Consider the following 53,515-nt stretch of genomic DNA (forward strand, 5'->3'; position numbering starts at 1 on the left):
GCTGCAGCTCAACAAAAATCACCCAGACATCCTGCTGGCATCCAGCCCAAAAGTTGGCAGCCCCTCTCCTGCCAGTCTCTCATGCCACTGTTATCCATGGATGCTGTGCAGAGCTCTCAAGAATATGTTGCTGCCCTAGCCAGTTTGGCTCAATGGATAGAGCATCAGCCTGTGGACTGAACGGTCCCGGGTTCAATTCTGATCAAGGGCACATGCCCAGGTTGCGGACTTGATATCCAGTTGGGGGTTGCAGGAGGTGGCCAGTCAATGATTCTCTTTCATCATTGATATTCCTATCTCTCCCTTACTTTCTGGGATCAAAGAATATGTTGCTGAAGCAGGACAAAAAAACCTCTGATCTCTGGCCAGGATCATGTCAGTCAATTTCAACCTATTTTTCCTAAACCAATCATAATCATCATCCCAAAGACTGCAATAAGAAAGATGTCTTATGTCTGCCTAGAGCTGGAGAATTTGCAAAAAAAAAAAAAAAAAAAATACTTTCCTATTGATCATTTCATTCAGGATTCCCAGTACTTCATGGGATTGGATGTGAGTTAAATTTAGGTTTGGCTGAGGAAAATAGAAAATCCACAAATAACAGAGCCATAAACAAACATAGGTTTATTCTACCAAGCATGTAGTCGATAATATTGGAGGTACGCAGTCCAAGTCTGCCATCCCCAGCTCCTAGCTTTTAGCCTCGTGGTACAAAATGGCTGTTGGAGCTCCAGCCACATTCCCAGGGCTAATATCTAACCAATATATGAATGTGTGTGACCACACAAATTGTTCATGGTCCATGTCCTTTTTGATCGATCAGTGCCCATCTCCATACACAGATTGTTAAATATTATAAACACCAACCCTGCACATTCCAAGCATTAGGAAGCCCCCTTTAAGCAGCCATCTTCCAATTCCACCTGTGTTAATTTCCTAGGGCTCTCGTAAAAAAGTACCAAAATCTGGGTGGCTTAAAATATATATTTATTGTCTCACAGTTCTGGAAGCTAGAAGTCCAAACTCAAGGTGTTGGCAGTGCCATGCTCTCTCTGGTGGTTCTAGGGGACGGTCCTTGCCGCTTCTAGCTTCTGGTGTTTGCTGGCAATCCTTGGAGATCCTTGGCATTCCTAGGCGTGTAGGCTTAACACTATGACTATCTCCTCCCATTGTGTCTTCACATCATCTTCCCTCTGTACATGTCTGTCTCTGTGCTCAAATTTCCCCGTTTAGTAAGTACTCGAGTCATTCTGAATTTGGACCCACCCAAATGACCTCATTTTAAATTGATTGTGTAAAGACCCTGTTTTCAAATAAGGTCACATGTTGTGGTATTTGGGTTAGAATTTTAACATATCTTTTTTGGGGGAGGCTACAACCACCAACACTTCCTTTCATATAATTGGCCAAAACAGATACACGGTGCCACCTAGCTGCAAGGGAGGCGGGAAGGTATAGTCAGTAGTTGGGTATGTTGTTACTTCCTCCCACACTCAATAAAGTCAAAATACTAAAGAAGAAAGGGGGACTGGATATTGTGTGAAGACTGGCAGTCTCTGCCACAAGTAGGAAAGGTTATTTTCCCTTTTACTGATCACATACCAGTTAGAATGATTATGGGATTTACTCCATAGGGAGAGGTGAACAAAGAAGTAAACATTTATTAAGCACCTATTGTGTGACAGTTACCATGATGAATGCTTACAAATACATGGTTGTATTTAATCTTTGTTTTTGTTGTTAATCCTCACCCAATGATATTTTTTCCATTGATTTTTAGAGAGAATTGAAGGGAGGAAGGGAGAGAGAGAGAGAGAGAGAAACATCAATGTGAGAGAGATTCACATTGATTAGTTGCCTCCCACAGGGGCCCCAACAGGAGTCGGGAATCAAACCTGCAACCTAGGTATGTGCCCTTGACCAGGAATCGAACCTGTGACCCTTTGATCCGAGGGCTGACACTCTAGCCACTTAGCAAACCAGCCAGGGCTATTTAATCTTTACACAACCCAGCAAGATGGGCATTACTGACCCCATTTCACAGATGAGAAAATTGATGTTAAATCCTTTGTCCAAGATTACACAGTTAGTGTGAGCAATAAAGCTTGGACTTAACTCTGGTCTGAAACTTTATGCCTGTGAAATGGGCCCTGAGAATGGAGCATAAAGCCAGAACAAAGGGTGCTGGGATCAGGCCAACAGCAAACAGCAGGGGACCTGAGGGGGTCTGGAACTCAGAGTGAGAGAACAGATGAACTGGTAGAAAGAGCATCAACCTGAAGGCAGCACTGCAAACCCCCTGAAGGCATCGGTGAGATGGAGACCCTGAAGAAACCGCAGCTGCAGCTGAAAGCAGCCTCAGGCATTGTAAAGTCAGAGCTGCCTTTAAGTTAAGGATGGAAACTAACAATAACAGCCACCATTTGTTGAGCATCTACTATGCTCCAGAAACTGTATTATGTATTTAACATTAATGATAGCTTACGTTACCAGAGTAGTTGCTATCATGCGACCTTGTAAAATTTATATGACCTTGAATCTCACAACAATCCTTTGAAGTCTGTGCTATTAATATTACAAGAGAGAAAACAAGCTAGAGAGGCTAACTAACCTGTTCAAGGTCACACAGCTAGTAAATGGCACCTCTATGCTACATGCATTTCCTTCATCTTCACAACAAGCCTGCAAGGTGGGGATTATTACTCTCATTTCACAGTTCAGGAATCTGAGGCCCAGAGATGCCAAGTATTTGCCCACAAATACTTGGCACAGCTGGCAAGTGACAGAGCCAGGACTCTGGCTCGGGGCTGTGCACTGGTGAGGAATTTGAAATGGTACAGGCCAGGATCATGTTGAAGCAGATCCTGGACCCCAACTCTTGGAACCCCCAAATCCTAGTTATTAGTAAGGCACCTGTCCCCTGACACAGAGGCAGGCAGGACAGAGGCCTGGTGTGTGCCTCAGAACCCAGCCCAGGACCTGGTACCAAGCTGGGCCTCTTTCTAAATTCAGCGTGTTGACTGATTGTGGGATTACAGTCACACCCTTCCCTGGACCGACAAAATGCTAAGTTGCTGAATTGGGTAGTTTGGGATTCTTTATGTTAATTTCACTCTCAGGCTGAATGCAAAGGTGAAAAAATAATAGTGTGCAGCAATTAAGGAATCCACACACTTTCTCTCGAGCCAGACCTGAGTCATTTCTGACAAATGTGATGAGAATACAACCATCATCACCAAAAAAAACCAAAAAAACAAATACTCAGCTGAAAAGTCTCACTTTCTCCAGCTGCTGTCTCCAGAGCCACCTGAGAGTAGAATGGGAAGGGTTTGATCCAATGGTTCTCAGATGGGTGGGCTTCAGAAGCACCTGGAAGGCTTGCTAAAACAGCTTTCTGGGGCCCGCCCCAGAGTTTCTGAGTCAGTAAGCCTCAGAGCAATCATGTCAAACTCAAAGGCTAACATGGGCCAAATAAATGAGGCATGCGGCATGCGGCATGCGGGCCGCGAGTTTGACATGCCTTAGAGGGTCCTATGCATTTCTGACAAATTCCCAGGCGATGCTGATGCTGCTGGCCCAGGAACCACACTGTGAAAACCCCTGGCCTGAATGAACTTGAAGCACAGCAGACAAAGAAGTCAAAGCTGTGTACCCTTGAAAGCATCGGGCTCTCACCCCAGCCCCGCTCAGGCAGGGAGGTAGGGTGAGGCAAAAGCCAACCTGGGCTGGATGGCTGTGCGTCTCTAGATAATGAGGGAACAGACTCCAGGGGTATATAAACTTCAGTTCACCTCCTGGGGCAACTCTCACTGGCTGTGTGACCTTGGGAAAGTTACTTATCTTGTGTGAACCTGACTTTATGCATCTGTACAACGGGCATAAAAGGAGTGCCTACTTTCTAGAACTGGTTCTACGAGTCCATGAGCTCTTGCCGGGTGCTTGGCACATACATTAGTAAATGCTTTCTAAGTTGTCGCTCATGGTGTTATCACCCTGAGCCAGGGGGCCAGAGGAGAAAGTCCAGCAGAGGGTCAGGGATGCAGCCGAGGAAGGACGGGAGAGGCAGCCCCACCAGGAGGTTTGGGAACCTGAGCTGAGGAACACCCAGCCAGGGACAGAGGTCCAGGGAGAGGGTCAGCATGTCGAGGGGAGGTGGGTGGTGGAATTCTAGTCCATTCCCTGTGGGATTGCACAGGGGCAGAGGCCAATGTGCTGAGCACTGAGTCATGCAAGCCGGTCCCAAGCTGAGCCTCTTTTGAAATTGCTAGTCACGTTCTCCTCCCGAAAACTGCTCACTCATCTCAAGGGAAAGTGGAGCCAGGCAGCCATGTCTGTACCTCCGGGCTCTCCCCTCCCTTCCCCCCACTGCTGATTGAACCATAGGACATCCATGTACCTCCTAACTGACACAGAGACTGTGGTTGGGTGATAGGTCAGAGCCAAGGTGACTAGAATCCACTCTAGAGGGAGCCAAAGAGTGTTTGCCTCGGTCCCCGGAGGCTTCTGGCTCGTGGCATGGACACTAGACCTCCTGCCTTTGTAAGGCACAGCGCCACTTCCTCTGCGTTCTATTGGTTGAAGTAGTCACGGAGCGGTCCCAGATTCAGTGTGGATGGGACCACACAAGGCGTGAGTATTGGGAGTCACGGTCTACGGGGGACATCATTGGAAACTAGCTGCCACAAACCCAACCTCTACACATCCACTGTGCCCACTCTGTCTAAATCGTCACGATCATCTCTAACCCAGAGGTCTGCAATCATTTTCTAGGCAATCCCCTGCGCTACTCCTACCTCTTGCCAATCTAGTCCCCACACTATCACCCATGTTCTTATTAAAATGCAAATAATGTCCAAATGCAAATTCAGTCGATCCCTATTTAAAACCCTGCACTGATGTCCCATTGTTCTTGGGATGAAGTCCCAGATTCTTAAAAAGCCTGGGAGGCCCTCCATCAGGGACCTGGGTCCAGTTTCAACGGCTCGGGCTCCTCTCCCCCTGCCACCACCATCGGGCCTTCCTGCAGCTCCTCACACCTGCACGCTCTTTCCTTTCCTGGGACCCTCCCATCTGCCTCTTCCTGTGACCCAGCTACTGCTCCCCCTTCAGGCCTCTGCTTACTAGTAAATGCCCTCTCCTCAGAGAGGCTGTCTTGGTGCTTTGGATCATCAACACATTGTTTTTGTTGGGAGTCAGAGAAAATCCAGCTCAAACTGGCTCTAGTCACTAGTGCAAAGGGAATTTATTGCCTCATGGAAGGGAGCCACTGAGGGATCAAACCTCAGACGCAGACTTTGCTTCAAGTGTCAGCTCTGCGTTCTCCTCAGGCGGCCCTGGACCCCTGGACTGTCTGCTTGGCCCTGTTGCTTGACGTGCGAGTCTGTGATTGGCCAGGCGTGGGTCTCCAGCCACCCTCTCCCCAGCTTCGAGATGGGATTAGTAAGGAAGGAAGGTGGGGAAGGGGTGGCTCCTCAAAGGAATAAGTGGGGTATTGTTACCTGAAGAAGGGGGGTGCATTGTAGGCAGGTAAAAACCACCAAAGCATTCCTTTTACCCTCTGGGCCAGCACCCTGAATATTTCCTTCACATACCCCGGCACTCTCTTTGTTTAAAATGTATCTTTATTGTTGAAAGTATTACAGATGCCCCCCCTTTTTTCCCGTTGACCCCTTCTGTCAATATTTTAAATAAATATATATGTGTATATTTTTACAAGCAAACCCATCAAGATAATGTAAATGTTTCAAGTAAACTATTAAAAGGAATTAAAAGGAAAATATAGTTCTCAGAGATAGACAGAAATCATAACTTTGGGTGGTGTTTAAACACCTTAAGTCATCTCATAACAAGGGCATCCCAACAAACACATGCCTATTTTGGAGGTAAGAGGAGCACCCCATAAGCCAGCTGCCCCCAGATCCCCTCCACCACCTAATCCGGGAGATCTCCGAGCCTGCCCCTCATCTGTCCAAAGGGGTTAGTGAAACTGCCTCCCGTCGCCAGAGCTGCTTTCCCAGGTGCATTAATGTGTGCGGTATTTGTTTTTATCGGACTTGTTTCCATGGTGGGTCCGCCTTTGAGCACGGAGCGCAGGACGCCGGCAGACCGCACCTGAGGGAGCCGGCCTCCGCGTCCCATGTCAGGCGGCGCTGCCTTCAGCCGAGCTCGGCGGGCGAAGTTCCACCGGAAACTCCCACCGGAGGCCGCCAACCCTCTCCACGCCTCCGGCTCGAGAAGCCGCGACTCCGTCCCTTCAGAGCGCAGCCTCCTCCGGCTGCTCACACAAGGGATGCCCACAGGACGTGTGATCTACGAAGCTGTGCGCGGATCGAAAGGCAAACCCAACGCCAGTGCCACCCACTCCTCGGCGGTTTCCTTTTCCCGGGGATTCTGATTACAGTTCCCCGTTCCGGCGAGAGGAGGCCGCAGCGGCGCTCCGGTCCGCACCGGGGCCCGTGCGGGTGCGCGGGGAAAGGGGGAGGCGGACTCCGGGGACGCGCTCCCGGCGCACGGAGGGACCCGCGGCCAGCCCCGGGCGCGGTGCAGCCTGCCGGCCGGCAGCCACCGCCCTGCACGGACCGGGCGGGCCCGGCGCACGAGGAGCCGGGACCCGAGGCCGGGCAGAGGCGGGCGGCGCGCGGCCGCTCCCCGCGGGCTCCGGATCCCGGGAGGGGAAGCGAGGCTTGGCCGGCGCGCCGCGCTCCGGCGACCGAGGGCAGCGAGGTCACCCCTGGAGGACTGACTGCCCCCCGACCCCCTGGGGAAGGAGGGACCCCGCTCGGCCGACTGGGGCTGCGGACACCCACTCAACCCAAAGCCCGTTCCCCGGCCGCCACCCCCTCCGCCCGCCGTGGCCCCGCCTCCCGGGCGCGCAGCAAAGGCTGAAGGGCGGCTCTCCGGATGGGAGCCCCGGGCGGCCGGCCCCCGCGCGCCGAGTCCCCGGCCCAGGCAACCGTGCAGCCTGTTCCTCACTTCATCTCCGGGCGGAACAGTTAACCCGTTACTAATGCGGATTAACAGTAACCGGTTAATAGTGCGGATCAATTATTAACTGGTTAATGTGGATTAACAACTAACCGGTTAATAATGCAGATTAACAATAACCGGTTAATGGTGTGGATTAATTATTAACTGGTTAATAATGCGGATTAACTATTAACTGGTTATTAATGCAGGTTTTGTAATCCAAAGAAAACACGATAATTTCAAGGGAAACATCAAAAGTGCCTTATTCAAAGTAATGTCCATCGCTAGCTACACATTTCCCCCATCTTTCAGGTAATTTGTGGATACTGTCCCCACAGGACTTTTCTAGTTTTGAGGCAAACGAACCCCAACCCGGGCCGCAAGTGCGTTGGAAGTGTGGGTGATCAATGTGTCCTGCAATTCACATTAATTCTCGCAGCTAGCTGCGTTCTTCATCCATGCACCAGCCCAGTGATCCCCCGCTAAGAGTTGTAAGGTTTTGGATTTTTGTTTCCACTTCCTGGCACGGCAACCTTCTGAAGGAGCAAGGTCTGGTGAATACAGCGGGTGGGTTAATACCTCCCAGGCAAGATCTTTTAACGTGTCTTTAACTGGTTTTGAAGTGTGTGATGGTGCGTCATCATGAAGCAAAATTAGTTTGCCGTGTCTTCTGGCCCATTCTGGTCATTTCACGATCAAAGCGTGGTTCAAATTATTTGTCGGGAGTGATCAGTATTAACGGTTTCACATGGTTTTAGAAGCTCATAATACACCACACCTTCCTGATCCCACCAAATGCAGAGCATTTTCTTCTTTCCGACGTGATTTGGCCTTGCAGTGGGTCAATGTTGATGGTTGACCTGGATCAACCCATGATTTTGTGCCTTTGGGATTCTCAAAATAAATCCACTTTTCATTGCCAGTCACAATTCGATGCAAAAAAGACTTTCTTTTGTGCCGTTGAAGCAACATTTTACTGATGACTTTGGGTTTTTCATTTGTCTTTCATTCAGTTGATGTGGCACCCATTCTCCTTCCTTTAAAATCTTTCCCATTGCTTGTAAACGATCAGAAATTGTTTGCTGAGCAATGTTTAATCTTTCTGCAAGTTGTTTTTGAGTTTGACACACATCTTCATCCAATAATGCTTGTAATTGTTGGTCTTCAAACTTTTTGGGTTGACCTGGACGTTCTTTGTCTTTCACATCGAAATCATCACTTTTAAAGCATTTAAACCAGCGTTCACAAGTATCTTGAGATAGAGCATGTTTACCATAAGCTTCCTGAAGTATACGATAACTTCCAGCAGCACTTCTCTTCAAAATAATGAGTTAAAACTTCCCACAAATGCTCTTTTTGGCACAAAATTTAACATTTTTAAGCATAAAAATATCTATGATGTTAACACCTTCAGAAGATTTGACATACCAAGTTTTGAAGCTTGTTGTCAATACAACAAAATAGCATACATATCAAATCGCATATATATCAACATATGTGTAACTCCATCTATTGAAAAAAATCCGCATTATTAACCGGTACACCTAGTACATGTCTATTTACATGTCTATATACACGTACATACTGTCGCTCTATATCTATATAATTTATTTTTTTCTGAACTGTTAGAGTAAGTTGCAGACATAATCCCCCTTTACTCCTAATGCATAATCAATGTGTAATTTACCTGGAATGTCTTTCCTCCAGATTTCCATATGGTTCACTCTGCATATGGCACCCCTCACCTCCTTCAAGTCTTTGTCCAAAGGAGACATTCTCAAAGAGGCCTACCTGATCACCCTTTAAAATTCCAGCCCACCCCCTCCATACACATTGTTGTCACTCTTGGTCCTCTTATCCCGCTTTACTTTTTCTTGTCTTACAGCACCTTTCACTTTGTAGGATACTTTCAAACTGATATATGAAACCTCTGTATTATAAGCTTCATAAGGGCAAGGCTCTTGTGTTCGCTGAAATATCCCAAGCTCCCAAAACAGCACATAGCAGATGGTCAGTAAATAGTTATTGAATGAATGAGGCAACCCAAGGTCACAGCAAATGAATGGTGCAGGGCTTTTCATCAGGCCCTGCCACGGGCCAGGCACTGCTCTCAGAGCTTTTCTGTGAGGTCCCTGAGCCAGCGTAGGCTCTCTCTGGGACACTGGTTTATGTAGATCCTACCCATTGTGGGGTGGACCCAAATGGCGAGGTCTCAATTTTGTCATCATTACCTTTGACTTCCCTTTTTCTCTCCGTCCCCTACCCCAAAGCTGTCCTTGAGAGGCAGGGCGGTGTGGAACCAGGAGCACTGGATGGGAGTCCTCGGAAAAGTCACTTCCCTCTCTGGGTCTCATTCCCACGATCTCTGACACTCCTGGTGGCTTGGCTATCACCCTCCAGCCTCTTTCTGTCATCACCCTAGGGAATCTGTTTGAGACTGTGGCCTGTTCTCTGATGGCAGAAGACATGGCTTGTTCTCGGAGGGAAGAGATGAGAACAGTATTCTCCGCTCTGGGTTTGCTGCTGGCCTGCCTCTCCCTTTGGGAATCGACAGATCTGGATTTGAATCGAAAGCTGCCACACCCTGGTGGCTCTATGATCCTGGCAGTTGCCTCCGTGTTCTGAGTCTCAGTTTTCTGTCCTGTAAAATAGGTTTAGTAATATCTTCTTCAGAGGGTGCTGGGGAGAATTAATTAAAATATGCATACAGAGCACTTTGCATGTCACCTGACACATAGAAAGTGTTCCCCAAATAGTAGCTGTTATTAGCTTCTGAGCCTGCATGTATACTCGGGGGGGAGAGGGGCATTATTGGAGCCCTCTCTGCACAGCAGGTTTGGGCCTGGCCACTGTGTGTAACTGTTGCGGGGCTGTGGATATTTAGGAGACACCAGTTCCTGACCTTTACACAGAGCTCCAGGCCCCTCGTCTCCCCATTTGGAAGACTGAGCCCAGAAGTCTGAGTCACTGAAAGCACTTGAAGGTCCCTGGGAAAGCCATCTGGGCCAGGAGCACTTAGAAGATGCTTCCCCCACATGTTCAGTTTATTGAAATATTGTATTCATCACTCAGAGCTGCAAAAGAAATAATTCCCTAAAGTTAACAGCTTAAAATAACAAACGTATTCTCTCACTCAGTGTCTGAGGATCAGGAATCAGGAAACGGCTTAGCTGGGTGGCCTGGCTCAAGGTCTCAAAGGAGTCTGTGGTCCAGCCATCGGCCAAGGCTGCAGACCTCGGAAGGCATTCACGGGGACTGGCGGATACACTTCCTGTGAGTTCACTCACATAGCTGTTGGCAGGAGGCTTCAGTTCCTCGCCAAGCGTATTTCTCCATAGTGATGCTCAACACGTGGCCTCTTCCAGAGCAAACTATCTGAGAGAAAGAGAACAGTATCCTGTTCTCAGCAGTGACATACCATCACTCCTGCACACCCTATCAGCCACACCGATCAACCTGATACAGTGTGTGTGTGTGTGTGTGTGTGTGTGTGTGTGTGTGTGTGTGTGATTGCACAGGGGGGAGCACACCAGGGCTTGCTGAGGACTATTTTGAGTGCTGCCCATCACAGATATAATTTGCATATGATGAAATTCACAGATCTTGGGTATACAGTGTGGTCAGTTTTAGCTATCGAATATTCTATGTAACCCACACTCCTACCCAGGTTTAGAACATCTTTACCAATTGACAGCCAGCCAATTGCCCGCAACCCCTCCCCCCGGCTGGCTGGGCCCAATTGGCCCTGATCAGGGCGGGCCAGCTGGACCCCACCCACACATGAATTCATGCACCGGGCCTCTAGTCTACCTAATAAAAGAGTAACGTCCCTCAGAACATCCAGCACCTCACGTACCCAGTCCAGGCCCTCTCATCCCAAGCAACCACTGATCTTATTTCTATCTGGATATAATCCACAGTTTTGCCTGGCCTAGAACTTGATAAGAATGAAATCACACTGTCTGTACTCTTGTGTCTGACTTCTTTGCTCTGCGTGATGATTTTGAGATTCATCCATGATGTTGCCTGTATCAATGGTTCGTTCCTTTTTATTGCAGAGTTAGGCTCTCCCCCCTCTGTGTGATTCTGACCCTTGTTCGATGTGCCCTTGACTCAGGAGCCCTCTCCTGGGTGGCGGTTAACTCCTCATGTTTCTCCTTCCACTGGACAGTGGCCGTCTCTCATTTATTTCTGGGTCCCCAACATGAGCGCAGTGCCTGGCAGGCAGCAGATGCTGGGAGCTGGCCCATCTGGAAGGTAGCAGTGGGCAGGAACACAGGGGTCAGGCAGGCCGGACATTGGGCATTGGCAGGACCTGTTCACTGGGGCCGGAAGTCACTCCAAGACCCAGCGTCCACAGACCCCAGGAGCCCCGGGGGCCCTCCAAGCAGAGGTTCCCGGACAAAGAAGGGTTTTCATTCTGACAAACACTGAGGGGCAACGAGTGCAGGACTGTTACTCTGGAGGTCACCCTCTGGCCACTGAAAAGCTCATTGACTGGGGATAGGTCTGAAAAGAAAGTGAAAAAAACGGATTCTCCCTCTCCTTTCTCCTTCCCTTTCACCCAAACACCTAACGACTAGCCCCCCCCCCCCCTCAGGCAGGGGGGTGAAGCCCCACCTCCTGTGAGTACCTCCCTCCAGCTCACACTCACACTGGCCTCACCCTTGGCAAGCCCAGAGGAGACCAGGGCTAAGGCTCCAACGCCCAGTAGGCTTTCTGGAATCCCAGGGCCCCTAGAGCATAGCCTTAGGGCTCAGGGGCCGAGTCCCTGTTCTGCCACCTCTGGCTGTGTGACCTCGGTCAGTGGCTTCCTCCTCTGTAAATGGGAGCATCATTCTTAGCTGCTAGGGTGAGTGCAGGACTGCCTGAGGTCAAGTGCTGAGCACAGTGGCTGGCAGAGAAAGGGTGACGTGCCTCCGTGGGCCTTTTCTAAAGATGGTTAACCCAGAGAGGCAGAATTAGCACCAGAATCCGGAGCGCAGAACAAAAAGCCTGCAGTGCTCCACCTTCCAAGCTCAGAGGACGCCTGGCTCCCTCGGGCTTGGTTAGGACCTGCCATTGCAGCAGGAGCAGCACTACTCACAGGGCTGGGGGTAAGGAAAGAAGCCACCGACCCTCTCTCCCTGAGGGGCAATGGATGGTTCCTCGCCCTGGGGCAGGGCAGGCACATCCAACTGTAATTTGCCAAGATGGCCACCCTCCACTTGCTCCTCTGCAACGTGACCCTATCACCCCTCCATCAAGAGGACCCGTCAAATCCCCTCCCCTCGAATCGGGGCTGGCCTTGGTGACTCACTTGTAACAACAGAATGCAGCAGAAGTTACTCCCCGTGACTTCCCGTGACTTCCGAGGTGAGGCCAAAAGGAAGCTTGCAACTTCTTCCTTGGTCTCCTGGAAAGCTCACTTTCTCTTGAGACACACCCTCCCCGAGCCGGGCTGCTACGCTGTGAGAAGCCACGTCACATGGACCGGCCACGTGCAGGTGCTCCAGGTGACGGTGCCAGCTGGGCCTTCAAGTCCTTCTGGCTCAGGTACCAGCCACGTGAACGAAGCAGCCTCCCAGGTGATTTTAGCCCCAGCCACTCGAGTCTTTCCAGCTAAGGGCCTAGACGTTATGGCATGTATTAGTTATCTATTGCTGCATAACAAATTACTCTAAGATATAGCCGCTTAAAACAGCAAACATTTATCATCTCCTACCGTTTCTGATCGTCAGGAATCTGAGAGCAGCATACCTGGGTGGTTCTGACACAGGGTCAGTCTTTCGTGAAATTGCAGTCCAGCTGTCGGCCAGGGCTGAGTCATCTAAGACATGTTCTGGGGCTGGAGGACCCACTTCCAAGCTCATTCACATGTCCGTTGAAAGTAGGCCTGGGTTCCTCTCCATACATGAGTGTCCTCTAGACATGGCAGCTGGCTTCCCCCAGAGTGGATGATCTAAAGGACAGAGAGTCATAACCTAGACTCAGAAGTGGAGTGACATACTATCTCTTCTGCCACATTCTAATGGCCACCCAGACCAGCCCTGATACAGAGCGGGAGGGGACTAGACAAGGGCACGAATACGGGGAGGCTTGTGTCACTGGAAACTGTCTTGGAGGCCGCCTACCGCAAGCAGAGCCCAGCCACCACCCCCACCACCCGCCGTGCCCTGTCCAATTCCTGACCCACAGAATCCATGAGCGGGATAAAATGATGATTGCTTTAGGCTGTGAAATTTGGGGTGATCTGTTTCACAACAGTAGGTAACTGCTACAGAGGCAAGGGAATAATTCATCCCGTTTGCCACCAGAGGGAGCCTGACCTCTCATTCCTGGTGGGTGTCACCTGAGACACTGCACCTGCCCAATGCCTGGAGCTACTGAGATAAGGGAGAGGGCCCTGCAGAGAGAAGGCCAAGGAGGGATGTGGCCAGGTGGCGAGTGAGCAAGAAGAGGAAGAAAGACAGAGTCAGCCCATGTCCACAGGCCCTGGGACTGGGGCTGCAGAGGGTAAAAGTGATGAGGGCAGCAAGCCTGCCAGGGACACAGAGATGAGCCATGAAGGGTGAGCCTATCTGAGGAGAGCGGTTTGGCACCAGCATGGCCTGTGGGGTCCCCACGCCCCTCACACACACATCCCATGTCTCTAATGGGCTGGACAGCTGTGATGACGGAGAGGGCAGGAACACAGCCACAGTACAAGCAGTAAAGAAGGAGTCCGCCAGGGGCCAGCAGGGGCTCCCTAAGGAAACAAGTCCTTTTCTTCCTTTTCATTCCTCCCCACCAGAGGCCGGGGAGCAAGCCACGCCCATCTCCTCGCAGGCCACAAGTCCGTCTGCTGGGACTTTGAATCCAATAGCAATTGACCTTTGAAAATGCAAAGACCAAGTGAATGCCCGAAACAAGAGACTTCAGTCATAACCAAAAATGACTGAGTTTTGGAAACAGGTGGAGATGTCATCTAGGGAGCCAGATGCCGATCAGGAAAGGGAGAATGGCAGATTACAGTTGGTAGAAGTTGTGTTTTTAAAGACTGATACTTACCTTTACATGTTAATGTTTCTCAATCAAACTAGTTCCGGGAGCCATTATTATTATTATTATTATTATTATTATTATTGTTATCCTTGGCTCCTCCTCTTTCACTTCATTCACTCACTCACTCATTCACTCCTCTTTCATATCATACATTCATTCACTCACAAGCACTTACTGTATGCCCAGCACTGTGCTAAGCACCGTACTGTGATAACTACAGTAAATTAGAGGTGCAGTCAATTGATCATCATGTCCTGTCCATTCAATTTCCAATTATCTCTTAAGCCTTTGTCCACTTCCCCCACCCCAAATGTCTCTGCCTTGGTTCAGGCCTCAGTAACTCTCATTTGGATTATTTCCTTCGCTCTGATCTCTTACTATCCAGTCCATTCTCCACCCTTTTCAAGAGAGATCTTTCCAAAATGCAAACAGGATTGTCACTCCCTGTTGAAGATGACTAGTTGTCCCCCAGCATCCAACCTTCCTTTAGTAATAGAGCTTCTACATTTTAGCATCTGTCTGTCCAGAATAAGAATTACATTTTCCAGCACCCTGGCTGCTAGTGATGGTCATGTGACTAAATTCTGGGCAGTGCAATGTTAATGAAAGTGATGCGTGCAAGTGTCAGGTTATGCGGCTAAAGGGAAGCGGTGTGTTTTCCATGACCCCCTTACTCCTGCCTGCTGGCTGACATGCAGAAGTGATCATGGAAGCTGGAGCCACCCTCCTGGACCACAGGAAGGAAGAAGTATGTTGAGGATGTCAGAGCCACGTTCCAGAAGGAGCCGGGGTTCCTGATGATTGTGGAGCCACTGTGCCCACGCTGGCTTGTCTACCCGGGTTCTTTCATAAGTGAGAAGTAAACATCTATCTCGTTTAAGCCATTGTTATTTTGGAGTCTTTGTTATAATAGCTGAACCTGTTTTCCAGCTAATAAACACTGTAACTGAAAACTCTTCCGATGGCTGTTACTGTATTCAGTAAATTCCAAGCACCTAAACCTGGTACCTAAGACCCTTTGAGATGTAGCCTCTGTCAGCCTAATCTCTTGTTCCTCTTGAATTGAAACTCCATGCTTTAGTCCTACCAAACTACTAGCACTTACCAAATGCACTAGGCTTGTTCTTGCTTCCAGGCCTTCACTTAAACCACTCCCTTTCTTCTTTACTGTCTCCTTTCTGCTCACCCTCCAGGACTCAGTTCTGGAGTCATGTCCTTTATAAAGTTATCCCAAACCCCATATCCCTCCACCCCAGATTAAGCTACGTGCCCTGCTAAATGCTCCCTTAGCACTTTCTCTATTTTACTCATGTCTGCTAGACTATAAACTTCAGGAGGACAAGTCTTGACACTAAATGTCTAGTCCCTAGCTTATCAGGAGAGCTCAACAAGTATGCATCAGATGAATGAATGACTAAATTAACCAGCCACTTATCAACCTGTATTATCACCCTCTGCTCACTCAGTTGTCTGCCTCCGCCATCACCTGAGGTCCCTGACACCGAGTTCTGACTGCCGGGCATAGTAGGTGCTCAATAAATGTTGTTCGAGGAGCTCTTCAAACCCAGTGCCCTTTGCTCTGCATCATCATCTTTCTTTCTTTCTTTCTTTCTTTCTTTCTTTCTTTCTTTCTTTCTTTCTTTTAAATACATTTTATTGATTTTTTTACAGAGAAGAAGGGAGAGGGATAGAGAGCTAGAAACATCGACCAGCTGCCTCCTGCATACCTCCCACCGGGGATGTGCCCGCAACCAAGGTACATTCCCTTGACCAGAATCGAACCCGGGACCCCTCACTCCGCAGGCCGACGCTCCATCCACTGAGCCAAACCGGTTAGGGCTGCATCATCATTTTTCAATAGAATTTCTAGGTTCATCCCACAAGGGTGTTCTCACCGTGTCCAGTGTGCAGCATTTCCCAACAAAAATGAGCATTTGTTGCCGTTGACATCATGAGCCTTCTCTTGGAAGGCTGGCGGCTTTTATGAAAATCAGCATTTGGCCACAGTGACCTCAAAACAGTAGCTGAACGGCTCTACTTCTCCAGGTGGCATGGGCTTAGCCGGGTCTTTAGAAAGCCACATCTCAGTGTTGTGGTCTGGGTGTCAGAGAGACAGGAAGCACGTTACAGAGATTGGTAAGTGGGTTCTAGATCCGGCGGGGTTGTGAAGCCCCAGAAAGGCACAGAAGAAGGGGTGTGCTCTGTAGATGGGAAGGGGTTGGTTGGTATAGGTACCTGGAACTCAAAGTCCATGGTAAGTAGGTCTTGGCTGACTTGGCAAGAGCCTCCTGTCCAGCCTCTTTTTTTTTTTTTTTTTTTTTGGTTGTTCTTCACCCAAGGATATTTTTCCACTGATTCTTAGACGTAGTGGGAGGGAGGTGGAGAGACAGAGAGAGGGAGAAACATCAATGTGAGAAGACACATTGGTTGGTTGCCTCCTGCATGTGCCCAGACCAGAGCTGGGGATTGAGCTTGCAGAGCTTGCAACTGAGGTACGTGCCCTTGACTGGAATGGAATCCTTCAGTCCGCGGGCCAACGCTCTATCCACTGAGCCAAACCGACTAGGAATGTCCAGCCTCTTTATTCTGACCCCGCTGAAGGATAGATCAGCTAGGTTTTGCTACCGTAAGAAACAACTTGGAAAATCTCAGTAGCTTAAAACATCAAAATAAATGTTTTGCTCAAACAATATACTCATTTGAATCAACTAGGGGTCTTTGGCCAAGGGAGGCTCAACCCTGACCACAGCATTCAAGGTGCAGTCTCGACATGGCTGCTTCTGCAAGTCCTGGGTTAGAACGCTCTTCACCTAGTCCTCAGTTGGCTATTCAGAGTGATTGCTCCCCAATTTGGTTGTATCTCCCTCCAGTTTGGTCCTGGGAGGAGGTTGAGTGTAAGATCTACCTACCCTACGGCCATCTTGAAAGTTCTCTCCTAAGCGGTAACTTTATAAAAATTAAATTGTGACTCATGTGGATGGCCAAGAGGCAGGAGTGAAATGAAAGCCCGGTGGCCCCTTCCTTCATTGAGGCTGGAAGAGTGAGACCCCTGAAACTGCCATTTCTCTCTCCTCCGTCATACAGGCAGGAGCTGAGCTCCGGCTGCTTCCCAGGCCAGGGATTTTGTTGGGCACAAATAGACAGATGTGACCTCCTGATCTGCTTTGGTTCTTGACAGCCAAGGCCAATGTAGCCTATAAAACAGAGCCATGGACATGGACAGCCAGGCGCTCTGGAGGTCAGCATTGGATTTCGGGGTTGCAGGTCCGCCTATGCCTATGACTCCGGGATGTGTGCTTTGCACTAGTCACTTGTGCCCGATGTGCAGGCAGCCACAGAGCCAGCCCCTGCCTGAGCAGTCAGAAGCCAGGAGGGAACCAGCCTCCGGGAATGGGAGGTGGGAGCGCTCTCCCGCAGCGGAATCTTCCTTCTCTGGGCCTGCAGCAGCTCACATCTCCGTGGGGAGCCTTAGAAGGCCTGAGGCGCCTGTACCTCCCCCTGGGAGCATACATGTTGTAGTGTAACCCCCATCTTACAAAGGACGCCTCAAAAAGTCCAATTATGGAGTCATTTATTAAAAGCCGGCGGCATCCGAGGGAGAAAAAGCGCTCCAGACCTCGCAGCCCCAAACAGCTTGCCACATCTGGCTGATATTGTCAGAATATCACAAAGGTATCGATCACATCTTCGGGTCTGGAATGAGGAACCTGTTTCATGAGCAAGTTAGTTATCTCAAGTATCTATGAATCACTGAATCAACAGAAACACATGATCTGGGACCACCGGGCAATTTAGAATAATTGTGCTGTCCAGATTCTGGGACCACTGAGTCAACCGAAACTCAGTTATCTGTAGCTACTGAGACAATTTAGGATATTTGAGCTGTCCTGGGTCCCAGAAGAAGGTGCTTCAGTAACCAGTGAGATCACAATCAATGGGATATTCAAACCGCCATCAATAGATTGGGATAGCATACCTAAGTTCAGAAAATCAAAATAACTTTCTATTATTTTAGCAAACAAATAAGTACAGAAGCCAAACAGCAGTTTCTACCGGAGATGATTGCTACCGTACTTCATACACAGTGTCCCCTGCTTATCCAAGCAGGGAAGTCCAGGGCCATTCTTTCATTCTGCCGGAGTTTTTCAATGAAGCACACCACTGTCCTGATGGGACCCCCAGGCAAAGCCGAAAGTTTGTATTCTAAAATAACTCCTCTGGGGAAGCATGGGGGAGGCCCTGGAGGCTGCAGGTCCGCCAGGGGGGAGGTTGTGATCATCCTGGTGAGAGGGGAAGGTGGCCTGAGCCGTGTGGTAGCAGGAGGGATGGAAGAAGGAGACAGACATGATGGGTGCTGAGGAGAGTCAGGCAGATGGAACTCTCTGACCATGTGGATCTGGGGGGAGTGAGGAGGGAAAGGAAGGAGTCAGGCCGACTCCCAGGACTGATCTAGAGAAGATTTTTTTTTTTTTAATTTGGCACCAAAAGTAACTTGTCAGCAAATCTGACCGGAAAGACATTCCAGTTTGACAGATATAGACTCTATAATCTTTATGTATCTCATACGTTTTATTGAGGAAATATTAATGCCTCTCTTGGCATGGGGCTGTCTTGGACCATACATGCAGGTGCCCTGGATCACCTTTGTCCAAAGTCCAAAGGAATTCCTGGTTCTGAATTACTCCTGATTTGAGATAAGGGACTGTGGGCCCGGAGCAATGGCAGCCGTGGTGAGGCAGCTACCCACTGCACTAAGCTCCTCCCAAGAGGCCTGTGGGGATGTCCTGGGTTCCATTTGCTTTCCATTCATTAGTCCACAGGCAGCCCCCTCAAGGCCTCTCCCAGTCTATTGGTCACCGGTGCCCACCATCCTCCAACCCACAATGGGCAGCAACACATTCTGCTACTCCCTGCAGCACATTGGGTCATGGGGGGACTTGAGGAGGGGTGTGTCTCAGGTCCTTGCCCTGCATCATGGGGTGGGGGGTGGGTCTCTGAGATCCTGTCTCTCTTGGGCCCTCCCACCGCCCCCCCACACACACACCCCTGCCTCCAGAAAAGGGATAGATTTTCATCTAGGATGTCCCACACCTGTCTGGGAATCCTATCATTGCCACTCCACATGCCAACTGCCCTCAGGGCATGGAGAGGCAAGCCCCAGGACCCCCTTCTCAGTCACCATAATAGTTCAGCACTCTACTTTCCCACGGGTTCTGCTCCCCTCTGAGCACAGGTGTTTAGTTTCTGGCAGTCGGGAGTTGACTGTTTCTTCTGCTTTTCTTTTCCTGAGGTCAGGACCTCAGCCTTGGGGGCCCTCAGATGAGACTCTTTCTCTTTCGCTCTTTGCCTTCTCTAGAGTCATCCCTAGCGAAAAGGTGGAAAACAGTAGTTGCAGAAAGAGTAGTTAATACTAAAAATGACACTCATGCCCACCCATAAACAGGCTGCCTCTTTCTAGAAGACACCTTGCCTTCCCCACGGCCACCCCCTCAGGTTACCAGCTCACCTGTCTCCCTCCTTCCCCTGAAAAGCCTCAAGAATGAAGAAGGATTTTGACTCATACATTGCCTACCTCAATCTACCACCCCCATCCCAACCTCCAACTGAATCAGCTGCCTTGTTAAAGGTCATGGCCAATTCCAAGGGGCTTTTCTCAGTCCTCATCTTTGATTCCAGATTGTATTATTGTTCAGAAATATTCACTGCTCCTTCACTTGGGCCTGTCCCAGTGAGAGGAGTATATTGCCATTGGTTACAGTTTGGCCATGAGACATGCTTTGGCAAGTAAAATGTAAGCGCATGTGACCTGTGGCATTTCCATGACCTACACCATTCCTGGGAAGAAGCTTTAAGGGCTAACACCATTGTCCTTTTCCAGTGCCGTGCTGGTAAGTGCTTAACAACAGATTCTCTAAGGGGAAAAAGTATTCACTGATTTCCATAATACAAATACTCCCACCATGACTGACTTCAGCCTACTAAAGTAACGTCATTGCTCATGGAGTTGGGAAAAGATGCAGACAGTAGGCTTTGCTAGTGCAAGCAGACACTAGGCCCATGTATCTTTTCCCTCTCCCCTGAGGACAGCATTGTCCTAGCTAGGTGCTGCTCTTCAGCCAGCATCGCTGATACAGAGCAGGACCATAGCTGACCTGCCATTGGCATGTAGCCTTTTCCTGTAAGCTGATATTTTGGGGTTATTTGTCACCGCAGCATAACTTAGCTGAGGCTGACTAACTGTACTCTTTGAAACTCTTTCTTTGCCTTTGGTAACACTTCTTATCATTTCAATCAACAAACATTTATCAGTGCCCACTACATATGAGAGACAATGTATTGTGGTGGTTAATAGTACAGGCTGGATAGCCAAACCACCTGAGCTTGTAGCCCAGCTCTGCCATTTACTAACCATCACCTTGGGCAAGTTACTTAACCTCATTCTTCCATTTCCTCATCTGTAAAATGGGACTAATAATAGCACCGACCTCATAAAGTTGTCATGAGGATTAAATTATTTACTATGTGTAAAGCACGTAGCACAGTGCCTGGTACAGGGTGAACAATCATCAAATGTTAGTTTTTATTGTTACCACTAGCTGCCTGGCCCCACGCCAGGAACAGAAGATCCAGTCAAGGCACGCCTCCTCTCAGGGGGCTCATTCACGGTCTCGGGCAGGAGACAGACATAAAAGCAGAAAATCACAATAAATCATGGCAAGTGCAGAGGAAAAAGGATGTGCTGTGGGAGCCTGAGCATCAGGACAACTAACTTGGAGTGTGAGGCTGTGGGGCAAGTGCCCGGGAAGGCTTCATGGAGAAGGGGATATTTAAGCTGGACTTTACAGGATGAATAGGAGTTTTCCAGATGAAAAAGGGTGTGGTGGATAGAATGAAATTTCAAGTTTTTCTCTTAACTCTCTGATCATTCTCTGACTCCTGTGCTGACCACCTCTTTCCCCTCAAGTGTTGGTTCCCCAGATTAGTCTTCATTCTCCGACTCTTCTCTCTCCCCTATCCTAGGACAAACTCAATTGTTCCATGGTTTTGTTGTTGTTGTTAATCTTCATCCGAGGATATTTTTTCCATTGTTTTTTTTAAGAGAGTGGAAGGGAGGGAGGGTGAAAGGGGAAGAGAGAGAAAGAGAAACATCAATGTGAGAGAGACACATTGACTGGTTTCCTCCTGCACTTGCCCCCACTGGGGCTAGGGATGAACCTGCAACCCAGGTACATGCCCTTGACCGGGAATCGAACCCACGACCCTTTGGTGTGTGGGCCGATGCTCTAACACTGAGCCACATGGCCAGGGCTGCGGCACGGTTTTCTCGCAGATAGTAAGAGTGAGTATTTACTGAGTGCTTGCCATACGGCATTGTGCTAAATACTTCACATCCATTATCTCATTCGATGTCCACTACGATCCTGCGGGGCAGGTATCACCATCCTCTCTCACAAAGAGAAACTGAGGCCCCGAGGGGTTGGGCGACTTGCAGAGTCACATGAGGTGCTTTCAGCAGCAGGTACGAGGATACCCAAATCAATGTCCCATCACAAAGACTCCAGGGGAAGGAGAGACCCAGGTTACTTCAGCAGCTTAGTGATGCCAGACTCTGGGTCAGCTTCTCTCTCGGCTGTTACACGCACTGACTAAACACTGCATCCTCCTTCAAGCCCAAAGGCAGGCAGGAAGGGAGTGTTCCCTCCTGGTATCTCTTTCTATTGGAGGGGACCCTCCCCCATTAGCCCCAGGAAAACTCCCCGTGGTCCCTCCCTCCCAGCCTCTTTTTCTCCCCTGACCCTCTCTAGCTCCAGCCAGGCGGGCCCTCTCCCAGCTCCGTGCCAACCAGGGTTCTCGGTGGCTAACTGAACTGTGAAGGGATTTCTCCAGTACAGACATCCTCCACTTTTTACAAGTTCGAGTCCACCACTTTACTTTTTTTTGTTAAATATCTATTTTTAAATTGATTTCAGAGAGGAAGGGAGAGGGAGAGCGAGACAGAAACATCAATGATGAGAGAGAGTCATTGATCGGCTGCCTCCTGCATGCCCCACACTGGGGATCGAGCCCGCAACTCGGGCATGTGCCCTGACCAGGAATCGAACCGTGACCTCCTGCTTCATAGGTCGATGTTCAACCACTGAGCCACACCGGCTGGGCTCCACCACTTTACTTTTATGAAAGTACCTGTTTTGCCAACTGAAAGAGATACAAAGAGGATTTTCACTTTTACCAGGGATGGTGTGTGTGCATGTGTGTGTGTGAAAAGTAGAAATAACGTTGAGTGCTGTTTTGCAGCCAGCTGTTAGAGAAGCAGCCTGCACCAGGCAGCCAGAGCGGCCTCCCCAACCTCCTCCCCGGCACACACTCAGCATCAAGCTGCCAGAGCTTGAACTTGTCCGTGAGCATCCACGAGACCCATGGTTGAGGTCTGGGAACACTCGACACATTTTCCACATAAATTGATGGTCATGGTTTCTCCGCTTTCTGCCATTTTGGCTCACAAAAGGTTTCATATGAACATTTGACCTTTGGAGAGCTAGGGAAACCTGTCACGTGAGGTGCCCACAAATGTCAAACATGGACAGCAACCGAAAGCAATGAGGCTAAGAACACAGGCAGACGTGGCCCACGCAGGAGCTCTGCAGGACAGACACTGCTGGCCATCGGCCACCCGCTGCGCTGGACTCCCCCCTCTCCCCAAGATCTGGCCCTGCCACCTCAGCTCTCTCCCTCAAAGGGCAAAGTCCTGGCCAGGAACATCCCTGGTCAGGCCTGGCCGTGCACTCACTCCCAGTTTCCAGGAAGGCGGCAGGATTCCGTCCTTCCAGCTTCCGTCACGGGAATTGCGGCTGCTTCCCCGCAAGCCCTTTGCAGGGTAAGATTTTCACAAGAGAAGAGAGGCATTCCTCTGCTGAGCGCCGTGGTTTCTCCCAGCTTGCCGCAGTCTCTCTGGCCTCCAGGCCTTTACACACACAGTTCCCTTTGTATAGAATACCTGTCTCCTCCTCCTCCTTCCCCTCCTTCTCTTCCTCCTCCTCCTCCTCCTCCTTCTCCTCCTTCTTCTTTTAAATCCTTACCCAAGAATATGCCTTTTCATTGATTCCTAGAGAGAGAGAGAAAGGGAAAGAGAGAGAGAGAAACATTGATGTGAGAGAGAAACATCCATTGGTGCCTCCCACACAGGTTCAGATGGGGATCAAACCTGCGACCTCTGGTGCCCAGCATGACACTCCGACCACCTGAGCCACCAGCCAGGGCCCCTCCCTCTTCTTTAGGCAAAGCCTTCTCATCTCTTTTAGATGTCACTTCCCCTCAAGTCTGGGCCGGGTGCCCCTCGCCTGTGTTCCTGCTGCAGCACAGCCTCCAGCACCGGACTGTAATCGCCAACCCAGTTGTTTCTTTTCCCCACTTGACGGCAAGTTCAACCCCGGGGGGGGGGGGGGGGGGGGCGGACTCTGACCTCCTTGTTCACCACTGGATCCCTAGCACCAAGCACAATCCTAGGCAAGTAATATAAGCTCACTCAATGTATGTTACATTAATCAGTTAAAGAGTGAATGAGATGAATATTAATGGCACCGCCATCCCCCCAGCCACCTGGCCCCCAGACTCGGATATCCTTATCCCCATCTGGTCTGGTGTCAAGTTTCATTAATTCTCCCTCCATCGTCCAGGCCCTCATTACCTTTCTCCTGGACCTCTGTCACAGCTCTCTGCCCTGGACATGTCATTCTCCCCGCCCATTAGCTCTTCCCTCTTATTGTGGAAACTCATTTGCTTTTGGGGAATGACGGCTCCCATCCCAAGCAGTCTTGAGGGAATTCCACGTGTGCCAAGGGGTCAACATGGGATCCAAGCCGAGCCAGTGCTTTGAACCTTGAGTAGAATGACACAGACATAGAAGACAGTTGAGCTGGGTCATTTCAATCAGAGCAACCACAAGAAATGTTTGTTGGGTTTTGGGAAAGCCTTGCTCAAATGAGAGAGCTATAGAAGTAAGACAGCAGGAGATTAAAATATCACCTCTAGCCTTAGCTGGTTTGGCTCAGTGGATAGAGTGTGTCGGCCTACAGACTGAAGAGTCCCGGGTTTGAGTCCGGTCAAGGGCACATGCCAGGGTTTCGGGCTTGATCCCCAGTGGGGGGCATGCAGGAGGCAGCCGATCAATGATTCTCTCTCATCATTGATGTTTCTATCTCTCTCTCCCTCTCCCTTCCTCTCTGAAATCAATAAAAAGTAAAGTAAATATCACCTTTTTTTCTAACAAAGCCGTTGGAGATGTACCATTAGGTCTGATAGGCCAGTGAGCTTACTAATATGGAACCACAGAGTTAATCTCTCCACCCGGTCCCAGGCAGTGCTGGAAAATCGTAATCTTCCCTATCAGGGTCAGACGCTGGGAAATTTAGAGCATGGAAGAAGAGAGCAATTAATAACAATACCCTGGCTATTGTTCAGTGGTTAGAGTGTCAGCCCGCACACCGAAGGGTCGCAGGTTCAATTCCAGGCAAGGGCACATGCCTGGGTTGTGAGTTCACTCTCTGTCCCCTGGTCAGGGCACAGGTGGAAAGCAACCAGTCGATCCCTCAAGCTGGAACCCAGCTGCACTGTGAGCCCCATGTCTGCAAAGCCCGCCTACTTGTTACCTGGCAGTGCTGGGCACCAGCCAGTCAGACGGGCCTGAGCTCAACCCATCTGTGCCCTTCTTTCCTCTATTAAGAAAAATGCAGATAATAAAATAGTTACCTCTTATGAAGTTTGTTGTGAGAATTAGATGAGATAATGCATGTGAAGTGCTGAGCGCAGTGCTAGCACCCAGTATTCAATAACAGGTAGATGGTAGCAGTTATTATTAAAAATTAATAGTTGAGTGGATAAATGAATGAGGTAGTCCCTCCTTCCTTTGGGCTCTCAATATTCCCTTTATAGATCTCAGCATGCCCCAAGCCTAGAACATTTTTTAACACTGAAGAAATAAACCTTACATTTTGTGTATTAGTGTGTAGTCCTGGTTGCTTTTCCTCCTGGGGGCGGGGTGGGGCCCATGCCTGGTCAGCATCACTGTCGGGATTGCTGGTAGAAAGGGAAGGCTGTCCCTGTGCCCGTTGCCGGAGCCCTGGGCAAACCTTGATAAACCCTGGTCTTCTTGGACTGAAATGAATTTTGGCCACAAAGAAGCTTCCTCCAGAGAATAGATGCTTGCTTTCCCACCCCCACCCCAACCCCCATGAACCCTGTGCTCATGAACCCCAGCCCTCATGGCACCACCTTGTCATTCCCAGCCTCGTGACTCTGCCTCTGTGTGGCTTTGGGCGGGCCACTGCAAATCTTCCTGGAAGATGGCCATAACAAGTCCTGCCCCCATCCAGGTCAGGTACCTCATGAAACGAGGGACCAGGGTGGAGATGAGGAATGGATGTTCACTTCTTTTGTGAGGTGAGGTGAAATAGAAGAGACCAAGCTGATTCCCAGGACGTGGGAAATGAGTTCCTGTGAGCCTGTGGGGAAACATAATTGTTTCCTATCACACTCTGGACTAGAGGTCCAAAGGGGCCCTTGGGGCTGCTCTTGCCAGAGTTTCAGGGGTTGCTTCATAGGGGGTGTGGGTGAGACGTTGACACACCAAAAAGCTGCAGGAGTCATTTCCCTGTCCAAGAATGGTCATCTCTTTTGAGAAAAAAAGACAAACTACCTTTCCCTGCCTTAAAAAGGTCGTTTTCTTATTATAAAAGTAATATCTGTTTATTCTAGAATTCATTATAGAACTTTAAGAAAATATAAAAATGCCCTAAGAAGGGGAGAAGTTCATGTAATGACACTATAACTATCAAACAAAATTGGGGTTTTGTTGTAACTGCAATTTTGTTTCCTGTTTGGTGAACATCTTTCCATGTGATTAAATATCTTGGGGGCTGAGGGATGGCGGGGAGGGGTTCCAGTATACAAACTTGTTACCATGTATTTCAGCAATTTCTTATTGTTGAACATTTGGGATATTACCTTTGTTTTTTTGTTTTTTGCTAGTTTTGGGGCTTTGAGGCTGTTATAAGTGCTACAATTAGTATCTTTGTTACACGAGTCTATACATATCCTTGACTATGTCCTTTAAGTTCCTGGAAGTGGGACTGCCGGGCCAAAGGCTATTTGATACATATTGCCAATTTGTCTTCTAAAACTAATTTCACCCATTTACACTCCCACGGGCAATTTCATAGGAATCACTGGAGCTGCCGGCGTCTTTAACTGTCAAAAAGCCTACCCAGAGCTACTCCCAGAGGCCCTCTTGCCTTGCTTCACCTTTTCCCGCCCACTCGGCACTCCCGCCGCGAGCCCCACCCCCTTCAGTTTACGAGGGCCCACCCCTTCCTTACTCCTGCCGCGTGGTTGGTAGCTTAGAGTGTCCGTCGCGCTCAGGGGCGGGAAAAAGGGACTGACAGACGTGAAGACGGGCCAGTGTGAGCGGCGAGCGGGCCGTGCGTGCGTGCGTGCGTGGCGCGCAGGCCTGGAAGCGCTGGACCTGAGAGGTGTGCAGGCGGTTAGCAGTGGGAGGCTTCGGCAGCCATGGCTCCCAACGTTCCCGCGGCCGAGCCGGCCCCAGAGAGTCCTAAAGGCATCCGGGCCGTGCTGCTGGGGCCGCCCGGGGCCGGCAAGGGCACCCAGGTGAGCTGAAGGGCCGCGCTTGACGGCGGAGCCCTTGGAACCCCAAGGTCAGGGCAGCTGGAGGTCCGGACGGCCCCAGCGAGGGGCCGCGGGCTGACTCCCGGGGCGCTCCGGCCCGCGTCTGGATGCTGGCAAGGCTTTTGGGGGAGGGTCCTAATTGGAGGTCGGGGAGGTGTGAGTTAGGATTAGCGTTCTTGAGGGATCCGGGCTTGAGGTGTGGAGCTAGGAGGTCTAAGGACTGATTCGACCTCGTAAGGAGTTAGGAGCTGAGCGGGTTTGAAGGGTAGGGCGAGCCCTGGGCTGAGACGTCTAGATTACAGCCCGAGTGGTGGCAGGGACCCCAGATTCCCTGCTGCTTGGGGGTGAATTGCCCGGGGTTACGTTCCAGGCTCGCGGGGTAGGGGGTCGTTTCTTACAATGATTAATGACTGAAGGCGCGGAGCATCTCCCGCACGGGGCCGAGTGGGAGCTGGCATATGCTGATGGTGCTACTGCTAAGAGGAGGGAGGTGTGACCCGCGTGAACCAGTTAAGCTGGGGAGGGGGAGGGGTGGGAAAGGGTACCTCAATCTACAGGTAAGAAAACAGGCCCGGAGAGGTCAGGTGGCTTTCCAAAGTTAGCAAAATTGACTTAATGGAGCCTGGAACCTCAGGAGCCCTGGGGCTCCAAGTAATGGGGAGTCTGAAGTTACCTTCTGCCCTGGCAGACTGTGAGGCCTCACTGGGTGTCTGCGATGGAATGGGCCCATAGATCAGTGTTGGGATTTAGGATCTTATTTAGGATTTGGAAGCCCATAGGTTGGATTATCAACCCTTCGGTCTAAGGTCTGGCATTACTCCCCTCCCCCACCCAGGCCCCAGGCTCTTGCTGCTAAATGAATGGGGTTCTGGGGACTGCGCTGTGCCCACTCTCCTCTTACTATGCTTGCAAAGTCTTGGTAAACAGATCATCTTGTCTTGCTCATTCTTGGGACCCCTGTGGCACCCAGCACATTACTTGGTACTTGATGGGGATACTGGACATGGATGAATATAGGTTCATGTGGATGATGAGAAGGGACATCTGGGAGATTCAGTTCATTCCTGTGATTTTGCTTTTTAGCTCTGGGTACTAGGTCAAGAAGGACCACTTAACCTTTTTTCTCGTTAGCCAGAGCTGATTGATCCTTGGAACTCACTGTTGCCTAATCCACCTGCCCTTAATAACACTGGAGTCTCCTCTTTCCTATTGCTACCACCCTCAGTTACTAGGTAACCTGTTGTCTTAAACTCTGCAGATTTTTGCTGTGAGTATAAACAGGGTAGCTCAAAGGCATTGGTTATTATTTTTTCTTAGTTCATATTGAAGTTAATAAGTTCGGTAGTGGTGAAATGGCTAACCCAGCCCAGTGCTGGGACAAAGGCTTTATAGTCTAGCAAACTTTGTAACTTCCAAACCTCAGTGTTCTCACATGAAAAGTAGGTCCCCTACCTTACTACCTTACTCATTTAGATAGAGCAGTGCCCATGTAGACCAAAACGAGGATCTGGGAAGATAATGTTGTGTGTGTGTGTGTGTGTGTGTGTGTGTGTGTGTGTGTGTAAAGCACCTGTAGGTACCTAATGACACCCTGGCACATAGTAGGTGTTCAATAGTTATTGACTCCCTCATCTTAGTAACACATCTCCCCACCCTCCCAACTCAGATGTATTTCAATATAGATGATGTAATCGGAAAGAGTTGAAGAAAATTATGAGCTGATATATTAAGGGTGCAGAAATGTGGGTGTTGGTCAGGCTTTGTAGAAGTAGAGCAAGCATACTTGAAGTAGAGAGATGTAATTAGAGCTGGGACTGGAAGGAAGGGTCAGATTTACATGAGTTACTTAACCTCTATACAGCTTTTCATAATTGGAACAATAGGTGGTTGTAGTTTTATGGAGTTAAAAAAAAAAGTTCATAAATCAGAGGTTGCAAAGTGGCAGCCTACAGCAGCATTTAGCCTTGCAGATGCTCCCTAACTTTATTATGAACTTTGAATACACAAAAGAAGTCAGGATGGTATAATGAGCTCCCATACACCCATTATCCAGCCTTAATCACCATCAGCTGGTGGGCATTCCTTCCCATTTACTCTCCCTTCTCAAAGTATTTTAAAGCAGCAGCCAGACATTATAACATTTCATTTGCAAATATTTCAGTGTGTATCTCTTAAAAGATAAATTATTTTAATAAAAAAATGAAAAAAATAAAGGATAAATTATTTTTTGTAAACAAGCACAATATTTCCTTAAATATTAACAATTTTTATTAGTAGTCAATGTTCACATTTCCCTTTGTCTCACAAATGTGATCATTGTAAGTCTTAATTTACAGCTTTCCTCCTAGCTTTGTTTGTTTGTTGGTTGTAGGTTTGTTTTGTTGTTGTTTTTGCCGTTTTGTTTTGTTTTTGTGGGAGAAACTGAGTTGTTTGTCCTAGAAGTGTCCCTCTTTCTGGGAATTTTTTATTGTATCTCCCTGGCATAGTTAACAATTTCCCCTTTCCTCTCTATTTCCTGTAAATTGGTAGTTTAATCATACACTTAACAAACCTGAGTTCAATTTCGTAGCTCACCTACATCACAGGTGGTGCTGTGCTCTGCATTAGGAGGCACATCAGGTCTGCTTGTCTCTGATGATGCCGGTTCCAGAATTCATTGTGGGTGGCAAAATGGTGTTGTTCTAATTATATCATTCTCTTTTTGTTTATTAACTGAAATGTTTCTATAAAGAGAAACTTCTCACCTGCTATTTGGTATGGTTTGTATAGAAAAGGCAGGATAAATGCTTGATTTGTTTCTTTTTAAATTAATTTTATTTATTTATTTTAGAGGGAGAAGAAAGGAGAGACAGAGGCAGAGAAACATCATCGATTTGTGTTGCACTTATTTATGCGTTAATTGGTTGCTTCTTATATGTGCCCTGATCAGAGAGCAAACCTGCAACCTTGGCATAACAGGACAATGCTCTAACCAATGGAGCTACCAGCCAGGGCTCTGATTTGTTTACTTTATTTGTCGACTTCCAAAATAATAAGTTGAGCCCTGGCCTATATGGCTCAGTTGGTTAGAACACCATTCTGTATGCCAGAAGGTAGCAGGTTCAATTCCTGGACAGGGCACATACCCAGGTTGCAGGTTCAATCCCTGGTCTGGAACATGCAGGAGGTGGCCAATTGATGTTTCTCTCTCACCTCTCTCTCTCTCTCTCTCTCTCTCTCTCTCTCTCTCTCTCTCTCAAATAAATAAATAAATAAATAAATAAATAAAATAAGTTGACCACACAGTTTTCAGTTGTGAAATTTCACTTAATATCCAGAGCTCTAGTTTCTCTTGAGAAGTCAGATCTGGTAGCTCTGGGCCTCCAATCTGGCCTGGCATGCAGTTGAATGGTGAGGCTGCTTAGGATGGCTCATGTGCTCTCTGGTCCCCTGCAGAGTCCTCTTACATTTGCCCCCACTTCATTCATTTGTATTGCTTGCCTGGCCCCTGTTGGTAAATGTTTGCAAGTTTTTGATGTAAAATCCTTAACCTAGGTTTGTGCTTAGTACCTACTCAGTAATGTTTGTTTTCTTCCCATTAGTACATCTTTTTATACCTGCATAACTCACTTAATGTATTTTATGCTGGCGTGACTGTAATTAAATGTTTTCTATTAAAACTCTTTTTTAAAAATGTGTTTTTAAAATTGATTTTAGAGAGAGAGGAAGGGGGAGATATATAGAGAGAGAAACATCAATGATCAGCTGCCTCTTGCACGCCCCCCACTGGGAATCCAGCCTGCAACCGAAACTGGGGCAAGTGCCCTCCCAGTTCATGGGTCAGTGCTCAACCATTGAGCCACACTGGCCAGGAACTACCTGCTTTTTCATTAACTAATGATGTTTAAAACATCTAGAATACATGGGTTATTTTATTTAAATGAGCTTACTTCCCTGTGTTCCTTTTGGGGTTGGATGTTCCTACAGTGTGGCCAAAACATAGATGTGTTTTGTGTTTTCTTTGCCAGTCCCTCTTCACATTTTTTCCATGTGTCCAATCTATACCAAATCAAGGCCAGGCACACTTAAGCAGTTAATTGTCATCTTGCAAGTCAGGCTCTGTCAGTTATGTCCACACAGTGACACTCATTTCCCCTTTTACAGTTAGAGAAACTGAAGTTCAAAGGGCTTGTCCTCTCTGTGACATAGCAAGTACTTGGCAGATTTTGCACCTGCGTGACTCAAGAGCTCCTGCTCTTTCTGCTGCTATCTGCTGCCCTGGGTTAGATTTTTCTCCTGCCCTATGCATGTTTTGTTGGATAAGTTTGGTGCTGAAGATGGAGAGAGCAGCCCTTGCCCTGGAGGAGGAGGTATAATATACAAAATAGTCACCCTTTGCTCGATTATGTAAAAGACTCCCGGCCAAAGACTTTACATGTGTTCTATTATTTAAGGCCACAACCCTAAGAGGTAGGTCCTGTTATCCAAGCCTTTTTACTGGTAAACTGAAGCCCAGAGGCTGTATCTTCCCCCAAGATGCTCACACAGTAGCGAGGGCAGGATTTGAATTCAAATTGATTCTTGAGCAGCAGAGTCACCACCTTACATTGTTGCTGTTAGGGTATAGGGGCAGAAGTGAACATTCATGCAAACAGTACATGCTAGTGCAAAGTCCCATGTGGAAAGGGACAGGTGAGTGACTAGGTTAGTTCAGGATTAGATCAAGAACTAGAATTTGTTGACAGTCTTCTGTTCTTCCTCCTACCCAATCAGTGATTTTGGTAATAATATCCCCAATTTATAGACAAGGAAACAGTCTCAAAGAATCTCTGACCTAAGGTTACATGGTAAGTTAAGAGGCAGAGCTGAAATTCAAACACAGGTTTCTGTGCTTTTTAAAAACTTTTTATATTGAAGTATATAGAGAGACAGATGCAAATGTCATAAGCAAGCAGCTTGATGAAATTTCACAATGTGAATGAATGCACTTGTGTAGCTTACACCCATAGCAAAAAACAGCATTGCCAGGTCTGATGTCCTCCTGTGCTCTCTTCCACACACTCACTTTCCCAAGGACAGCCACTAAGGCTCTGGGTTGTGATTTAACAAGGCCATCTAGCAGCGATTTTCAACTGGTATACCGCAAGAATTTTTAAAACATGCAATACCCGACTAGTCGGGCACTGACCTCTTTTTTCCTAGATTGTCATATTTTAAAAATGACAGCTAACACAACAATAGCTGTCTGGTGTGAATGAATCAAATGTCAGTTGGGCAAAAAAATATATCTTTTGGTGTACTGTAGAATTTTAGTAATTTTATGTGTGCCACGAGATGAAAAAGGTTGAAAATCACTGCCCTATAGCATCATGGTTAAGAGCTAGGACTCCACAGTCTTGAGGCTTGTTGCTAACTATTATTACTAGCTACGTGATCTTGGGCAACTTAGCCTCTGAATTTCATTTGTAAAATGTAGATAAAAATAATTCCTACCTCATGGATTTGTAATATATTATGGATATAGATACCATAAAACAACACATGGAAAAATTGCTTGGCATGTTGTAAACACTCAAAGTTTGCTGATGTTAAGACTTCTTGGAGGAAGAAGGGATAATTGGGTGGGAGAGATAAGCTCAGAATTTGACTACGGGGAAGGGAAACGGTATTCCTGCATAGAGAGGAGCTTTGAGCTAATGTCATGGAGAGACTTATTTTATGTCTGAGAATTATACATAGAGCAGCTGTTTGCAGCCGTGCAGGGAATACAGAATGGGATTTGTGGGGGTAAATTTGAAGAACTTGGGGGTCTAGAAAGTTGATTGTGGAGGACACTGAGTGCTAGGCTAAGATATATGGATTTCCCCATTGCACCGGGGAGACATTGAAGCCTCCTGAATGTGTGTGTTGTGGGTAGAGGAATGGGGTGGCATAACCTTTCCAACAGTGTTTTAGGAGATGGTTCTAGCTACATATTCAGGAACCTTAGAGATGGGAGCCGGAAAAACTGGATTCAGAAAGATGTCACAAGTAAGTTTGAGATTAAATCAAACCTGAACTGATAGCTTCCCTTTATTTCCCTAAATGCCAGGCACTATCCTGGATGCTTTTGCATATATAATCTCATTAAATCCCCACAACAGCTCTGCAGATGGATATGGTTGTCTGTATCTAGGGATGAAGAAACCAAGGCTTTAAGAAGGCTGCATAACTTGTTCAAGGGATACAGTGAGTAAACTGTAAATCTGGTGCCCACCCAAGATCTGTCCCACTAAAAAGCCCAGTCTTGCCCCCACTTCCCCAGGGCTTCACAGACTGTGTGCATCAGCATCCCAACACACTCAGCCGTAAACTTTAAGGGTGGGCCTGGCTATGTATTTTAGCAAGTGCCCCAGATGATTGTGATAACACACTGAAGTTTGAGAGCACTAAAGCTACTGTTCTGTCTCCCTATTGGTTTTAGCCATTATTACCCACGCCCGCCTTCCAAAGTCCATCCCCTTCCCCACAGGGTTCTCATAGAGGTGATGGGCCTACTTCTCAGACTCAGCAATGGTCCATGGGTTCAATTCTTGGTTAGGGCACAGGTCCGGGTTGTAGACTCAATCCCCAGTGAGGGGTGTGCAGGAAACAGACGATCATTGCTTCTCTGTCATCATTGATGTTTCTATCTCTCTCCCTCTCCCTTCCTCTCTGAAATCAATAAAAATATATTTTTTAAAAGCACATGTTCTCAGGCCCCATATTATAGAACCAGAATCTGCATTTTAGAAGCACCCTCCCTCCATGGCCCCCCTTGTGGTTTGGAGTAGCATTGCTCTAAAGCGAAAGCTTGAAGTATGAGGGGAATATGGTAAAGTTATTTCATCAAGCTTCTTCTGTAGTTTGCAAGTAAAGAGTAAAGCAAAGAAGAGCCCTGGCCAGTGTAGCTCAGTTGGTTGTACATTGTCCTGTGCACGGAAAGGTTGCCAGTTCGATTCCCAGTCAGGGCACATGCCCGGTTGTGGGCTCAATCCCTGGTAGGAGATGTGCAGGAGGCAGCTGATTGATATTCTGCTCTCACATCAATCTTTCTCTATCTCTCCTTCTCCCTTCTCCTCCCTCTAAAAATCAATAAAAATATCTTTTTTAAAAGAGAGTAATGCAAAAAAAAAAAGACATGAAAGGAAGGAGGTCTTTTGTTTATTGAATGCCTACTGTGTGTCTGATGTTTTGAGTCCTTATTTCATTTTATCCTCACAACAGCTCTAAGAAGTAGATGTTATCCATAATCCCATTTGACTGATGAGGAAACTGAGATTCTAAGAAGTTAAGTAACTAGCCCAAGGTCACACAGATATTGAGTGCTTTAAGTCAGGATTCATGTGCAGATCTGTCTTGACTCCTGAGTCTGAGCTCTTTGCAGTCCATCACCCTGACTCCCTTGCAGCAGCAGGGAATAGTTAGTCTGCAATGACATGTCTTCCCTATTGGAATGTTCTTCCCTGTAGCTGTAGAATCCAGTCACCTGCAACAGCCCAGAAGAGTCCTGTAGTTTGGGGGGTGGCCTGGATACAAATAGAACAGTCAGGTTTTATGCTGCTAACAGCACTTTTCTGGTGTTTTCGTCAGCCTTTCCCCTTGAACAAACCTGACCTTCACATTTTTCACCTAAGTTAATTTCAACAACCAAGGAGAAGATTGGCAGGCAAGCATAGTTCTCTGGGTATGTGGCCACTGGTCCAGTCTGGAAGGCCAGAAGGTCTACCATGGCCAGAGGGTCCTGACCTTCATTAGTTTTCCAGAGCTTTTAACACCTGATTTGGATTCTGTTTTGCTCTGAAGTCATTTCTTTGCTTGAACTGAATCATTCCATGAATCACAAACCAGAATTTGCTGCATTGGGTCCCATCTGTTAAGTTTTTATTATGTGCACCTACGAAAACTCCCAATAACTGGTTTGAACAAGGATCCAAGCCTACTTTTTTAACAAAACAAGTGAGCCAGAAAGCTAATTATTAAGCTCCTTGAATTGATGCAAGTTTTTTTGTTTGTTTTGTTCACAACCAGTGTTGAACTGTCCAGGGTCTCTTGTTGTTCCTAGTCTTCAATCTGATGTGTAGTCCACCAAACTATGAACTCACAGAGGACAGAATCTGTCTCCTATTCATCTGTTTCCCTGGCTCCCAGGAGGGTTCTTGAAAGAGACATCAATATGATGAATGAGTAAATTCATTTCTGTAAAAATGAATATGGACTTAGGTTAGAGGTTACAGTAATGGCTAATGTTCACTGAGCACTTACTATGAGCCTGGCCCTGCAAATGCCGAATTCTGTATAATCTCATGAACCCAGTGGTGTAGGTTCTATTACCATTTCCAGTTTACGTAGAGGAAATTTGAAACTTAGAAAGGTGATATAATTTTCTCAAGTAACATATCTCTATCTAGCCGTTGGTAGGCCTGAAGTCTGAAACCCAGGCTGTTTGACTTTCAAGCCCATGCTCTTAGCTAAAAGGCCTTACTGCCTCCTAAAACTAACAAGCGCTTACTGTTGGTCAAGTGCTCTTTGTAGATATTTCATCTGACCCTCACAGCTACCTTCCTTGATGGAGCCTTTTTGCTTCATTTTAAACAGATGAGGAAATTGAGCCTCTGAGAGGTTACGTGATTTGGCCAAGATAATGCAGCTACCTAGTGCCAGGGAAGGGGAAGAACTGTATGCCTGCGGGAAACCTGTGTTCTTCACCTTGCCGCGGCTGCCTCTAGGCCAGTGGCCACAACACTTGACAATCACACATTCAATCCTTTGGCAAATATTCATTCAACACATTACATGCCAGGCATTGTGCTTTATATACATGAACTCAGACTTCACAGTGACCATGTGAAGTATCGATACTACTTTTTTTATTCTTCCCATTTGTAGTGGGGAAACTGAGGCTTATATGTCACTAATGTATCTAGCGGAAGGAGTGAAAATAACTAATATTTGTGACAGCTTCTTGTGTGCTAGGTGCACTGCTTTAAGTGCTTTACATGTATTACATCATATCATTATATGTTAGACTATAATACAGGTACTTTTATCCCTGTTACAGGTAAGAAAGTTGGCATTTGCCAAAATTCACACAGCCAATAAGTTCCTTGCTCAGGTTCATACCCAGGAAGTCTGACTCTAAGGCCTGCAGTGGTAACTGGATTTTGGTTTTTGTTTTCCCCTCCACAGGCACCCAAATTGGCCAAAAACTTCTGTGTCTGCCATCTGGCTACTGGGGACATGCTGAGGGCCATGGTGGCTTCTGGCTCAGAACTGGGGAAAAAGCTAAAGGCAACTATGGATGCCGGGAAACTGGTAGGTTTGGTGGTACCAGTGAATGTTGATATTCCTCAGAGTCTAGGTCTGCACTGCCTCATATGGTAGCCACCAGTCCTGTGGAGCTGTAGAAATTAAATTCAATTTCATGTAAAAGCCAGTTCCCAGTCTCACTTGCCACATGTCACGAATTTGCTCGCCAGCACAGATACAGGATGTTTCCATCACTAGAAAGTTCTGTTGGACAGCCCTGTGCTCCAGGGCATGTGAACAAACAGGCACATCATAGGAGCTTTTAGAGCAGCAGGTTACTTGGTTTGTTCTGAATTTGTGGCACTTATTTTATTCACAGTATTCTGGAGGTTCCTCTGTGCTGATGCAGTGTGTAATATACCCAATTTTTAGGGCCAAAAATGAAACTATCATCGCTAGGCCAGAACTCAAGGATGTGTTAAAGAAAGGACTTAGGAGCCACAGGGTAGTTTTAATGTACTTTTATGACTCTGTTCTGTGTCGATATCAGAGGAATTGCTTTGGCAGATGTAATCCTTCCTGTTTGGGAGATATAATAGTATTTTCTCTTATTTCTAGTCCAGTTAATCTGATTGGACAAATACAATCTGTTATCTACTAAATCTTCTTTGATTAGTGCCAGAGCTTAATTGTTACAGTTATTCTGGGACATGGCTTCTGCAAATCACCTTTAGAAGTCATTTTTTGCTTGGCCCTCTGGCCTTTTTATATTTTATTTAACATGGTAGGGAAGGTGCTGGGCTTTGCCTCCATTCCCAAATTAATGCTTCCTGTCAGGCTTTGAGAGTCAGTGCCTGTGTGGAATGGTACCCCTGCCCACCTGTCCATTTGCCTGTTTGCTTCCAGCTTTCCTTTCATGTCAGTGAGGCCCTGTCAAGCTAGAAAGCTAGCTATTCTGGACTTTGGGTCTTGGCAGAAGATCCTGTACTGAGAAAAAGTTGGGATGTGGCAATGAGATTACTTATCTCCAACCTTCACTTAGTTGCAAAGCTTACACTTTGTCCCCAAGTTCACAGCTGGTCCCGGAAGATAAGAGCATTAGCTACCAAGATGGGCAGCCTTCACTGTAATACTAGCAGGGAACCTTTTCTCTGGAGGCCCAGGAGGAAAACCAGTCTTTGAAAGCTGGGAGGGGTCCTCTGGGGTTTTCACAAAGGCTCAAAGGTGTGTTGGGCTGGCTCCTCAGTTCCTTGATGCTAACCCAATCTTGCCAATCACTGAACTTCTCTGTTGTCTCATGTCCAGGGTCCCTGGGTCACTTTAACTGTGAGCCTAATCAAAATTGGGAAACAGGAAAGTTGGAGCCTTTCTGCATTCTGGTCAACCCCCGCCGTCTCCTAGGTGGTCAGGTTATATAGACACAAATTTGTGACCCTGGAGTTGGGTTAATGTCACCCACTTCAGCGGTCGCCAACCTTTCAGACCTCATGGACCACCAGTGGTCCACTGGTTGGTGACCGCTAACCTAGTTTATGGATTTAAACCCCAGGCTGTTTTGTCCTCTACTTCCAGGTGAGCGATGAAATGGTCGTGGAGCTCATTGAGAAGAATTTGGACACCCCTCCATGCAAAAATGGTTTTCTTCTAGATGGCTTCCCCCGGACTGTGAGGCAGGCAGAAATGGTGAGTGGGTTTGTTTTGTATCACCATTGCATGATAATGAACTCTCGCCCTTAATATCTTAATTCCTTTGAGGGAAATGGGTCTGATCAAGCTCCGGTAGCTTAGGTGGGACACACACTCTTTTACAGCTTGACGACCTCATGGAGAAGAGGAAAGAGAAGCTTGATTCTGTGATTGAATTCCGCATCCCAGACTCCCTGCTGATCCGGAGAATCACAGGAAGGTATTTGTTCCTAGAAGGTCCCTTTTTTTCATGCTTCTTCAGAGATTAGTCAGACCATGGGAACTGCTCTTGCCTAATCCCAGTCATGAAGCTTAATACCATTTCAACATGGATTGATTTTATTTGGTGACATCTGCTGATGTGGTGATGAGATGGGATGTGGAAAGAAGAGCAAGGGATTTGAAGTCAGACAGCATCTCAGTCCTGTCACCCTTTGACTCTGACTCTAGGCAAGTGACTTAACCTCTCTGAAGCTGTTTCCTCGTATTTAGAGTAGGGATAATAATACCTGTTTTGAGGAACTACTGTGCATGTTATTTACATATATAAAAGTGTAATATGCAAAGTCTCCCCTCGTGAGTTCGACCCGGAGTTCGATCGCTCGCTATGACGTGCACTGACCACCAGGGTCAGCGTAGAACGAAGGGAGGCCCTGGCTGGCAGCTGGCAGCCATTAAGGACTCTACCTGTGCACAAATTTTGTGCACTGGGCCTCTAGTATAACATATAAAGTGCATCATTCAGAGCCTTGCTTATAGTAGGTGCTTAAGAAGTGTTAAATTCTTTCCATGTGTACCTCTGTTTTAGTGCTTTTAAAAATCTGATTTCAGTTGGAATTGCCATACCTTGCTATAGGGTTTTTAGTAATTATACAAGTAATATGACCATCTACACAAAGTTTAGAAAATAAAGGGAAATTTTGCTCATGATACAGCCACTGTAGCCAAAACTACTGTTATTTTGTGTGTATGCATGTTTTGTTTTAAAGTGCTCGTTTCTCTATAGTAGTCAACATTGAACAAATATGCACTGCATCCAAACGAGTTGGTTCTGAAAGATCGCAGGCAGTTTCCTCTGTCCTGTTTTACTAAACACTCTGCCATCTGCTTTGTGCCTCCCAGAAATATGTTGAAAGCTCTCAGCCACTAATAGATCCTCCCACCCCTTTTTTATTGTGGGCTTTAGCTTTTTTATTTCTTGGCCATTTTAATGGAATCTCAGGAAGGTGGTCAGCGTACGTCATGGAACCAGACATCCATGACCATTATTTTTATTTGCTGTATGATTTTTCACAGATGAACCATCATTTACTTAATCGTTTCCTTATTGTTGTACATTTGTGTTTCTTCCAGTTGTTCACTTTTAAGTTGATGCTGTGACCATCATAATACATGTAAATTTTTGGATTTAATTAAGGGGAAACTGTTTTCTTATTGTAAATTTTATTACTCTGATTTCCTAATGAGGTTGAACATTGTTTCCATGTGTCTGCAGTCCAGATCTTCAAGGAGAGAGGCAGGCATGTAAACAGACAGCAGAGTGCGTGATAGAGGCGGTTTCATTTAAGGTTATATTGGATACAGTGGGATCATCTTACATTAATTTTCTTTTCAAGTGTCCAGGTTTCATGTTCCTAGCTCTTCCATGGGCTTCTTCAATACAGGAACTTTTCCTTCTTTGTATCCCCCCTGGCACAGGGTAGACAAAGTTGATGTAGTGGTAGGGTTGACAGGATGGGACATACCAGGCCTGGGGTCCCTCGTATGCAAAGCAAATGTTAATAGTAATAGGTGACACTGGAGACCTTTAATTCAGTCGGGCCAGCTTCTTGAGTGCCTGCTTTGTGCTCAGCACAGTACTAGACTCTGGGGCAGGGAGCAGGAGAGGGTATAAAAGAACAACATCATGCACATCTCTGACCTCGGAGTTTACAAACCATACCTGAAATCTGAGCTGTTTAGTGTAGTAGGAAGTCCAAGAAGAGAGTTTGAGAGGAGGGAGAGAAGGCTGCCTAGGAGAGGTGTATGTCAAACTTAACCTTCCTGGATAAAGAAAATTTTGTTGGCTTTCCCAAAGGGAATAGATGCCACAATGAGTATGGGTTGGGGGAGGGACTCTAGCTGGGGTTGGTGGCAGGGGTCTGTCCAGAGTTGGAGGAATGGCCTGGGGACAGGGTGGGGAGGCTAGGCAGTAGAATGAGTGCTGTTGGGAAGGTAGGGTGGGAGCTAGACTGGGGAAGGTCTGCCAAGGATGTGACAGAGTCAGGAGTCGTGGCATGTTCTTAAGCCACTAGGTATTGTGGCAAAAACAACATTCTAAGAACATTAGCTTGGTCCTGGCATACAGGCTAAATGGGGAAAGGAGAAACAGACAAGGACTCCACCTAGCAGCCTGACTGGCCCACATGTGAAGTGGTGGAGGCTTTTAACTGGGCGTGGCTGGTTGGGGATAGAGATTCTGAAGAACAAACTACAGGGTTGTTGTAGAGGGTGAAACAGTGAAGACTCCGTCTCTCAATTTGGAAGTGAGTGGTTTATTGTGACTCCTCCCTCGCAGTGGAGGAAATGGGGCAGCCAGACTGTCGTTTCCAAGTTCCCTGTGCACGTCAGTGACAGAGCTGGCACCAGAGCCTGCTTTCTGCCTCCTGGGATTAAGTCAGGAACTAGCAGTTTAATGTGGATCTTATGTAAATCTGACAGGCTGAGGACCCCTGTAGATACCTTCTGAATGAGCACAGACCTCTCTTCTAATACATTTATGAGTCATTGTTTGATTTCTTGAATAAGTATGGTTGGTAGTTTGGGGTTTTAACCTATTCAGTGTTGGCTCTCTAGTATCCTAATTATCCTACCAGTTGGTTCTCTGGTATAATTAGCCTAATGTCTCCTACCGTCCCATTCCGTGGATGAGAATCAAGGTCCCAGTGACTGCAGATTCCCAGCCTCAACCCCTCCACATCTTCACCCCCACCTCGAGGCCAGGCTCTGTGACTCATAGAGCTGTTTTAGTTGGAACTTAAGACCAAATCTGTATTGAGAACTTGGAGATTGGGCTTTCTTTTTTTCCCTTTTAAGGAATGAGCCTTGCATTCCTCTTTAAATGATGTTTGTGAGTGGGGAAGGAGCACTATTGTTGTAACTGGAGGGCTGAGGGAATGTGGGAGTGAGCAAGAGATGTAGAGAGGTGGGCAGGAGAGAGTTACGTTTATTGCCAGCTGGCTGCTCTGTGCCCTGTGCTCTCCAGAAAGTGAAGAAATAGGGTCCACATCTCACGCCACCCCACCACCCCATTCCCAAAGGGAAAGCTATGGCTAAGCTGAGCGGTCTGTACTCTCCCTCCCCCTGGGTCTCCCAGTGGTGCACAGATGAACCCCTCCCACAGCTGAAATACAGGAGGGCCCGTCCTCACCTTACATGCTTGCAGTCACCGGCCCACTCAGTGCAGCTTATTTGCTCTGCCATCACCTCTCCTCTCCCCAGTGCTGTAAATGAACCATCTTATGCTATAAACGGACCACTTGACCCCCCAAAAATGCGCTTATTGAAACACAACCTCATATTTTACACAGTTGCAGCTCTGAAGTCTAACACAAGAGTTTTCCTACATGATGAGCGGAGATATTGATCCCTTCAGCCATCAGAGCAGCGGGCAGGCCTGGGGAGGCCATACGTCCCCTGGAGGAGCAAGCACCTTGAGTACTGTATTTCTGTGCATGCCAAGAGCTGAAAAATGCTGGGACGTTCTGGTCTAATAGACCTTGAGGAGAGCTGCCATCAATTAAATAGGCAGACCTTGGTTGGCACGGACTTGGGAAACCACACGAGCTTGAGCAAGTGGGCCCTGGCTGTTGAGCCGTGTTTGGCCTGCCTCCTTCCCTTCTTAGGTTTCGGGGCTCCTGTGGCGGGGCCTCACCCAATCAGTAACACAGGCATGTTGCCTCAGGGGGCACAGCACAGATGCCGCTCCAGTGCCAAACAAGTGCTTCTTGGGCTCCTAACTCCATGACTTGTTTAGTGAGTCCTTTTCCCAGCGCCTTGACCACTGCAGTGGATGGGCCCTCTTTTATCTACGTGATCCCAAACGGGTGCTGCTCCGTGTGGTGGTGTGTGCATCCATCCATAGCACATATTTTTCCAATAGCACCTTTCTGGGTTTATAACCAAACTAGGTTAAAAAATAAGGTTGGTTTCTCTGTCCTCTGTCCCCCATAGCATTTTACACAAATCTCTGTTAAGGGATTGTCTGGTTTATTGTGGTTATTTATTTCCACATTTGCCTCCCCCACTGAATTAAGCACTGCTTGTGAGCAGGGAACTTGACTGGTTGCTCTGTAGCCCCTGGATTCAGCTTAAGGTCTGAATGGGACTAGGCACTTAGTAAATGTTTGTTGAATAAACGGGTGAATAGAATGAATGGCTGTGTGAGACCAGCACCAGAGTTCCTCTTTCAAGTCCTGAATTAGGTGGTTATACCAGCTCTTCAGCCGGACACTCATTTTAATGTTGGGGTCAGAATAGAAAACATACCCACTCAGGCATAAGCCTAGTATCTTCTTAAGCAAGAGTAGCCTATAGCCGCATTCTCTGCTGGGTTAAGGTCCTGCCCCCAGCTTCCCTGAATCTGCTCATCATCTTGAAGACCCCTGCAGTTCAGGATACTTTCAGGCCACCTGACTTGTGTTCCTTTGCTGTCTTTCAGGCTGATTCACCCCCTGAGTGGCCGTTCTTACCACGAGGAGTTCAACCCCCCAAAGGAGCCCATGAAAGATGACGTATGTAGACCCAGAACAGGAAATTTCCTTCCCCTTTATTTTTTTTTTCTTTGTTTTTTCCATCTTCCCTCTGTGTCTACCAGTATTACTAACTTAACCATGAGAAATATTAGTCACGTAAACCACATGGGCTGTGGCTCATCTATACAGCATCTCTCCAGCTGGTTTATTGCTCGACCCTGAGGTGGCTATCAGTGCCAGCTATTTCCCAGTGCCCTGTTTGTACCTGTCTTTTGTCCAGAACAGCACCTTTCAGACACCGTGGCAACCTAAATGGCCAGTTAATTGGAGGGGGCTGCTTGGAAGCCCAAAATCAGAGCCAGGGTGGAGAGGATAGTACTGGACAGAAGTTTGTTGACCTTCAGAATGTCCTCTCTCTAGTGATTCTCCTGTGCCATGAAGATTCAGAATATTTTGGCTAGACTGTCACATTCTTATGACAGTCTTTAATTGCTTGCAGGTGTAAAAGGGAGGGCCTCATACATGCTCACTGTATCATTTGCCATAAGTAGTCCATTTTGTATGTTTTAGAGCATGCAAGCAATAGTAAGAATTTCTTATATTAACCTTTGTCTGTAAGACAGGTTCATCAGCTCATACGGTTACAACACCATCATGTGTTAATTTTGTCACATTTCACAGAGTAGTTATACCATTCAGAGTTCTTTTGCACTTCACTTATTCCTTTCAGATTGTTGATGGCTGACACCCTAGTAAACACAAAATACTTAGGCAAATCTATAATAATAAAAGTGTAACATGCTAATTAGACCGGACATCCTTCCGGGCGTCCTTTCAGATGACCTTCTGGACGAAGCCGGGGCTGTGAGGGAAGCCCGGGTCCTGGGTGCCTGCCGGCAGCCAGAGGGAAGCCTGGGTCCTGGGTGCCTGCCGGCAGCCAGAGGAAAGCCTGGGTCCCGGGTGCCTGAGGGAAACTGGTGCTGGCAGCCCGGGGAAGGAAGGCCTACTCTTGCACGAATTTCATGCATCGGGCCTCTAGTAAGATTATAATTGCTAATACATCCCTGATTTTGTATGGTCTAGATTGTCTTGTCTTTCCCTCTGATGGATTTTGGGATCAGACAGCAGCTCAAATCTGCATCTGGCTAACAGTCCTGGCCTTCCATTGTCCTCTTCCTGTTCTCAGATCACTGGGGAACCGTTGGTCCGAAGATCAGATGATAATGAGAAGGCCTTGAAAATCCGCCTGGAGGGCTACCACACGCAGACTACCCCACTAGTGGAGTACTACAGGAAACGAGGGATCCACGCTGCCATCGACGCCTCCCAGACCCCTGATGTTGTGTTTGCAAGCATTCTAGCAGCCTTCTCCAAAGCCACATGTAAAGACTTGGTTATGTTTATCTAATGTTGGGTCTATAAAGGAATTTCTTTCTTCTTCCTATCCCTGTTGAGGGAGTGGGTGGGAATGGCAGACCAGGCAGAAGGAAGCTTCCTCAAGCCAGCTAGAATATCATTTGATGTATTGATTAAAAAAGCACTTGCTTGATGTATCTTTGGTGTATGTGCAACTCTCATCTCATCTGTATGTGTGTGTTGGTACAGGTATGTGTACACTCTCCTACTTTCTAAGTTATAGGTGAGGTGGCTTTCCCAGCTGTTTACTTCTTTAGACATACTTTTGATTTTTTTTACTAAAATAAACTACCTCAGATATCTGCCAGGTACCCCATTCCCTGATATTTATTCCATCTCCAACAGCTGATTAGAAGTCCAATGTCAAGTGTAGTCAGACAGGGCCCAAGTTCCTGGTGGCAGATTGTTGGCAGGGAATTCCACCTGTCTCCTAGCCCATGGTGAAAAGCCTCATGAGTCTGTGTATGGACAGGACTCATTGATTTCCCCCCCGCTAAATGGAAGTCAAAAAGTACTTAAATTACAGATTCCAGAGAAAGAGCCAGGCCAAGGTGGAATATTTTTGTGGTCTGCATTATGGTTCTATAAAGTAGGGATCATTTGAGACCTGTGCTTGAAAACCAAATTGTGGCCAAAGAATTAAACCAGATGACAGGTCCTTTTAAATTCAGACTGTCTTCTGAACACCCAAGCTGGGCATCTGAGAGCAGTCAGTCTGCTTCCTCAAGGTGCCTTTTGTTTTTATTTTTAATTTTGCCTGTTTCCAAGGATGAACAAAACAGTGATTTGGAGGTAGTCTATTCTTGGATTCGTTTTGATTAGAACTTATTCAAATCCAATTACTCTCCAGGATATGAAACTCAAATCAGATGTATACCTTTTAAACTCAAACCCTCTCCCTTCCAGATCCAATCCTTCGCCCCTTACTTCATGATGATGGTGGCCACAGACTCCCCAAGAAAAGATCACCCAAAAATAAAATCACCTATGACAGTAGCCAACTTTCATGCCTAACCTCAGCTCCCCAACTGTAAAGCATTTCCTGGGTTCCATGCTGTGCCTTTTGATCTCTGGTGTGATTCGTGGCAAATGGACAAATTAACAGACTGCTGGGAGGGCCCATGAAAGCAGCAGCCTCTGGAAAAACCATTAGGAAATCAGTGGCAGGTCCAGTAAATAAAGCCTCCTGCCCTGGAATCATCCGCTGACACAGTGCAGTGACTCTCAAGTGCCCAGTGCCCCCTACCTGAACTCCCCTGCTCTCTTGGGACTACCGGAGGGCTTGTCCTCTGCCTGGAAGCTGGGCGTGGGTACGTGGCTGTCTTGCTTCTCTCTCTGTCTGGTTCAAGTGAGTGTCTGCTGGCTCTGCTCTGCCTTGTTTCCCTGGCTGTAAACCAACTCCGCCCAGTCTGGTGTGTGGTGTTTCGGGGAAGCACATGACTTCTGAGAATGGGCAAAGGAAAGGAGTGAAACCAAAACTGTCAGCTCTGTCTGCAGCGAATGGGATCCTTGCCTGGATGAGGTGGCCTCGTGAATCTTGGAGTCTACTCCCCTTTGACCGGGGACAGTGGCAGGCACTTGGCCTCAAAGTTGAGAGGTCCTTGAATGTTTGCTAATTGAACGTGCATGATCCTTGCTTAAATATTTGTCATCCTTCCTGTACATTTACTTGTGCGTACATGCACAACACGTGTGTGATATTTGGGCTGCGGGTAAAAACCAGATGTGGGGGGGGGGATGGGTATGCTTTTTGTGGGGGTGGTTAGGATTCAATTTTTGCTTCATTTAATTCCAGAGCCTTAACCTCGGCAAGCATGAGAGCTTTCACCTGGCAGAGAAATGTCCAGTGTTTAATGCATTTGGTTGCTGGGGCGTGCATGCCAGCCTTCTCTGATGTTTACTTGGTTTTTAAAAACCCATTTTGTTCTCTCTTGTTTTCCTCTCTATTTCAGCCTAGTAACAGAAGGCCAGGCGAGACTGCACCACTGCTCATCACCCCGCGGCGTGATCCCTGCTTTTAGGTGCTGGGCAGAGGGGAAGGGTGGTCAGGGTAAGGATGGAGAATCAAGAGTGATGAAGGGCTCACGAAAAAATATTGGAAGGGCAGCAGTGTTGTAGTGAGGTGATTTCTTTCGCATATAGTAGGAGTCTTAAAGAGTGTGAGTAATTAATTTTTTTAAAGACTGATTGGAGGATATAAGTAGAAATAAGGAGGTGCAGTACTATTTCTAAGGAATCAAGTTTTCATTTACTCGGGACTGGTGACAATATTTTTTAAAGCCAGTGCCCTGAGACCTCAACTTTTATCTCAGAACCTCATGGGTTGCCAGCCCAGGAAATGCAGGAAATCAAACTGTTGTCCTCTCTGTCCTATAACCAGGGACAAGGAGGGTTTGACTACTGACACTGGTTCCCCACAGCCTGTGATCAAAAAATCATCTCCACATTTGAAAGAGATACAGGCTGTGCTCCTGGGGGCAGTGGCCCAGCAAATCAAGTTTACAGGAGTCTGGGGAGGGTGGGCAAGCCGATCTCACTCCCTTGCCGACTTACCACCTGCTCTCATGGGTGAGTGCTCAGCACCCACCCAGTGTGTGCCACAACTCTACGCTCTTGCCTTCTTTCATCCATGGTGTGTGAAGGGACCCTTCAAATAAATGAGCAAGTGTCCTAAGCAACATCATCCAAAGATTGTCCTTCCGGTCCTCACATCCTGTGACTGGGATCACTCGACAGCACTGTGATGTATTTTCAATGAGGTGCCTTTCTTAAAGACCAAATGCTGCCTTGTTTGGCCCCTAAATCAATAAAGTATGTAAAAGTTTGCATCCCCTGTTGTGGCTTTTTTGGTCTTTTTTAGGGGATCTGGGCTAATAAAATGACATTGAATTCTGGATCTGGCTTGGAAGCCCTTTCTTGTGCTCACTAGAAGCTGTGAGGTGGGAAGGTCCAAGTGTGTGCTCATAAGATGATCCTGCACCCTCGACCTTTAGCTCATATGCAGGCTTTTCTTGAGCCCATGGACAGGGCAGCTTGGTTCTAGTGGAGACAGAGCTGTGCTTGGAGCTCAGGGGATGTACAGCAAATCCCAGCCAATCATATACTCTGCTCCTGTTTTGTCTGAAAAGAGACTGGTGATGCTGCCTTCTCAGACTCGTTGGCATTAAATGAAGATTATAAGGAGAAGCTTTTTGCCTGGCACGTAACAGACAGAATACGTGTTATTTGGATCCAAATATACACAGAAAAATGTCTGTTTCCTGCCGGGCTGGATAATTGTTGAGCGGGCAGTTATCCGCAGCCCAGAAAGCCAGCTGTCCTAATCCCTAAGCTAGGTTTTTGGCTGCCTTTTCAGATGCCTCTTTAACACCCTTGGTTGCTTCTTTATAAACCCACTTCTTCCCTGACACAAACGAGCTTAAATTGTTTGACTAAACTGAAACCCTCCTCTTTGGAAGGGCTGCCAGTGCCAGTGAGGTTTCTGGGAAGTGACCGCGCTCCCTGAAACCGGGGGGAGCAGGGCCGCCATTCTCTCAGGCTCCTGTTGGGGGAGAAGCAGCGTTGTCACTGGCGTGTTAAATCCTCCCCAGCCAACTCCTTTCTCCTGCTTCACCACTTCCCCACCTCTGCATAGTCGTGTTCAGGTGACAACATGACTTATTTGCTGTGGCCTCTTCGTTCCCTGAGCTATTTAATGCCCCCTGAAAATTTTCTTCTCTACCTTGATCATCATGTAAACCGGGGAAATGTTTGTCAAACCAGTCCACATGGTATGCTGAAGGAATAAGCTGAAAGAAGCCCAGTGAGCTGTTATTTGTTCACTTCTCTGGGCTTGGTTTCTTCATCTGGAAACAGATTGGATGAGCTAAGAATCACCAGTGATCCTGCAGGACCCTCATGCCAGGGCCTGTGCAATGGCTTCACATCCCCGGCCTCACGACCCTCATGAAGCATCCTAAGCGGTCGAAACTGTCATACTCTCTCACAGATGAAGAAACCAAGACTCAGAGTAGTGCAGTAAGACATGAGGTCACACACAAGAGGCAGGACTCAAACTGTTGCCTTGATTTTGTTGCTGAAGTGGTTTAGCAACTTGCACAGCTCTCCAGCAGGAAGCGCCCTGCAGATGAGTTCTTTTTCATGCACACACACTCGGAACTGATTGTGCAGAAGTCACTGCCAGTCTGATGACCCCGCGTGTGCATCTTAGGATCGCTCATGTGCAGTGTTGCGGAATGAGGAGCAGTTTGGGGCCTCAGGAAGCCTCACTGGTCCTTTCTCAGGAAGACAGCTAAATGAGTCAGGAGACAGATTACAGCAGCAACTCACTCCTCCACCATGAGACCTTGGGCAAGTCATCTTACCTCATGAGCAGAATGGGAATGGGCCCTGTCCCCCAAAGTGTGCTGACAACACTGGTGATCCATCTACTGGCCTGGGCCAGGATTCCCAGTATACAACTGGTGCTGCATATATGCTGATGGAGTTCACAGAGAAAATGTAGGCATTGGCAAGACCTATTGTCTCACTGACTTAGGAACTGGTCTAAGGATTCTTAACCTGAAGATCCCCTAGAAGTCCATGGACCTCTGAAATTGTGTGCAGAATTCTGTATTTTTGTGTTTTCATAATTAATAATTTAACATATACTAGTATTTAATGCTTACTGTGTAGTAGGTTCTGCATACGTTATTTATGCCCAATAACCCTTTGAAGCAGGTACTATTATTATCTCTGTGTTATGCGTATGCGTTTTGAGGTTCGGACAATCCAGGAATGGCAGAACCATAGTGAGCCTGCCTGTGGCTCCCCTCCAGCCTCATCGCCGCCAATTGCTTTGACACTTTGCTGAGAAAGGAGAAAGATTCTCAGGGCACCTGTGATGCAGAGAAGTCATTGAGCCAGGGGTCTGAATGAAAGAAGAAATTCGACTAGGTTTGCTCTGTCACAATGCAGAACCCGAGTGGGGAACGCTACTTCAGGTAAGGCCTTTTTCTATTTCACCGTTCTCTCCGACTCTCTTGCTGTGGGTGTTGAAGCTCCAATGGACTGGATTTGCAAAGCTCTTGGAAGCACCCCTATCCCAGAAGGTCCAGAAGGGGGAATTACTGTGGGAGAGAGGAGTCAATTACCCCGTGCCCTCCCATCCCTTGCCTGGTTCTGGAGAGGGTGACAACAGGAGGGGGTGTGCACTGGCTCTCTTTCACCGAATGCCCCATGGCATTGCATTATTCGGAACTGCAGGAGGAACACTGTCCTCACGTGGCAGCTCTTTGTTTAGAGTCATCAGGGCAATTGTTGATGAGCTCCTCCCACAAAAGGCCCCTTCCAGGTGCCCAGGCTGGAGGTGGTGCCCCCAGCAGAGAACAGACAAACACAAAGACTAGGCATCAGAGGGTGAGGGCAAGACAAGGTCACCCTCAGGTCACACCGATCTCTTGGGTAAGATTGCTATAGAGCAAGCCATTGCATCATATGGTGTCCCTTAGATAACGACTTTGGGAACAAATCTCTGAGCTTCACCCTAGGAGATAATTTGCTTCCTATTTAGCTGGTCTGCATTCTTCTACTAGATGAGAAATGCTTCGTTTTCTACTGTCTTCCCTTTTGCCCTGGCTCTGAGGAAATTCCCCTTGTGTTCGGTTGCTATGCTTTCCTCTGCCAGGGTTTCTTAATAAAATTCTTACCCCACCTCACCCAATTGCATTTGTTTTACGTTTGGTGTTTTTGTGCTTTGACATGTGTTGGAAAGTGCCTTGGGTCTATTTTGGAAACACACAGCATAAAGAAAGGTCTAATTATGTAGTGCAGGAGGGCAGGCTGCAGAGAAAGGCGCAGCTTCGTGGAGGAGGTGGGGTCAGGGTGGCTCCATGGGGAGGAGGGGGCAGTACCGGCAGAGGGCACCCCCCCAGGGAAGGCACAGAGGCCAGTGGCACTCAGGCTGCTTTAACCTAGTGAGCCCCAGAGTTCTTAGGAAATCGCTGATCGTTGGGAAATAGTATCCTTCAAAACAAGCATAGGGACAAGAGAAGGTTTTCAGCTCGGGAGTAATGTCAAGAACCCAGAAGAGCAGGACACAGGGGTATGTGCACATAGAGTTGATGGCCCACCCTAAGCCCTGCCTGGGCCACCCTTCCCTCCCAAACACAGCGCAGGGGTGCTGTGACCACGAACGGGTGATCCTCTGCTGTGAGATTGAAGAGGAATCCCTCCGTGCTGTCAGCTGCATTCAGTCATGTGCCTAGTGGTTAGGCATGAGTTCTGGGTGATAGATGACCTGGGGTTAGGTCTTGGCGCTAGTGCTCCCCATGTGCCTTGGGGAGACGCTTAACCTCTAAGCCTCAACTCATCTGTAAAATAAGGATCATAGCACCCACCTGTGGGTGGCTGAGTGAGTATGAATTAAGAAACAACTGCCCAATAATCCTTTTTGTCTCCTTTCCCATGGCCATTTGCGAAGGAAAAAAGGACCTTACTGTGGCTACCAGGTATTTCAGAACGTGTAACTTCACCCATTGCTATTCCCCAACGCCATCTCCACCCCCCTAGGAACAGTGCACTAAGCCATTTTGCTTTGCTTTTTGCTGGGGTGCTTGCTGAAACACCACATGGTGCTAGCGCTACCTGCACTTGCGCCATAGACCCCTCCAGTGGCTGCAAACAGGAGCCGCCCCCACTTGAAGCCAAAATGGGAGGCGGTGCATAAGTGGGATAGATCTGTGTGCTTCAGTTGCCTGGGATACCACAGGGAGGTGCTGGGGTGGCCTGACAGTCTTTGGTGAAAATTTGACGGTTCATCTTTGAAAATTGCCCCATGGTAACGGAATGGGAGCAGTACCTCTCCGTTAGTGTGGTTGTCACGATAAGAAGTTCACATACATCAAGGGCTTTAGAACAGGGATGGCCCATGGTGCGCAGTACGTGGTCCCTAGTCAGCAGCTCGGGCTCAGCAATTCCACTTTGTTAATGTATCCTAAGGAAATGACTAAGTATATGCAGCATTTTTATTACAGGGCAAGAATTGGAAACAACCTAAATTTCCCATAATGGGAGAAATGGGCTATGATTCATTCACAGGATGGAATGAAATAAATCATTTCAAGACAGAAGAATTTCACAATTAACTATTGAGTGAATAAACAGGTTATAAAATAGAGAATGGGTCCATTTTTTAAAGTAAACTTTTTATTTTGGAATAATTTTAAGTTTACAAAAAGTACTAAAGATAGTACAGAGAGTTTCTGTATACAATTCCCCTAGCCTGAGGATGATACCGAGGGCGCAGAGCTAGGAGAAGAGCAGAAATGGAGTCCTGATCAAACGATGCCTAACTGCCAGGCTCCACCACACTTTAAAGTTGCGTGAGCCAACCAATGTCCTTTATGGTTAAGCCAGTTTTCTGTTATTTGCAACCAAAACCGTCCTGATTCAGACTATCTAGTTAAATGATTTTGTTTACCAGGAGATGATTTATTCACTTAAATATTGATTAGGCCCCTGCTACATACCAAGCACTATGCTAGGTGTCAGGGATTTATCAGTGAACAGTATTGATGTGGTCCTATCCTCCTCAAATTAATAGTCTGGTGGAAAGAATCAGGGATAAAATACCTGCTTTGGGCCCGGCCATGGCCAGCATGGCTCAGTGGTTGAGTGTGGACCTATGAAGCCCAGGTTGTGGGCTCGATCCCCAGTGGGGAGCGTGCAGGAGGCAGCCAATCAATGATTCTTTCTCATCAATATTTCTATCTCTCTCTTCCTCTCTGAAATCAATAAATAAATACCTGCTTTGGGACTGGCTCTGATGTATTTAATCTGCTCAGCATCCATCCCCCTCTCTTGGATATCAGAACCCTACTTTCCTTTGGACACCATCTGAAGGGCTGGCCAATTGATGTAGGCCTGGCCAATTAGCATATTCCATGCCCCTCGCCACGGTGACTCATTCAGTGATGGGCAGGAGTCAGCCCTAGACCACAAACCTCAGAAATAGGTGCTGCAGGGTAAAGTCTAGACTCCGCCCTGCCACACGTCACCCTGTCCAGCTTCGTCTCCCCCTCGTAGTTTACACTCTGGCAGAGCAACCACATAGAGGCCCCTGAAATCAGCACCACCCTGTTTCTCCTCCCTGTGACTCTCCTCTTCGTGCCCACCTGGTAACCTCCAGTTCATCCCCTGGAAGCCTGATTGGGCCCACACCCCACCTTTTTATTTGTAACTACATGGGCTCATCCTACTTCCCCAAGTGCCTGGGGCTCCTTCAAAGACAAAGAGTAGGTCTCAGTTTCCTCCACACCCTCTCCCCGACCCCTGGTGCCTAGCAGAGGGATTGACTCGGAGCTGTATCTCTAGATGAATGGATGGATGGATGATGGATGATGGATGGATGGTGGATGGAAGTCCTTCACTTCTTCAGCAAACATCAGGCTTTTCTGCCTCTCACATACTAGGGCTGAGCAAGACACAGTGGATGCAGAAAGTGCAGGGTGCAGTCCAGACAGACTCCCATGCTAACAGGTAATCGCCGTGCTGGGTGATACGATGAGACTGCAGGTGAGAGCAGCTACTTTGAGTGCAGCTACTTTGGGGAAAGCTTGCAGGAGTCACCATCCAAACTGGGCCTTGAAAGTAGAGCAGGGATTGCCAGGTGGTAAAAGAAGAACCGGTGGTCCGTGAGGTCCGAAAGGTTGGCAACCGCTGCTCTAGCTTGTACAAGGCAGGGAGGCATGAAAAGCACAGCGTGGTCCAGGGACAGCCAGTGCTTGTTATGGCTGGAGCATGGGAGGAATGGGAGGGGCTGCTCGATGAGGCTGGGCAGCAGGCAGGGCCAAGGAGGGGCAGACTTTACCCGCATGCCAAGGTTGTGGACACGCGTCAGGGCCAGCGATTGAAACCTTGCAAACAGGGAAGAAATCATGTGGATAGTTTGCATTTTAATGTTGAGGAGAGGTGGGATAGAGAGGCCAGGACAGAGGCTACTCTGTTAGTCCTTGGATTTGGGCCACTTAATAGTAATAACAATAGTTAACATTTATTCAGTGATCACTCTTTTTTTTTTTTTAATATATTTCTTTATTGATTTCAGAGAGGAAGGGAGAAGGAGAGAGAGATAGAAACATCAATGATGAGAGAGAATCATTGATCGGCTGCCTCCCACACACCCCCTAGTGGGGATCAAGCCCGCAACCCAGGCATGTGCCCTTGGCCGGAATCGAACCTGGGACCCTTCAGTCCGCAGGCCGACGCTCTATCCACTGAGCCAAGCCGGCCAGGGCCAGTGATCACTCTTGTACATGTTAACTGATATAATTCTCCCAGGGCCCTATTTTAAATATTCTAAAACTGAGACATAAAGAAGTGCCTTGTTCTACTTAGTAAGTGGCGGAGTCAGGATTTGCACCCTGGCTGGCCCATTTCAGGGCCTGTGCTTTGAGTTACTGTGCTGTCCGTGTTCTCATCACCATCATGGTAATAATGACGATGTTATGCTAATGAACGTGTGGGCGCATATTCCAAGCCGGGCTCTGCTCTGTGCACTTCAGACTGTTACCAGGTTTAATCGGGTTCTAATCAGGCTGGCAAGGACGCTGTCCAGCTGGAAGGCCAGCCCAGAGCCCAGAGTCCAGTGAAGACGCCGCTCCAGGCCTTGCTGTGTCTGAGCCACCAGAGAGGTGGTCTGGCCACCTCCCCAAAGTGCCCACAGTGACCTTTGGCAGTGGCAGCTAGAGCCTCGTGCTACAGTTGGCTGAGAGCCCGGCCAGAAGGCC

The 53,515-nt window shown here is 47.7% G+C and overlaps 1 protein-coding gene across 3 annotated transcripts; it reads left to right on the plus strand.

Annotated features, from left to right (window-relative positions):
• The first annotated feature begins 26,494 nt into the window (after nt 1–26,494).
• On the plus strand, nt 26,495–47,160 carry AK2 (adenylate kinase 2). 3 transcript variants are annotated; one of them, XM_079776205.1, is made up of 7 exons: nt 26,495–26,649; nt 35,854–35,979; nt 37,486–37,596; nt 37,725–37,819; nt 42,299–42,371; nt 43,519–43,714; nt 45,701–47,160. In XM_079776205.1, the coding sequence occupies exons 1-7, from the start codon at nt 26,551–26,553 to the stop codon at nt 45,703–45,705; spliced, it is 705 nt and encodes a 234-aa protein (XP_079632331.1). In that variant the 5' UTR covers nt 26,495–26,550; the 3' UTR covers nt 45,706–47,160. The 3 variants fall into 3 exon arrangements, with proteins under 3 accessions (XP_079632331.1, XP_079632330.1, XP_079632332.1); XM_079776204.1 differs by having other exon boundaries at nt 43,519–47,160; XM_079776206.1 differs by lacking the exons at nt 37,725–37,819; nt 45,701–47,160 and having other exon boundaries at nt 43,519–43,659.
• The last annotated feature ends 6,355 nt before the right edge of the window (nt 47,161–53,515 follow it).

Source organism: Cnephaeus nilssonii (assembly GCF_951640355.1).
Source record: "Cnephaeus nilssonii genome assembly, chromosome: 7".
NCBI lineage: Eukaryota > Metazoa > Chordata > Mammalia > Chiroptera > Vespertilionidae > Cnephaeus > Cnephaeus nilssonii.

Bases quoted from the DNA above. Each gene is read 5' to 3' on its own strand.
- AK2 (XM_079776204.1), top strand. From the start codon at position 26,551: ATGGCTCCCAACGTTCCCGCGGCCGAGCCGGCCCCAGAGAGTCCTAAA. The intron at 37,597-37,724 runs GTGAGTGGGTTT...ACTCTTTTACAG, and splicing joins CTGTGAGGCAGGCAGAAATG to CTTGACGACCTCATGGAGAA. The intron at 37,820-42,298 runs GTATTTGTTCCT...GCTGTCTTTCAG, and splicing joins ATCCGGAGAATCACAGGAAG to GCTGATTCACCCCCTGAGTG.